This window comes from Periophthalmus magnuspinnatus, chromosome 4, assembly GCF_009829125.3.
Source record: "Periophthalmus magnuspinnatus isolate fPerMag1 chromosome 4, fPerMag1.2.pri, whole genome shotgun sequence".
In the NCBI taxonomy this organism is placed as follows: domain Eukaryota; kingdom Metazoa; phylum Chordata; class Actinopteri; order Gobiiformes; family Gobiidae; genus Periophthalmus; species Periophthalmus magnuspinnatus.
In genome coordinates, this window is record NC_047129.1 from 20,587,614 (window position 1) to 20,649,758 (window position 62,145).

Consider the following 62,145-nt stretch of genomic DNA (forward strand, 5'->3'; position numbering starts at 1 on the left):
CTCTGTACACGACTCCTCCCTCTGCACATCTCCTCCTCCCTCTGTACGTGTCTCCACCTCCCTCTGTACGTGTCTCCACCTCTCTCTGTACGTGTCTCCTCCCTCTTCCCTCTTTGATAGCTGTGGGTTATTGATAAATACAGAGCTGTGATGGGACTTTCGGCTCTTTCACGGGACCCGAATCTTTTAGATCGGTTCATTTCAAAGAGCCGTTCAAAAAACTGGCTCTTTTTGTATGACATGAGCCAATGTGAGGACTCCTTTAATCTATAAACTGAAGGCAGAGACATGAAGAGGCTCAGTGTGTCTAAACTGAGACTGAGTTTACTCATTGGATCGATGCAGAATCAAAATAAAACATGACATGACAAGAATCATTTAAACATGGGTGTTATTTTGATATTGTTTTTCGTGCACATCTCTCTCTCGTTCTCCTGTTCTGCTTCTGTTCTGACTCTTGTGTCGGCTCAGTGTTAAAAGTATAAATCATGCAGAAAAATTTGAAAAAGATTTGGTTCTTTTAAAACTGAGATCCGGTTCCAACCGTTCACGTTAAGGAACCGTTTAAAAGAGCCGACTCGTTCACTAACGTCACATCACGGACAGAGTCAGTTCATTATGTTGGATTTAGATTTAACTCTACACGGTGTGTGCTGTTAGGGCGCCCCCTGCAGGACACTGTCACTGTGTCATGTGCTTCATTTCAATGTGGAAATGGGCCAGAATAAAATAATTATTAAAACAGCGCATTTTCCTGATGTATTAGGCGAATAATAATAATAATAATAATAATAATAATAATAATAATAATAATAATAATAATAATAATAATAATCTCGCTGCAGTAGTAACTGTAACAGTTAAACCATCTATAAATATAAATAATTGTGTTTTTAAAGCGTTTCTACGTCAGCCCTCGCGGGTTTGGCTCGTGAGGCGGAGGAGCGCGCACACGCACGCAGCTCCTCGGACTCACGGTTGGACCCTTCGCTTCTGATGCTTCGGCTCCTCGTTCACTCCAGCTCATCCCCGTGTCACCATCACGGAAACGCGTCTGGATGTGGCCGCGGTGCCCTTAGCGCAGGAGTAAAGGAGAGAGCAGGAGGTCCTCTAAAGGAGAGAGCAGGAGGTCCTCTAAAGGAGAGAGCAGGAGGTCCTCGAGGCGCAGGGGGTCCTCGAGGCAGCGCGCGCGTCTTTGGACGTTCTGTTACGTCGGGACCTTTGACTGGCAGCGAATGACAAATCAAAGGTGTCCATCTGTGCGCGGAGCCGGGGTTTAACGCGCATCTTCTCCACGGCACCAGGGACAATGTTCCAGGACTCTGTGACAGGTAAAACATCACACTTTATATCTGTTTATTTATGAAGCGAGAGCGCGTGTACAGCAGGTAACAGCGCGGTTACATAACACCACCTCACTGTCATAACACCACCTCACTGTCCATGCCAGACCAAGCCACGGACATCCCGGTCATCCTCAGACCGCCTATAGTCTCACACGATCCAGACAGGTTCAGTTTGGATCATTACGCACAGGTTCAGAACTGATTAAACGGCCTTGCGCGCGGACATTAAAATGACATCATATTCAGTGTTTTATTTTCATCCAGAGCCGCCGTGCTGTTCACTCACACGCTCCCGCCCGGGCTGCAGTGTGTCTGTGTTTGATAGTCGTAGAGACTAAATGTCTGATATGTTTTGATGGAGGACTCGTGAGTAAAGGCTCCAGCTCGTGCGCATCCGCCTTGTCTCCCAGGGCAACATGTTTTAACCATCCCGTTTGTGTTAAACATTTGTAAATATCCGTCATGTGTCTTTAACATCAAAGCTATCACAATAATCTTCATCACTGAGGAAGACTGAATAGCTCCAGGTTTCATCCAATGGCGCAGCGCTACGTCACCGGCGGCGTCACGCGTAAGAGTCACGTGAACAGCTTACCCAGCCATCTGGTTCTTTCTGGAGTGTGATCCATGAGTCTGATCCATGAGTCTGATCCATGAGTCTGATCCATGAGTGTGATCATCAGACACTGGAGGATGCGCTTGTGCAGTTCTGTTTGTGTCTTTAGAGTTTTGTCTGAGCCGCGAAGACTCAAGTTTTAGTGAAATATAAATATGTTATTGCCCATAGTCACTGTTAATGTGAACAGTATCGATTCGGTATTGGTCAGGTCCACCCTCTGCACCTGCGCATGGAGGTGCGCGTGGAGGTACACCTGACCACGGGTCACGTGCGCGTCTCTGAACCTGGAGCTGATGTGGCGGATTCCAGCGTCTGCTGCAGATTTATATGGATAATAATTAATCTGAGGCTGTTTTAAGAGGCTGAGGAAGTTTGAAGTAGTTTGTCCACGTTGCACTTACATGTTAGCTTAAATATTAGTTTAAATCTTATTTTAAATCTTATCTTAAATATTAGCTTAAATATTAGATTAAATATTAGTTTAAATGTTATCTTAAATATTAGATTAAATATTAGTTTAAATGTTATCTTAAATATTAGATTAAATATTTGTTTAAATGTTATCTTAAATATTAGATTAAATAGTTTAAATGTTATCTTAAATATTAGATTAAATATTAGTTTAAATGTTATGTTAAATATTAGATAAAATATTAGTTTAAATGTTATCTTAAATATTAGATTAAATATTAGTTTAAATGTTATCTTAAATATTAGATTAAATATTAGTTTAAATGTTATCTTAAATATTAGTTTAAATGTTATCTTAAATATTATTTTAAATGTTATCTTAAATATTGCTGTGAACATTACATCCCAACAGAATATCAGACCAGACACATTAAAACTGTATAAAATGAGATGATCAGAATAAACCTGCTGCCTGGGGCTAAACACTGGTTAAGATCATTACAAACACAGCTCTCCCTTTGGCCCTCGTCCCTTTGGCCCTCGTCCTCTCCCTTTGGCCCTCGTCCCTTTGGCCCTCGTCCAATCTCTCCTTGGACCTCGTCCTCTCCCTTGGACTTTGTCCTCTCCCTTGGACCTCATGTTCTCCCTTGGACCTCATGTTCTGCCTTTGGACCTCATCCTCTGCCTTTGGCCCTCGTCCTCTGCCTTTGGCCCTCGTTCTCTGCCTTTGGCCCTCGTCCCTTTGGCCCTCGTCCAATCTCTCCTTGGACCTCGTCCTCTCCCTTGGACTTTGTCCTCTCCCTTGGACCTCATGTTCTCCCTTGGACATCATGTTCTGCCTTTAGACCTTGTCCTCTCCCTTTGGACCTCATGCTCTCCCTTTGGCCCTTGCCCACTCTCTTTTTGGACCTTATCCTCTCCCTTTGACCCTTTTATTCTCCCTTTGGACCTCGCCCGCTCTCCCTTTGGACCTCGTCTGATTTCCATTTGGGCCTCACCCTCTCACTTTGGACCTTGTCCTCTTGCTTTGGACCTCATGCTCTCCCTTTGGACCTGGTGCTCTCTCCTTTTGGGCCTCATCCTCTACCTTTGGCCCTTTTACTCTCCCTTTGGATTTCGTCCTCTCTCCCTTTGGACCTCGCCCTTTCCCTTTGGCCCTTGTCTTCTCCTTTTGGACCTCATCCTCTCCCTTCGGCCCTCGTCTGCTCTTCCGTTGGCCCTCGTCTTCTCCCTTTGGCCCTCATGTTCCTGAGTTTTTGCTTCCCAAAGCGTTTCCCAGGCTCGTGTCGCTGTTTCTGGACCAGGCCAGCATCAGTTGCCAGGGGACGAGGCCGGAGAAACAAAAATGTCATGAGTCGGTCACGTTTGGTCTGATTCTAGAGACACCAAAAAACCTTTAGTAATGAAACACATCAGGTTCACACAAGAGGCTTTCAGTCCAGAAGCGGGCTCTGTCACAGGTCCAAAGGGGAAGAGCCGGTTTTCAGGACTCGTTACATCTATTTGTAGAAGAAATATCCAAATGGAAAATGTACAAATGTTGAACCTGATTCTTTTTATAGAGACTAGAGTCAAACATCAGTTTTAACAACATTTATGTGATATATATATATATATATATATATACACACACACACACATACACACATACGCATATATAGAGAGAGAAAGGGAGAGAGAGAGAGAGAGAGGGAGAGACAGGATGTAGGATGAGAGGTTTAGTGTCAGACCCTAGTGGCCGTGAGCAGAATGACAGTTTCACATGTCTTTTACTTATGATACTTGCAGCAGATTAGTAAACAAATACATGTCTTGCTAACATAACTTTATGCATTAGATTTAACTTGAAGCGATGGGTGATTTTAAAGATTTTAGCCTCAAACATGATGAAAATGCCACACATTTAGTCCACACAGTTAAAGTTCCGATCAATTATATATTTTTAATTTCAACAAAGATAAATTGGTTTTTATGTGTTTATGGCGTTGTATTTTATATTTTATTGTATTATAGTCGACCAAGCCGTGCTTTGGGTGAAACTTCCCCTTTAACAGAGTCTGGCTCCAGCAGCAGCATCCTGTAGGAAAAGAGGAGAAAGAGGAGAGAGCGCAGAGCAGAAGAGCGCGAGGCAGCGGGAGGCCACAGGACGGGACCAGACATGCCTTAACACACCATACAACAGGCGCACACACACATGCACACGCACACACGCACGCACACACCGGACATGTGCTCGCGCGCGCTGTAGTCCTTCCTCGTCTCCGCGTCGTGCTGAGCTCGTGCGTTATGAGCCTGCTCGGGGCCTATAAGAAGAAGAGCAGTTATGACGGTTACGAATGTTTGCAGCTGGTCGATAGCGGAGGACAGAGCTTCGGCAGAGGCGGAGGTGCAGGCGGAGGCGCAGGCGGAGGCAGTGTGCTCGGGGGCAGTGTGCTCGGGCTCGGAGGCTCCATCGCGGCCACCCTCGGACCAAAGGCGACCCCGCTGAGAGAGGAGGACTGCAGCACCATGGAGAGCGCAGGTAAGAGCGGGCTAACTGCGGAATATGCGCCTCTGACGCCTTTTACGCACCGCAGAGGGTTTACACAGAGCTAACGCTGTGATGCAAACGCTAACGCTGTGATGTAAACGCCAACACTGTGATGGAAACGCTCACGCTGCTGCTACAGTGAAAAGAGAAGAGGCTGGAGGCGAGTCCAACACTGCAGAGTCCCCCGGAGAGTCCCCCAAGATCCCGTTACGCACCTCCCGGTCCGCCCGGTCCGCTGGATGTGGTTCTGACTTTACAAGAGAAACAATGTGACTACAAACACATATACATATATATACAGGCCATTTATATATAAACACATGTATATAATCTACAGCTGTTCATTCTGTTACTATGAACTGAGCGGTAATGATACAAGTGAGTCTCAAACTGTGGAACACGGGCTGTGCCGTTTCTGCTGTTAGAAGTAGACTAGTTTAATCTTAAAGTTAGTCCTGGTTCAGTCCCGGTTCAGTCCCGGTTCAGTCCCGGTTTAGTCCTGGTTTAGTCCTGTTCTAGTCCTGGTTTAGTCCTGGTTCAGTCCTGGTTTAGTCCTGGTTTAGTCCTGGTTTAGTCCTGTTCTAGTCCTGGTTTAGTCCTGGTTCAGTCCTGGTTCAGTCCTGGTTCAGTCCTGGTTCAGTCCTGGTTTAGTTCTGGTTTAGTCCTGGTTTAGTCCTGGTTTAGTCCTGGTTCGACCCTGGTTCAGTTATGGTTGAGACCTGCTTCAGACCTGGTTCAGACCTGGTTCAGCTCTGTCTCCACGTGCTGGTTGCTCTCGTCTTTGGGGCTGTAGAGGTTGTGTTCTCTGTAGGACACGGCGGCCATATTGCAGTGACTGGGGAGATAACAATTTTTACGCTGTTTAAAATTTTTTTTTTAAAATTTCATTCTAGTTGTCTGTAAAGAATGATTCACCTTATACACCTCAGGGTGCGATGTTACAGGGAGCTTTACACATTGTCATGAAAACTTTGGTGTCCGATGGGAGCTGATGTTGCCATAAACGTCATCACAACAAAGCCCCTTTGGATGGCTGCTGTCTGCTCCCTATAAATCACACTAGTGAGTCCACAGTGGGCGTGTCACAATGTGTACGTCACAGTGGGCGTGTACGTCACAGTGGGCGTGTACGTCACAGTGTGTACGTCACAGTGTGTATGTCACAGTGTGTATGTCACAGTGGGCATTTACGTCACAGTGGGCGTGTACGTCACAGTGGGCGTGTACGTCACAGTGGGCGTGTACGTCACAGTGGGCCCGTACCGGTGGAGATGAAAATGGGGGTAGATCGATAAAATGGCATCTTGAAAAGAGATTATTTAAAGGTGTACTACAGAACTTTGTACTCCCTTGCTGTCATTGGATTGTTTATAATCTTCCATGGAGATGAGCAGGTGATACTTGTAATGGCATAAATAATAAATACTTTTAAAGCCATACTGTGGAACATTACAGGCAAAGCAATACTGTACTTTTTTTTTTTTTTTCATTTGAGGTATTTGCTTATTTCTATTTTTAAGACTCAAATATAAAATAGTTCCTTACAGGTAACATATGTCATATTTAAAGTGGATTACATCAGTACAGACCAGAAGTGTCCAAACTTTTTGCAGAGGGCCAGATTTGTTGAGGTGAAAATGTGGGGGCCGACCATTCGGCTTGATCATTCTTTGAACCATTCATATGAAACACAAATGAATTATATAATTATTTTTTTTACTTTTTATTGCAAATGGCTTTCACCTTTCAAAAACAAAATGAATGATACACAGATTATAAATATGAAAAAGTGAACATTTACACTGTGGTTTTGATAATTATAATAAAATAAATTCACTGAGATTTTAGAATTTATTCACCTCAGAAGGTGAACAAATGTGCACTAATATGAAGAGTGAAACTGAGATCTGGACTGTAGTAAATAAACCAGGTCTGGCTCAAAGACAGAGGTTTTAATGCGTAAAACGTCACGCCCTACATCACCTACACCGCCCTACACCACCTACATGGCCGTACACCACCTACACGGCCGTACACCAACCCCACGCGGCCCTACACAGACCCCACACAGCCCTACACCACCCACACGACTTTACACCACCCCACACAGCCCTACACCAACCCACACTGCTCTACACAGCCCCATACAGCCTGACAACAGCCTGCACCACCTCCCTTGGCCCTACACGGCCCCACACGGCCCACACCACCCCACATGGCCCTACACCACTCCACATGGCCCTACACCACCCCCATGACTTTACACCACTTCACACGGCCCACAGAGCCCACACCATCCAACACAGTCCTACACCACCCCACACGGCCCCACACAGTCCCACAACACCCCACAAGGCCCCACAGAGCCCCACAGAGCCCCACAATGCCCAACACAACCCCACACAGCACAACACTGCCCCACAACACCGCCCCACACAGCCCCACAGGGCTCCACACAGCCCCACAACAACAACCCATCCCAGTCTGATTCTAACATGTGCTGATGTCGTATGCTGTCAGGAGAGCATTTCACCTGATGTAGTCAGAGCCTCCATAGAGCCTGCGTTAGCCGTGCTCGTCACTGTAGCTAGCAGTAGGCTTCTAGAACACTCCCACATCCATCTGCGCTCAGAGAGACAGCACAAGCTGACACAGAGGAAAACACTCAGGGACAAGAACTCGCTCAGAACCACACAGACAGATGCTGTAAATAAGTAGAGACCTTAGGCCTCAAAGTATGTCTCCGAGTGTTAGGATCCAGCCCCGAGTCTGAGGATGCAGCCCTGGAAAAACACCATCTGTTTTCTATTTAAAATCTATTAATTTACAATATTTATATTTTTAAGCTTTGGAGTCAAGTACAAGACCCTGAGAAACTTAATAATAATAATGGCTTACACTTGTAATGCACTTTTTCAAAGCACTACACTATAGTCATTATTCATTCATTTCCACACTTGGTGATGGTGAGCTACTATTGTAGCCACAGCTGCACTGGAGCAGACTGACAGAAGCAAGGCTGCCAATCTGCACCATCAGCCCCTCCAACCACCACCTATCATTCACACACACACCACTTTCATACTAGGCAATGTGGATGAAGTGTCTTGCCTAAGGACACAACTTGGTCTGAGCGGGACTCGATCCTCTGACCTTCGGGTTGGGGGACCAACACTCTAACCATTGAGCCACTGTCGCCCCGACTTGAGGCCACTGAACTCCTCCACTTGAGGCAGAGACTCTCCACCCAACTGGAGAGGGCAAGTCAACTTTTTCCGGTCGAGAACCATGGCGTCGGATTTAGAGAAGTTGATTCTCATCCCAGCCACTTCACACTCGGCTGCAAGCAGCCCCAGTGCCTGCTGCAGGTCCTGGCTCTCGATTTACCGGTCAATCTACGTTCCTACCCTCACCTATGGTCATGAGCTCTGGGTAATGACCGAAAGGACGAGGTCGCAGATACAAGCCTGGTGCCCGGCCATGCAGTGCACCCTTAGGGATAGGGTGAGGAGCTCAGTCACACAGGAGGAGCTCGGAGTAGAGCCGCTGCTCCTACACGTTGAGAGGAGTCAGTTGAGGGCATCTGCTCAGGATGCCTCCTGGACACCTACCTAGGGAGGTGTTCCGGACATGTCCCACCGGGAGGAGGCCCCAGGGAAGACCCAGGACATGCTGGAGGGACTATGTCTCTCGGCTGGCCTGGGAATGCCTCGGGGTCCCGCCGGAGGAGCTGGAGGACGTGTCCGGGGTGGGGGAAGTCTGGGAGTCCCTGCTCAGACTGCTGCCCCCACGACTCAAATTATTATTTCTCTGTCTGTATACCACCAGATATAAGCCAAGCCTAAATCAGGTCTAAACCAGGTCTAAACCAGGACTAAACAAGAACTAAATCAGGTCTAAACCAGGTCTAAACCAGGACTAAACCACGTCTAAAGCACTTGTTGTCCCCTCAAACTAAGCCCCCTGTCTGGATCTAGTACTCAGAGTCCTGAAACAGCAGCTCTGAAACAGCAGCCCTGAAACAGCCACTCTCACGGCCAAGGACAGGACTGAACTCAGCTCAGTGTAAAAAGACTCACACAAACACAGTGACTCCTGCTGGAGAAATGTGATGAATGTGAACGTGCTGAAGAGTGTGATGTGATGAAGAGTGTGATGTGATGAAGAGTGTGATGTGATGAAGAGTGTGTTGTGATGAAGCGTGTGATGTGATGAAGAGTGTGATGTGATGAAGACGTCACAGCAGCAGAAGTGGGTCAGGGACATCAGCACTGAATGTTGATAGACAGAATGTGCTGCATCACTCTTCACAAAGTTATATTTAAATGTGGAGGCTGGGCTTTGGTGAGTCTGTCAGATTATAGAGGAAGAGGAGGAAGAAGAGAAGGAGGAGAGAGACCACAGTTCTGGGTTTTTTATTTCACTATTGTGTCTGTAAATCAAGATATGAACAATAATAACAGACAAATCAGGCACCTTCTTTCCCCGAGGTAGCTCCTGCTAGTGTTAGCAACAGTGGTCACTCCTTTCCCTCCCTCGGTCTTGTGGGCGAGACGGGGCATTGCCTTCAACAGCCTCGCTCCAGATTGGCTCCTTGGTTGCTATGGCTTCCAAACATGGAACTCATTTCCAAATTGGCCGCTATAATTGTTAGCCTTGATGAGCTTCATTTAGAGCCAAACGCTGTGGGTGATGTCAAACTCACTCAGTCCACTTCTTTATACTCACTATGCGCTATCCTCAGCTAATATATGGCTAACGCTATCTCTGCCCTGAGCTAACATGTAGCTAACGCTATCTCTGTCCTGAGCTAACATGTAGCTAATGCTATCTCTGTCCTAAGCTAACATATGGCTAATGCTATCTCTGTTCTGAGCTAATGTGTGACTAATGCTATCTCTGTCCTAAGCAAACATGTGGCTAATGCTGTCTCTGTCCTGAGCTAATATGTGGCTTACGCTATCTCTGTCATGAGCTAACTTGTGGCTAATGCTATCTAATGCTATCTCTGCCCTGAGCTAACATGTGGCTAATGCTATCTAATGCTATCTCTGCCCTGAGCTAACATGTGGCTAATGCTATCTAATGCTATCTCTGCCCTGAGCTAACATGTGGCTAATGCTGTCTCCTCAGATATGGATGCTAACTATGGAGGGGGACTGTTGGACATGGTCAAAGGAGGAGCAGGGAAGTTCTTCAGTAACTTCAAGGACAACCTGAAGGACACTCTGAAGGACACGTCTACAAAGGTCATGCACCAGGTCGCCACGTGAGTCATGTTTACACATGTTTTATTATTGTTCACATGTTTAAATGTCCGTTAATATGTGCGGTCCCTTTACAAATATGTCTGTGTAACTCCTTGTCCAGGTTTGATCCATAGGACAAATAAACACAGATAAATAAATCAAACTAAAACCTCTTGATCACATATATTTTTACATTTATAAAAATGTTCTTTTTGTAAAGTCTTTTCATAGATTCATTATTATTACGGACATTTTGTAATGCTGAATCTCCTCAAAACAATCAGATACAGGAACATCTACACTTACAGCACAAATGAAACAGAGTAAACCCGAAACTAAACCTGGACTAGAACAGGATTAAACCAGGAATAAACCAGGACTAAAACAGGACTAAACCAGGACTAGAACAGGATTAAACCAAGAATAAACCAGGAATAAAACAGGACTAAACCAGGACTAGAACAGGATTAAACTAGGACTAAAACAGGACTAAACCAGGACTAGAACAGGATTAAACTAGGACTAAAACAGGACTAAACCAGGACTAGAACAGGATTAAACCAGGACTAAAACCGGACTAAACCAGGACTAGAACAGGATTAAACCGGGAATAAACCAGGACTAAAACAGGACTAAACCAGGACTAGAACAGGATTAAACCGGGAATAAACCAGGACTAAAACAGGATTAAACCAGGACTAGAACAGGATTAAACCAGGACTAAAACAGGACTAAACCTGGACTAGAACAGGATTAAACCAGGACTAAACCAGGACTAAAACAGGACTAAACCAGGACTAGAACAGGATTAAACCAGGACTAAACCAGGACTAAAACAGGACTAAACCAGGACTAGAAAAGGGCTGAACCTGAACTAGAACAGACCTGAACCAGGACTAAACCTGGACTAAACCAGGACTAGAACAGGACTGAACCAGGACTAAACCTGGACTACAACAGGACTAATCCAGGACTGTGTATGCTCCAGCTGAGGTGTGTATCGTGAACTGGTGTATTACAGAGATGACATTTTGTTCAGACATAAACAAAAGTTTATTTTAAACTAAACAAAGTCTCCCACAGCAGTGTTAGGGTTCAGTGTGAGTGTGTGTGTATGTGTGTGTATTTGTGTAGGGGTGTGTATGAGTGTGTATGAGTGTATGTGTGTGTATGAGTGTATGTGTGTGTATACGTGCACGTGTGTGTGTGTGTGTGTTTGAGCTGTGCCAGGGGGAGTCTCAGACTGGCACAGCTTGGCCCTGTCGTGGTGCACACTTCTCTGCACTGGTCTGTACAATACCCAACTGTTTCTCCTATCAGACACACACACAACCACAGACATACACATATACACACTCTCACATTATCAATTTTTTTTTTTTGTAAAATCTTAAAGCTAATGATCTTAAGTGTTTTAGTAAAACAGTATTGTGACCTGTCAGAGGGTCAGTGCTCACGTGTGCTGAGCCCTGATGACTCAGCTCTGTGTCACATGACTGAACACATATAATTATTTATTTAAAAAGGAAACTAACTGTATTGAACTGTATTTCTCACACAGATCAGCCCTGAGATCAGGCCGGAGATCAGAGCTGAGATCAGAGCTGAGATCAGAGCTGAGATCAGGACAGAGATCAGGACAGAGATCAGGACAGAAATCAGGACAGAAATCAGGACAGAGATCAGGACAGAAATCAGGAAAGAGATCAGCGTCTGTACCAAGTCTGTCTGATATGACAGTTTGCATTTTTGTGAGCTAATTGTTGATGTCCATTTCTTAGCTCGATGTGTTGAGGTATAACTAAGTAAAACTGCAAAACTTTACTGCAATATTAAATCATCATAATCACCTCTGTAAAAAAAAAAATCTGAAATGTCAGACAAAATGAACAAAGATTTTTACACCTTTAAATCCAAACTAACTCCGCCATATTTGTGTCAGAACAAGCCCTGCCCCCAAACGCTCAGTCCCACCACCTTTACATTAGCCTGTACCATCCTCCTCCCCTCTATGTATCGCTCTCCGTATCTCTCTCTCCCTCATTTGTCTCATCTCTCTCTCTCTTTCCTCCTCATTCCTTCTCTCCGCTCGCCTCTTTCTCTCTCTCCTCCCTCCTCCTCTCTCCTTTTCTCTTCTCTCTTCTCTCCTCATCTCTCTTTCTCTCCTCTCTCTTCTTTCTTTTTTGCTGCATTATTCATGAGAGTTCATTGATCCAGACGGAGCTGGTCTGACACAGAGGGTTCATTTCACTCTGTTTCTCAGACTCTGTGTTTCCTTATCGTGGTCCTTCTCTTTCCCCTCTCCTTTATCTCCTCTCTCTTCTTTTCTTTCTCTCCTCTCTCTTCTCTCTACTCTCTTTCTCTCTGCATTATTCATTAAACTTCACTGAGGCAGACGGTGCTGGTCTGACACAGAGGGTTAATTTCACTCTAGGCCAGTGCTTCTCAATTATTTTCTATTATGCCCCCCCCCTATAAAGAAGAAAAAATTTCGCGCCCCCCCTGAAAAAATAAAATAAATGAAATGATATAATGAAATTTAATTAAATATCAAATAAAAAATAAAATAAAATAAACATCAAATGAGTAAATTAAAATTAAATAAATATCAAAATAATACATTAAAATTAAATAAATATCAAATTAAAACAAGTAATTTAGCACTTTGGTACGACACCTTACATGATGCTCAGTGCTTGCTGCTTTAAGTGACATTCACAAAGTGGATGATTGTTGTTAATATTTGACACGTTTACGCTGAAAAACTCCAGCGTCGTATCAGCGTGACTGAGGTGTAATGAGGCGTCTTATTTGGCTTCACACTGTCCACTGTCACAGCAGACACCGGTCTGTCCTCGTGTCCCACCGGAGTCACGGTGAAGCCAAGTGCTAAATACTCTTCATCAGACTGCCTCGTCTTATTTTTTCGGGTGGCTTTACCTCCGTCTATATCCGCCTTTCTTTTCATCCCTGTTAAAATGTTTTCCATAGTGTCTCTTTAGCAAAAGTGTTTCTTGTTCACTGCCCTGTGTCACGATCTGTTCGCTCTCTCCTACTCTTTGCTGTGCGCGCACTGCGTACGCGCTGCGTACAGTACTACAGTGTCATACGAGGAGTCATACGCGCCCCCCCGGCATCTCCCACTATTGGAGAACCACTGCTCTAGGCTAACATTTAAAGGCTTGGTATAAATTAAGCTTGATTCATTGTCATTTATGTCCACAAAACACCACGAGATTATATTTTCAGTGAGAATGTGAAGTTGATCTGATAATGACTTTAATAATCTGTAATTATGCTGTTCTGAGTGGGCAGAGCTAACAACAGAAAAGACATAACAAACAAATGACTGTGTGACCTTTGACCCTCATCCATAACTTCAAACGTGGAGATGACATGGAACGTTCTACAGTGACAATAACAAACTTAAAATTTACATAAGTCAGTTTATAAACTCAAATAAACTCAACATGATGACACATGTTCACATCGTTCACATCGCTCGTTTATGATCATCGGCCTGAGGCCGATTCAGGACTCTGAGCGTGAAGAGGTGAAAGGTTTAATCTGGATCAAACTAGAACTAAACCAGGACTAAACCAAGACTAAACCAGGACTAAACCAGGACTAAACCAGGACTGAACCAGGACTGAACTAAAGCGTTGTATTGTCTGAGATTCAGGAAGTGCGGTATTAGCATGCTAGTCATTGTTAGCATTTCCGACTCTGCTTTGGCCTCAGGAATTTGTGATAGTGGTTTTATAATTAGGATGTTTAGAATACATTCATGAAGAATGAGTTTGAGGGGTCCACAGGGGCAGGTGGGTATCAGGCTGAGGGGTCCACAGGGGCAGGTGGGTATCAGGTTGGCTAGCAGGTAGACAGGTGAAAAAGTGAACTTGCTTTGTGGAGCCACACACAAACTGAAGAAGTATCAATGATGGACTGGCGAGGAAAAAGCAGGCTTCTGTACTGCAGGTAAAGAGAAAAAGTGTGCCAGCTGCCAGATCAGGTAAGCCGACGCCAGGTCGGAGGAGAGACGACAGAGAAGGAGGCGGAGACAACAGAGACACAGCAGAAGGGAGGGTCCTGACGCTCAAAGCAATTCAGAGTTTACTTCAAGTTTTGTAAAAGGCAAATGGCCCAGAAGCTGCATTATAGTTTATAATCTTAAGAGTTTAGTCCCATCGGGGTCTTGTTCATGAGTGAGGGAAGGATGGAGCGGGAGATTGACAGGTGGATTGGTGCAGCGTCTGCAGTGATGCGGTCGCTGTATCAGTCTGTTGTGTTGAAGAAGGAGCTGAGTCGAAAGGCAAAGCTCTCAATTTACCGGGCAATTTACGTTCCTACCCTCACCTATGGTCATGAGCTTTGGGTAATGACAAGATCGCAGATACAAGCGGCTAAAATGGGTTTCCTCCGCAGGGTGGCTGGGTGCTCCCTTAGAGATAGGGTGAGGAGCTTGGTTACACCGGAGGAGCTTGGAGAAGAGCCGCTGCTCCTCCATGTCGAGAGGAGTCAGCTGAGGTGGCTCGGGCATCTGTTCAGGATGCCTCCTGGACTCCTCCCTAGAGAGGTGTTCCCGGCATGTCCCACCGGGAGGAGGCCCCGGGGAAGACCCAGGACATGCTGGAGGGACTATGTGTCTCGGCTGCCCTGGGAACGCCTTGGGGTCCCACCGGAGGAGCTGGAGGACGTGTCTGGGGTGAGGGAAGTCTGGGAGCCCCTGCTTAGGCTGCTGCCCCCGCAACCCGGCCCCAGATAAGAGGAAGAAAATGGGTGTATGGAGTTTAGTCCCAGTTCTGAAGTGTTGAGTGCAACGTAGGATCCTTGTACAGATACAGGTGTAGGTACAGATACAGGTCGTACAGGTTACATCAGAGAACTATTGGAGTCTACGCAGTTTTTGTATCTACTGCTGTCAACAGTTTATGGGCTTTTTCTGAATTGCAGCATTCTGTTTACACTATATGCAGCATTTGAGGACTTTTTCCCGCTGAAATGATCTAATATTTTTTTACTAAATATTAGATCATTTAAATAGGTAATCGTTATGACAACAGTGGTAGTTTTCTCTCTGTGCAGCTTGCCTGGGTCTGACAGCAGCTCCATGTCACTGTGTATTTTTCGCCTGTATTCAAGGCTCCAGCTCCTGAATAATTCAACTTCTCTGACCTGTTTGTTTGTTTACCTGGACGACGAGGACTTTTGTCCAGACACCAACCCAGAGACAACACCACGTGGGACAGAGGGAGGGGGGGTTCTGAATGACAGACAGGGGGGTAAAGAGGACTGTTTATCCAGGGCCCAGTGCAGGGAGGGGCCCCTCCCTGACTCTGTAATGTGCATTTTTCATAAGACGATATGTGTAGTGTGGGCCCCTAAGATGATTTTTACCTAGGGCCCAAAGTTTGGTGCTACTCCCCTGGTGGCTGTAGTTCATCAGTTTACTCATGACTTAGTCCAGGTGTAATTCAGCGTCTTGGTCTAGTCCTGGTTGTACAAAATGTTGTGTACTTTTCCTTCCTAAATATAAACAAATCTCTGTCACATTATCACTGAAGCCTGTGTTAAACCCTGTGTTTGTGTTAAACCCTGTGTTTGTGTTAAACCCTGTGTTTGTGTTAAACCCTGTGTGTGTGTTAAACCCTGTGTTTGTGTTAAACCCTGTGTTTGTGTTAATCCCTGTGTGTGTGTTAAACCCTGTGTTTGTGTTAAACCCTGTGTGTGTGTTAAACCCTGTGTTTGTGTGAAACCTTGTGTGTGTGTGTGAAACCCTGTGTTTGTGTTAAACCCTGTGTTAAACCCTGCGCTTGTTTCCTGCAGATACACCAAAGGAGAGCTGGACATCGCTTACATCACATCCAGGATCATAGGTAATATTATAGGTATATTCTTTGACTCATGTTTGAACTCATAGAGCCGGCTTCGCCCCATCTGACAGCGGCAGGATCAGGGGTCCCTTTGCCTTGGGATGCACCCATACCAGCGTTGATCCAGGGAGTTTTGCTGGGTTGAGTATCAGCCCCATGATATTGGTTCAATCGATATCCAGATTGGGTCTTTAATTTGATGTTGAGTCTTTACAGTCTTTACAGTATTTACAGACTGATGTGGCCAAGGACGTCTCATAATGTTTGAACTTTTATTCAAACAAAGCTGTTCAGTCGTTACTTGCAGGATAATAACAATTATACACGACAATAGGATCTATTTTGTAATGAGTAAAAAACTGACCTCTGACCTCCGCCCATTGATGATGTACCATGACCTCTGACCTCTGTTCCTGCCCAGTGATGACCTACCCAGCTGAGTCGGTGCAGATTGGCTACCAGAACCATGTGGAGGACATGCGCTCGTTCCTGGACAGTCGCCATGCTGACCACTACACCGTCTTCAACCTGTCACAGCGGAACTACCGTGGCGCCAAGTTCTCCAACAGGGTGAGCGCCAACTGTGCCTGGCCAGGAAACACTGACACTACGCGACACACATCTGTCCATTGACACGAGTGACAAGAGCATTAGCCAATCAGAGAAAAGCATGAGGTGTTCAACGGGCAGATTTATATTTATGTTTTAATTACCTAACGATTATGACGTTCTCTTGGTGTGTGTTTGTTTTGTTTCATAGTTAGATTTTAGTTTTGTTCAGCCCTGCAAAAATATTTTGAATTGAATTTAAGGAGACTTCATGTACATAATTTCATATATCAAACAGTGGTCTTACAAAATGTATTTAAGAACTTCAAGTGAACAGTGCAGAGGACACTGGAGACTGGAGATGACCTGACCAAGATGGCGTCCTGTCTGTGGTTGATTTTGTAGACGACTCAGCCAGCACTAGAGATGGATGAACACTTTGAAAATGTGTTTAGTTACAGAATACTGAATACCCAAATTAAAATGTGTTCTAGTACATGGGCCAATCAGAGTACTGTGTTTTAAAAATGTGACTTTATCTCAGTCTGCACACAGGTTACTTCACCGTCAAAGGACTATTTTAAATTTTCAAACCAGTTTTACTGTTTTTTTGCTAATATTTTCCAAAAGTATTGAAATCCCAGACATTCTCTCTGTGCAAATGTCGCGTTCTGATCTGCTTCTCCTGTGTTCTGCAGGTCTCCGAGTGTAACTGGCCCTCCCGACAGGCCCCTAGTCTGCACAACCTCTTTGCCGTCTGTAAAAACATGCACAACTGGCTCAAACAGAACCCCAAGAATGTGTGCGTCATCACCTGCTCGGTAAGCTACGCACACTAATGCTAGCATGAGTGAAACCACCCGTGTTTGTACAAATCTGCATCTGGTCCTGAGTGTTGAATATGTGGGTCACGTCTGCTGGTCCAGTTTTAGCGGCGCTGGTTTGTATTCAGTGAAGCGGCATTTCCCCTTGGCTAGCTGCTCCATGTTACACAATACCTCCTTTGTAACCTCATGTGACCCCACAGTGAATGTAACTCACACCATTCTACCAAAACAGTGTATTCTACCTGTGCTAGATCTGTGTTCTACCTGTGCTGTATCTTACTTAACAACAGAAACAAATCATTTACATGTTAAAGCTGCACTATAAAACTTTTTGTGGAAGGTCTTCTTCCTGCTTGTTGTTGTTTTCCACTGATTTGAAGGTTGGTGGTTTGAATCCTGCTCTCATCATAAACATCATTGGTTGAGTGGTCAGATCCACTGACCCACAGGCTGGTGGTGCGATTCCAGCTCTTGCAAATGAATGCTGTTATTGAATGAATGCCCCTCGCCCCCAGTGTCTGTGTACAGTGGTGTATGAATGTGTGTGTCAATGGGTGAGTGGTTCTTGATGCAAAGTGCATAAAAGTGCTATATAAAAACACAGTACATCTTTAACAGATTTTAAATGTTCTTACACAAACATAACACTGACTGAATGAAGCAGCGACAATACGACTGAACCTGAACCCTTAAAAGATTAAACAGTGCTCGGGTTATATTTGACTGTTACTATGACTATGACTGGGATTATTATGATGAGGGCCACTTCACGTATGAACTGTGTTTTAATCGAGCTGTTATGTTCTACTTATTACCACAGAACATTTTGTGTAAATCAAAGTTCAAACATTCTAAGACTTTCAGGACTTCAAATTTGACCGGTAAATAATCTCATTACATCAGTTCATATGTTCATCCAGGATGTCGAATGAACCGATATTTGGAGCCGATATTGATCCAGCACATTTTTCTGTATCACTGCCGATATCTGACACCAGTGTTATAGCAGAGCATCCCTGATTTTAACTGACACTTGATTTTGCAGTGATTTCTTCAGTTTAACTCCAGATGCTTCACAGAGCGGCTCTTTAGCAGTGACTGGCACTAACCTCCTGTCTCCTGTGCTTCAGGACGGACACTAACCTCCTGTCTCCTGTGCTTTTCTCCTGTGTTTCAGGATGGGCGCGCTCCTTCGGGCGTTCTGGTTTGTGCCATGTTCTGCTTCTGTCGTCTCTTGACAAACCCGGTCCCCGCCATGCAGCTGCTCAGTGCCAAGAGGCCAGGCTCCGGTCTGTGGCCATCCCACCGCAGGTCAGACGCACAGCACCTTTACAGACACACAACCTTTACAGTCACACACCTTTACAGATGCACACACACATATACCCTCTACCATCTGTCCTCTTCTGATGTTCGAGTGCTTGTTGCTCGTTCTCAGTTGGACTGTCTCTGTTGTTCGTTCGACTGTCTCTGTTGCTCATTGGACTGTCCCCGTACATATTGATGTATCTGTCCCTTGTCCTCCAGGTACATTGGCTATGTGTGCAGCATGGTGTCAGAGAAGCCCAGTCTGCCCCACTCTAAGCCCCTCCTCATTAAAGCGGTCACCATGAGTCCTGTCCCCTACTTCAACAAGCAGCGCACCGGCTGTCGGCCATTTTGTGACGTCCTCATCGGGGAGACCAAGATTTTCACAACGGCACAAGAGTATGAGAGGATGAGGTATGTCCCGCTCCAGACTCTGCACGTTACAGAGAGTTATATCGCACAAGTTTTATAATTATGACCTGAACCTGTGCTAAATATTTGTCGTAGAGGAGGGATTCTGTTTAAGAACTAACCACATCTGTTATTATGACTGAAAACGCCAAAATACAGAGACAGTTTGCACCATAGACTGTTTATATAAATGGACATAGCTAACCTGCTAGCCACCGCGTTACAAACAGGAAGTGATCAAAAGTGTAAAAACTGTGTCCCCTCTCTCTGTAACTGCTGCTGTCAGACTCGTCATTTTGGTCTTAAATGTTCGTATTAACCCGCTCTACATGATCCTGGGGATTTTATTTAACTATTGTGTCTGTAAATCAAGATATGAACATTAATAACAGACAAATCAGGTGCCTTCTTTCCCCGAGGTCGCTACCGGTAGCATTAGCAACAGGTTTGATTGACAGTGTTGCTAAGTGCCCACTCCCTGCTAAAACAGTGGTGTGGGCAGGAAGGGGCGTTACCTTCAACAGTCTCTCCAGATTGGCTCTTTGGTTACTATGATACTTACAGTCGGAATTCCAAATATGAAACTCAGCTCCAATTGGCCCATATAACTGCTCTAGCCTCGATGAGCTTCATTTGGAGCCGAATGCTGTGGCGACGTCACACTCACTCAGTCCACATCTTTATACAGTCTGTTGTTTACACACACTGAAGGCTTTTAACAGTTTAAATCTTCATTTAACAAAATAAACGTGTTTATTTTTACGAGACTTATTGATTTATAACAAGTTTTTGCCTCGTTCACATTCTAGTACATTGTGGCACATTATGGTATTACCTCTACAAACATCTTAATGCTGCTCATGTCCAACCAGGAAGTTCACTTATAAACATCAACAAAGTAAATCTTTTATTAAAATTTTAAATATAATGATGTTTAACCCTTCAGATGCTGTTTAATTGAATCTAAAGCTTGTGTTTTGTTCCAGGGAGCATCGGGTTCAGGAGGGTAAAGTGCTCTGTGACCTCGGGGTGAGTGTCCAGGGAGACGTGGTCATCGCTGTTTATCACATGAGGTCGACTATAGGAGGACGTCTGCAGGCCAAGGTCATTACTGTTGCGTCATTACAGAATTTAGACGACAATGATCCAAGAACACAAGCACGTCTCAGAAACATTCAGTTCAAGTTTATTTCTACAGCACATTTAAAAGAACTTCAGCTGAACAAAGTGCTTCACACAAAAAACAACTCAAACACACCCTCCGAGACGTAAACATGGATTCTTTCACGCAGTATTTTTGTAAACTTTGAAAAGTAAAGGTGAGCCTCTTCTTTTCATTCATAAATCAGTGAATCCAAAACTAAACACAACAATCAAAAACTTAACTGGAAACAAGACACTGACCATGGACCAGCAGAGGGCAGCAGAGAACACAGGGTTTATTTATTCAGACACACACCCACACACACCCCCACACACAGAGGAATACAACGGGTTTACACACACACACACACACATAGAGGAACACACAGGGTTTATACACACACATACACGCAGAAGAACACAAGGTTACAGAAACTCCAAAATAAAAGCTGGTTTAATGTAATGACTCAAGGATAATGGCCACCACGAGAAAAAAGGTTTGAATTGAAACATTTTTGTTGTTTCAGTTATAATGGGCCTAAATGATCATAAGTATCGATTAATGATTATGACGTCACTCGTGGGTTAAAGAAAGTTTGAAAAGATAATCGTTTGTCCAGCAGAGGACCAGTTTCTACCTTTGCAAAGACCTTTTATTGATTCAAATGTTTCTCTTTTGCTCTTCAGACGTCCAACACTCAGATATTCCAGATTCAGTTCCACACCGGCTTCATCACTCCTGGCACCACTGTACTAAAGTTTAACAAGTAAGTCCCTCCCCGCGTTTCAGAACAGGTAAAGGTGCACAACACAGTGGAGCACTTCCTGTATCACCACATGACATCACAAGGTGGAACAGGAGTGGAGTGTTTTCAATTTAAGAGAAGAACTCAGCCTAAATATGCAAGGTTTGTGTGTCTTTAATACAGCTTGTTTTTGTCTAGAAAAGTTTAAAAGCCAATATGACTCTTACCTCTGACCTTTAAGGTTTCCTCATCACAAACAGACCTGGAGCTGTGTTTAACTCTGTTCCACCTTGTGATGTCATCATGTGGTAATACAGGAAGTGCTCCACTGTGTTTTTAAACTCCATACACCTTCACTAGAATCATTTGGATAATTTCTGCACTGAAATTGCCGATCTCTACTGAACTAAAGGTAAAAGGTGCTGTTAACTTGAAAACTACCACTTCATGACATCACAAGGTGGAACAGAGCAGTTTGAGCTTTGGAGATGTAGACAGACTAATAGTAAAGTGTTACTCAAACATGTGAATGAAACAAAACACAACTCCAGGTCTGTTTTGAGGAGGTAACAGCATTAAAATATGGATTAAAGCTCACAGTTTTGTATGATATAGGACCTTTAAATCTTGTCCCTGTTGACCAGGCCGGAGCTGGATGCCTGTGATGCTCCAGAGAAGTATCCTCAGCTATTCCACGTGGTTCTGGACGTGGAGGTGGAGGCGGTGGACAGACAGAAGGACCTGACTCCTCCCTGGGAGCAGTTTCCCTGTAAAGACCTGAGCCCAAACGTCCTGTTCTCCTGCCACCAAGAACACCAGGACGCCCTGGCCATAGCCGGTAAACTCCTACATTAGTCAGAGGGTTTCCACGATGAAACAGATCAATGAAAATACTGTAGAGGCACTGATCCAGCTCATGTTTCACAAGTCATAAGGAAAATACCACAATACAAAACAAATAATAAAAATACACTTGATAATTGTTCAGTTCGCTGTTTACAGTTTATACAGATTCACAAACTTGTACTGAAATGTGCTGCTCTTGGTTTTCATCTTCCGTGAAGATGAAATGGAGGGACTGGATTTGGAGGGTAAGACTTTAAACAGAGGCTGTGGTCTGTAGAAAGAACCTCTGTAGTGATGTGTATAGAGCTTTAGAATGTAGAATAAATCCTTCTAGTTCTATTAGATTTGAATTGCATAGAGATATTAGCATAGAGGAATTAGCATAGAGCTATTAGCATAGCACTTACGTGGTGTTTTCTGGTCCATGTTAATATGGATCCTTCTATAGAAGCTCTTTTTGTTAAAGTCGTTTATGTGGATGAATTAGGCAGATGCTTTTAATGCATCCAATTCATCAACTGTTTATATAAATGGACGTAGCTAACCTGCTAGCATAGACTGTTTATATAAATGGACATAACAAACCTGCTAGCCACCGCTCTACATGATTTTGGGGTTAAAATATGAACATTAATAACAGACAAATTGGCCGCCTTCTGTCCCAGAGGTCGCTCTCGCTAGCATGAGCAACAGGTTTGATTGACAGATTGCTAAGCACCCGCACCCTGCTAAACCAGCAGTGTGGCCGGGAAGGGGCGTTACCTTCAATGGTCCCTCTCCAGATTGGCTCTTTGGTTGCTATGATACTCGTGGTCGGAATTCCAGATATGGCACTCTGCTCCAAATTGGCTGCTATAACTGCTCTAGCCTCGATGAGGTTCATTTGGAGCTGAACGTGATGGGTGACGTCACACTCACTCAGTCACTTCTTTACACAGTCTATGGTCCAATTCTGCAGCTTTCTATTAAGTCTAATTCAGATTTTCACCAATTTTGTGATTATTTTCTTCAGAGCCAAGCCGACCCAAAGGCAAAGGGGAGGAGAGCGAGCCGTCAGACGATGAAATGCTGTCCCTGTCCAGTCAGAGGAGCAGCACCAGCACCGCCCCCTGCTCCAAACCAGAAGCCCCGGCCCCGGCCGAGCCTGCCCCCCCGGAGGACGTGGACCTCCTAGGGCTGGGAGGAGAGGACATGGGTGCTCCCCCCACCTCGTCCTCCTCCTCTTCTGCTGCAGTCGGGACCACAGATCTACTCGGAGACCTGTTTGGTGCCTCCCCAGGGGCAACCAGTGCCACGTCATCTGCCCAGTCCACTCCACAAAGAGTACCGCCCAGCACGGCTTCGCCCTGCCCCTCACCCGCACCAGGTACGAGTCTAAACAGAAGTAGAAGTAAAGGGGTAAAAATGTGTCTTAAGGGTTTGGATCTAGAAGCTTATCCTGTCAGGACTCCCTAAATCTTTGGCATTTCATTCCTTTCCTATGTTGTTTTTTAGCAAATGTTTTGTACCTGTATATTTCATGTGAGAGGGTTAGGATCAGGTCTAGGAACTGCTCGTTTGGTTAAGTTTAGAGCTTTAGGACATAGAATGTTAGTCCCACCCAGTAACAAAATCCCAAACATTTAGGGACTCCTGTGATCGACAGGTGGATTAATCAATCAGAGAAAAGCATAGCTCGTTTGTCTCTTTTGACAGGTTGTCCCAGTGGCATTGGAAGGATGGGTCAAATGCAGAGGACAGATTGCACTATGGGGAAAATAAGTAAATATGTAGCTTTAACCTAACTTAATAGGAGTGATGTATTTAGTTCTGAGTAAAACAAGAACATTCTAGAGAGACATGACATGATGACAGTTTTGCATTCAAACCATAGACTGTTTATATAAATGGACATAGCTAACCTACTAGCCACCTTATTCCAAACAGGAAGGCATCATAGACGCACTTCCAGCTCCATCGACTCTGGCTCCAATTCACTTTCTATGTAAAACTGTGTCCCCTCTCTCTGTAACTGCTGCTCTCAGACTTGTCATTTTGGTCTTAAATGTATGTATTGACCCACTCTACATGATCCTGGGGTTTTTATTTCACTATTGTGTTTGTAAAGATATGAACATTAATAACAGACAAATCAGGCACCTTCTTTCCCCGAGGTCGTGCCTGTTAGCATTAGCAACAGGTTTTATTGACAGTGGTGGGGGCGGGAAGGGGCGTTACCTTCAACAATCTCGCTCTGGATTGGCTCTTTGGTTGCTATGATACTCGCGGTTGGAATTCCAAATTCCATTCCATGGAACATCCTCGATGAGCTTCAATTGGAACCGGACACTGTTGTGACGTCACATTCACTCTGTTCACTTCTTTATACAGACTATGGTTCATTCAGAAGGTGGTAGAGACCGGTTGATCAGACAAAGACCAAACAACATTAAACAAACACAGATGATCCAGCAGTTTTACTTTATATAAATGAAAGTTTACTTATTGAAAAATCTCAGGAGTGTCTTCTTTCCTGCAGCTTTTGACCCGTTTGGCGCTGGACCCATGCCAAAGCCCCAGGACATGATGGGCTCTCTTTTAGGACCAGGTAACGTTCTGCCTGACTCATTTCTGTCACCAGCTCTGCGCCCGCTCTGCACCCGCTCTGCGCCCGCTCTGCGCCCGCTCTGCGCCCGCTCTGCGCCCGCTCTGCGCCCCAGTAGTGCTCAACTCTGGGTGAGGTGCACTCCGCTCCTCTGCTTCTAGAGTTTACACAACCGGTCAAACATTTGGACGTACCCTCTCATTTAATATTATTTATTTCCTTTACTTTTATGACTTTCTGCATTTTATAAACACACAGAAGACATCAACTATATGAAGTAAGAAAAATGGAATTGTGGAGCAAAGAGAAAAACATTTCTACAGTGGCTGCTGTGAGGATTTGATTATAATTTTTGTATTTAACTTTTTTCTTTACCACATAACTCCATATATCTTACGTCATATATCTGATGTCTTCTGTTTGTTTATAAAATATAGAAAGTTATAAAAATAAAGGAAAAAAAACATTGACTGAGGGTGTGTGTCCAAACACTGGTCATGCCTGTGTCCAGCATTTACTCTATGGGAATTCACTTTATAAATATATGAACAGAATCCACTCTGCTAACCACCACGTTCCAAACAGGAAGTGATGACGGGTGCTTCTGACTCCAATTCATTTTCTATTGAAAAACTGTGCCCCCTCTCTCTGTAACTGCTGCTGTCAGACTCATCATTTGGTTTTAAAATGTTTGTATTAATAGATTGACAACATTGCTAAGCGCCCACTCCTTGTAAAACCAGCGGTGCAGACATTACCTTCAACAGCCTCACTCCTGATTTGCTCTTTGGTTGCTATGATACTCACGGTCGTCCAAATATGCTCCACATTGACCCCTATAACTGTAAGCCTCGATGAGCTTCATTTGGAGCTGAACGCTGTGGGTGACGTCACACTCACTTCTTTACACAGTCTGTGGAACAGACACAATTATTACAGAGATATTGACCATAACCAGGTCAGCAAGTCTGCAATCAAATAGCAAACTCTACCCTATACTTCTGACCTGCCTCTGTGTTTGAAACTCTAGATCAGCTGGAGTGTGATGATGTGAATGAAGCCTGTTATTTAAAACATTTAAGCAAATCCACTGTATATGAAGCTACAGGTCGTGTTTGAGTGTGCGCTTTGTGTGAGGCACGGCTCTGATAATGTGATCTATATGTGCAGCTACTGCCTGTGGAGATAATATATTTATATATATATATATATATATATATATATATATATATATATATATATATATATATATATATATGGCATAGAATGTTTCATAGTGCGGCATTAAGGTTATCTACATCCATGGAGACAAGCAGGGGGCTGCCACCATATCAAATTACAGGTCACATCTGTGGAGTAATAGTTAGAATGCAAGTATATTCAGATAACTCCAACACCTGTTGAAGAATGAATGCAAGATAGATATGTTTAATGCCATACAGTGGAACATTCCAGGTGAAACAGTGGCGTTTTCATGGAGACAAACAGGTGATGGTCCCTCCATCTCCTCTCAGAGCTGTCATATGATTGGACTAAGTGGGTTTGGTCAGAACGTGCTTCATCAGTAACCTCCATTTTGATTTTTTCCCAGGGCGCAGTTCTCCGGTTCCCCCGACCACGCCCACCGTCAATATACAGCAGCAGAACGCCATGGGTGGCTGGGACTGGAACAAGCCGGCCACCACAAGCACAGGTATCCACTTAAACATGTCCAGATGGTGTAGTCACCATAATAACATTTATTGGTATTGAAATTCCCATGAAAGGGACTTTTGCTGTGACACTGGTTCCATATCACATGATCAAACATGATGTACTTACTGTTCTTAAACATTCACATGTTTTACTGTTCTTAAACATTCACATGTTTTACTGTTCTTAAACATTCACATGTTTTAATGTTCTTAAACATTCACATGTTTTACTGTTCTTAAATGTTCACATGTTCAGGGGGCTTTGGCATGGGCAGCCGCTCGGCCACCACCAGCCCCACCGGCTCCGTCCACAGCACCCCCACCCACCACAACAACACGCTAGACCCTTTCGCTGACATCGGCAACCTGGGTATGTTCATGTTCAAATACTTTTGATATGAATAACAATACACAGAACATAAGTGCTCTGAGCGTATTAAAGATATTGTATACAGAAAGACACTCCCTCATTCAGTGTGCTTTTTCTTTATTTGTACTACTTTCTACATTTTATACACAAACACATCAGATATATGAGTGTATAGAATTATGTAAAGAAAAAGTTAAATCAATCTACTAAAAATGTTGTATATTTAATAGACAAGGCAAGTTTATTTGTACAGCACAGTTCATACACAGAGTAATTCAAAGTGTTTTACAGAATAAAAAATACATTAAAATCACAATATAACAATTAAAAGCATAAATAATCATCATAAAATGAACATTAAAAGAGAAGAGGCAGAATAAAACCCTTTCAGTCGTATGCACAGCTAAACAGAAACGTTTGAGCCTGGATTTAAACATTGTCAAAGTAGAGGCCTGTCTCACATCTTCAGTAGTAGTAGTAGTAGTAGTAGAAGTACTAGAGTAGAAAGGGGGGCCAGGTTAAGTGCTGTATTGATGATGATGTGGAAATCCTTTAGCAAAGGTCCAGGGTTTAACTTCAACGTTTAACTCCAGGGTTTAACTCCAGGGTTTAACTCCAACATTTAACTCCAGGGGTTAACTCCAGGGTTTAACTCCAGTTTGCCATGGGACTTTCTCCCATTGTGGGCAGAAAGAAGCAGCACTAAACCCGAATCTGAGGTGTCTGAGGCTGAAGTTTTATATTTTGTTCTGAAAGATCATGAATATTCCAGAGGACAGTGGGTTTGTGGGACTGGACCTCATTCCAGAACCTTCTGTGTCAAACAGAACAAACAGAGGACTAGGCTCAGGCAAATTTAAGGGCCTGGGGCAAGAAGCCTCACATGGGCCCCTCATATGGGCCCCTCATATGGGCCCCTCATATGGGCCCCTCTAATGTAAATGAATAGGAAGAGGGTCCAATACTCCCCCCTGCAGGTCGTCCAGAGAATATAGATGAAAAGGCAAGAGACAGAATGGTCAGGGGGACCACATGAACGGGTTTAAGTGACCTCTGTAGTGACCACTGTAGTGACCTCTGTAGTGACCACTGTAATTGACCTGGGTCTGGGTTTGCCCGCCACTTCATGTGCCTCAAATAATGGCACTTAATGTTCATATTTTATGTTTGAAACTCGAATGTCTCTCAGTCCATTTGGTTTGCCCCCTGGTGGTGAGTCCGAGCTCCACACAAGAGACATCGCCGCTGTGGTGATACAGTGTTTCAGCTTGACTGTTCAGTATGACCACAGTTTGACCCAGTAATATTTGTGATTATGTTATTCTGTTCTATTTCACCACAGGGACAATAAAGTAACCCTTAACCTTAAACTTCATACTTCGCACATACATCGCACAATTCAAAACACCAAAAAAGTAATGAAAGTAGTTGCAGTAAAAGTCAAATGCACCATGTTCAAATGTTCAGAAGCTTCTTTTGCAAACGAGGGGCAGAATGTGTTTGTTTATCTCTGTGTTTCTGCTTCAGGAGGCTCAGGGTTTTCCAGTAAACCCACTACTCCCACTGGCTCCACCCCCTCCTTCCCCCCGATGGGTTCGCCGTCGCGACCTCCTCCCTCGCCGCAGCACGCCGGAGCCTGGCACCCCCACACGGGAGCGGGGTTCCCATCTTGGCAGCCCGGAGGGGGAGGGGCAGGAGGAGGGGCCGGATGGCAAGCACAAGGCTCCGCACCTCAGCCCAAACCCAGCCCGAGCCACGCCTCTGTGCCCCACACCTCGCCACAAAACAGACCCAACTACAACGTGTTCATGGGAGGAGGGTCGCCCAGCGCAGCGGGCAAAGCACAGGCCGGCATGGGTCAGTCTCACACGTGGGAAGGAAAGGAAAACAGATGTTTAAGCTAATATTAATGTTCTGGGTTCAACTACACACCCCCGCTATATGCTAACATACGGTAACATACGGTAACATACAGTAACATACAGTAACATACGGTAACATACGGTAACATACGATAACATACAGTAACATACAGTAACATACAGTAACATACGATAACATACAGTAACATACGGTAACATACGGTAACATACGATAACATACGGTAACATACAGTAACATACAGTAACATACGATAACATACGGTAAAGGAAAACTGATTTTAAGCTAATATAAATGTTGTAAGAGTGAAGATGTTTTGTCTTTACTCCTACAACATTTTGTCCAGTGACAGATTTAACTTCGGCTTTTGCTGTGGATCATTGACACCTTCTGTATCTTAAAACTTTATTTATCAAACCCCTTGCATTTTAAAAGAGTTTAGTCTACGTGTCTCAGTATCACCTCAGTATCGTCTCAGTCTTGTCTCAGTATCGCTTCACTATCGGCTCAATATTGCCTCAGTATTGTTGTCTCAGTATCGGCTCATTATCTTCTCAGTATCGGCTGAGTATTGTCTCAGTATCGCCTCAGTATTAGCTCAGTATTGTTGTTTCAGTACTGTCTCAGTATAGGCTCAGTATCGCTTCAGTATCGGCTGAGTATAGTCAGGTCTGTGGGACTTGAACGCATCCAGACTTTCTCTATGTCATTTGTCCAGGAGCGAAGCCCAAAGTATCTGAAGCGAACTTTGATGACCTGTTGAGTGGGCAGGGCTTCGCTGGGACCAAAGAGAAGAAAGGGCCCAGGACGATCGCAGAGATGAGGAAGGAGGAGCTGGCTAAAGAGATGGACCCAGAGAAACTAAAGGTACACAGTGTGGCTTTAATATGAAGACAAGGCTAGTGTGTGTGTATGTGTGTACGTGTAAAGGTACAGAGTGTGGCTTTAAGATCAAGACAAGTCTAGTGTGTGTGTGCGTGTGTAAAATAAATAACAAAAAGAGATAGTTCAGATATTTGTTAAAATCATTAGAATTATATTGGACTTCAAAATCTAATTTATAAATATGTCAGTTTCTATGAGTCCCTCTGGTTTGATCAGTTCTCATGAGTCTCTCAGGTTTGATCAATTCTCACGAGTCTCTCGGGTTTGGTCAGTTTTTGAGTCTCTCTGGTTTGATCAATTCTCATGAGTCTCTCTGGTTTGATCAGATATTGGACTGGATCGAGGGTAAAGAGCGTAACATTCGGGCGCTCCTGTCCACCATGCACACCGTGCTGTGGGAGGGGGAAACTCGCTGGAAGCCCGTGGGCATGGCCGACCTCGTGACCCCAGAGCAGGTGAAGAAGGTGTACAGGAAGGCCGTCCTTGTCGTGCATCCGGATAAGGTGAGACTCACGTGATGTGTGGAAAAAAACAGGAAATGATTTACTTATATAAACCAGAAACAAGTGTTTTAAACTTAAGTTTAATAACTGCATGGAACAGTCCAGTTTAACTTCTGCATAACATAAATTTACATAACACTCTCTCATCTCGCATCTGGAGACAATGGTGCTGGATCAGGGATCGGCTCCATGATATCGGTTCAGGCAATATTGTTTCAGGTGATATCTTGGTTGGGCCTTTAATAAAATGACTATTTACATGCACTGATGCACCGATTCAGCTTTTTTCAGTTCTGATACTGATTTTGATACTGTAGCTTTAATATCTGCTGATATGGATCGATACCAGAGCAGAGACTGAAAACAGCTTTTATTTAAATAAAATAAAATAAGACCAAATCGATCCACATGTTTATGGAGCTGTTATTATTTCTCAAGTAACGACCAAACAACTTTGTGTAAATAAAAGTTCAAACATTCTGAGACTTTCTGGTCCAAATACGACTAGTAAATCTCTCATTACATCAGTTTAAATGTCCAACAGGATATCAAAAGAACCAATATTTGGAGCCGATATCTGACACCAGAGTCAGACCAGTGCATCTTTGCTGTTTATGTCATAATGTTTAAACTTCTTCATCCAAAGCTTCAGTCTGAAGCAGAAATAACAGTTACAGAACACTGCTGTATCTATGGAATCAGTTCACTGTGTTTAAGGAATTAGAGCCATTCTCCGACTCTGCGCTGGTATCAATTCACATCGGGTCCTTAAAAATCTACATCAAAACATCTCATCAGGTTCATTTGCCTTTGTCATAGAACAACATTTCATAAAAGAAGGAATGTGCAAATATATAGCACAAACAAAAATAGCACGTACTTTATGTATAATAAGTGTGTGTGTGTGTGTGGAAACATGTGAGAAAACAGCTCATGCCTTTTCAAGTATTATTGAAAAGAGAAAAGAAAGCTACAAAACCTCCTATGAATCATGTTTAATGTGACAGTTCTAATGGTCAAATGTGTCGTTCTGTTATATAATATCTACATAATGTTGAACTCCATGCACTTGTGCTGCACAGTCTAACCACAGACTGTGTAAAGAAGTGAGTGTGACGTCACCCACAGTGTTCAGCTCCAAATGAAGCTCATCGAGGCTGGAGCAGTTATAGGGGCCAATTTGGAGCAGAGTTCAAGAGCTCACCGTGAGTATCATAGCAACCAAAGAGCCAATCTGAAACAAGGCTGATGAAGATAATGCCCCTTCCCGCCCGCACCACTGGTCACACCTGTTGCTAACGCTAGCAGGAGTGACCTCGGGCAAACAAGACGCCTGATTTGTCTGTTATTAATGTTCATATGTTGATTTACAGACACAATAGTGAAATAAAAACCCCAGGATCATGTAGAGCGGATTAATACAAACATTTAAGACCAAAATGACAAGTCTGACAGCAGCAGTTACAGAGAGAGGGGACACAGTTTTTACACAGAAAGTGAATGGAGCCGGAAGTGCACCCATAATCACTTCCTGTTTGCAACATGGCGGCTAACGGGTTAGCTATGTCCTTTAATATATACAGACTATGATGTCACCTCATGCTGAGGGAGAACCTGCAAAACTCAAATGTAATCTGAAGAAAATACTCTTTGGAGTTGTTTTTTTTTCTTTTTTTTTTTTAAATCATTAAGAGTAAAGTAAATTTCTTCAAAACTATTTGAGAGCAGAGCAGTTTATTGACCAATGAATTATGGACAATTAAAAATAAAACATGACAAACATCATAGCGATTAATCCATTACCAAATATGTAGTTTGTGAACAAGTTTACAAATCCTTTTAGTATTTATGTTTAGCAAAAATATCAGCCCAAAACTTTCACCGCTAATCGTTATATATATTGTTTATAAATCACTTTAAGAAATATTACAAAGGAATTTTTTAGCACATGAAACAAACAGGGACAAAAGCACAATGATGACTACCAGAATAATGACACTCTCCACAAAGTGATGAGTCAAAGATCCAAACGTGGGTGTGAGCCAATCGAAGAGAGAAGAAGAGTCGGTCTGCGCCAGCGACTCTCCTGTTTTATATAAATGATGCACTATGTCTGTGATGGTGGCGTTGTAGTCGGGCACAAACGTACAGCATTCTTGCCCGATGATGGCGCAAGTCCCTCCTTGTGCTGCTAACAGAAAATCCAAAGCAGCTCTGTTTTGCAAAGCTAGCAACCGAACCGATGCTAGCTCACTGGACATGAGCTGTAAGGCCCTCCCTGTTTCATTGGCGATCGTCTCTATGGCGTGAGACAAGTCTGAAATCTGATCCAACGCCGACATCACCCCGTAGAAAGGAAGCAGTGGCCCCAGCACGTTTTTCAGAGGAGACTGGTGATGCGTGCCAAAGATATCAGAAGCACCGCGTTTCCTTCTCTTTCCTTGGAGTTTTTCTGGAAGTTTATGTGCGATACGCATAGCCGGGACCACATACGCCAGCCCGCATCTACCTTTATAATTGATGGGAAGGTACGGGTACGCGAGGCTACCACAAACCCAATACATGCCAATGGGCGAGGAGATGGAGCACATTGCTGTCCTGTGTGCTAGGTCGCTAAGATGCTCTGCTCCTGCTGCTTCTAAACACTGATCTGGAGGTGCCTTCACAGCCGGGAAGTCCTTCGTGATGTGTTCAGGGTCCCATTTAAAAGTACGTAAGCAATTGGATTCACCTACGATAGTCTTGCCATCGTTTTCGAGGCACCAAGGGAACGGCTTTGGCATGAGCTGAACAGGAACAGGTTTGGGCGGCTGGACGCACTTGTTGCAGTTACTCAACGGCACAGAGCAGTTTATTGGGCGCATTTTGGGCACTTGAGGACAGTTTGGGTGCGAGTAGGATTTCGCCGTGTGGACGTGGAGGAGATGACAAGTATCGCAGTCTGAAGCTGGTAGACCCATGAGAGGGAGTCCTTCTCCAGCCGTGTAAGGCATCAAACCGCACACATAACAGCTGGAGTTAGGTCCAATATGGTTTGCAACTTCCCAAGCCATAGTCAAGAAAATATTCATGCCATTCATGCCATCGTCCTGAGGTTTCGTTTGGCTCTGTGCGGCTGCGCCACACACCAGAATGTGAAGAAGCAAACAGAGGATTTCATTTGGAGACATGGGGCTGTAAAAAGTGGTCCAGGTCCAAACTTAAGAGCAGTTTACCTTTAAGAAGTGGATTCATAAAAATAAATTAGAAAGAATCACCCAAAATTATTTTCTTTACATTATGTGGTATCGATATAAAAATGTTTTTGTTCTTACCTGTTGTCGTCTGCTGTCGTCTAAGTTGACTTCTGGTAAATACTGGAACTTTCACGTTTGGGCCCTGAGGCATCATGTCCTCATAGATATTGAGACTCCAGCCAATCAGAGAGCAGTTTTGTCTCTATCACCTCCCATTCACCCATTGAGTCTGAAGTAAATCATTACAAAACTGAGTGGATTAGATCAGATCAATAGGTGCCAATCAGTCTCACAGCACGACCTTTGAACCCTCTTGAATCGAGGAATTAACACGATTTACATACAGCCTCATTTTGGGTTTTTTGTTTAGCTATGTTCATACCTGGATTTGCTCTGGTTTGATTTCCATGTTTGTAATATTTTAAAAAAGCATAATCTTTTTAGTTTTGATAATTTTAAACATTTTAAATATGCATGTTTTATCTACAAAGTGCTACATGGATTAGCCCCGCCTCCCATGTCAGAGCTTTTCAAAACAAAAAACACCCGAAGCATGAGGACCAGGGCCTCGTCCAGAGGAGACTGTGAGGTGCCCTATAGAAAAACTGCCTTTGGACAAAATGCTCTTTCTGTGAAGGCGAGTAAGATCTGGAACGGCATTCCACTTCAAATAAGAGAGTGCTCCACATTATCCACTTTTAAAACTCAACTCAAACTCTGGCTGAAATCAAATCAGTCATGTGATCACTAATCAATACATGGACCTCCCTTCTTACTTTTCTTACCTTTTTTTTTTTTTTTTTTACTCTACTTCTCACTTTTTAACTCTTGTATATTGTACTAATGTGATGTATTTGTTGTACTTTTTACCTGCCTGGGGACTGCAGATGTAAATTAGCTCTGTAGCTATAATCCGGCATATTTACATTTGTTTACAACAGATGTTCATTAATGTGCATTGTCCCTATCAAATAAATAAATAAATTAAAAAAATAAATTTGAGGACGTCTATGTTATTGTGGACATTTGAGGTCGTCCGTGTTATTTGGGACATTTGAGGACGTCTCTGTTCTGAAAAATGAAGAATTGAGGGAGATTTGAATATAACTGTCACAATAATCTCTACATCGACTCATCCTTCAGTTTATGAACTATATTTATTTGGGTCTATATTTATTATGAGACTTTTTCTTTGCAAATTTGTGTAGATTTGGCTGTTTTTGTTGTGATTTGATCAGATTTGATCAGGATTGATCATATTTGATCAGGTTTGAGCTGTGGAGGGAACGTCTCTTTTCTGGCTAATTATTGGTACATTCTGTTATTTATTTGTTGCAGCTCATTTAATGAAACTGTCCATTTGAAATGTTCAGTTTAATGGGATTATCTTGTATTATTTAAATCTTAATTAGTGACTATAGACTGTTTATATAAATGGACATAGCTAACCTACTAGCCACCGCATTCCAAACAGGAGGTGATCATGGGCGCACTTCTAGCTCCATTGACTCCAATTCACTTTCTGTGTAAAAACTGTGTCCCCTCTCTCTGTAACTGCTGCTGTCAGACTCGTCATTTTGGTCTTAAATGTTTGTATTAACCCGATCTACACTTTTTTTTTCCACTGTTGTGTCTGTAAATCAAGATATGAACATTAATAACAGACAAATCAGGCGTCTTCTTTCCCCGAGATTGCTCCTCCGTGTTAGCAACAGGTTTGAGTTATAGCATTGGATTGGATTGACTCTTTGGTTGCTATGATACTCGTGGTTGGATTTCCAAATATGGACCTGGGCTTCAAATCATCCTCTATAACTGCTCTAGCCTCGATGAGCTTCATTTGGAACCAAACACTGTGGTGACGCCACACTCTCTCAGTCTCTTCTTTATTCAGTCTGTGTTAAATTTACATAGAGTAGTTTCAATATTATCGTTTATCGTTACATTTCTCTGTAGTGATATATTGAGATTCAAAATGTGTGATTGTGACAGGTCTACATATAACTCACGAGTTATTTCATTTTGATAATACTATTTATGTGTATATTTCTTTTTCCTGCACAGGCGACCGGTCAGCCCTATGAACAATACGCCAAGATGATTTTCATGGAACTGAACGACGCATGGTCGGAATTTGAAAGTCAAGGACAGAAACCTCTTTACTGATGAGATTCTACAGCCACAACATCTGCTACATCTGCAACGTCTGCGACATCTGAGACATCTGCAACATCTGAGACATCTGCCTTTATATGTTCCCTGCTCCGAAGCCCCTGGCTCTTTCCAGCGAGGACTACAACAGAGACACTCGCTTCTGAAGTGGATCAAACTGATATTAAAGACTAAATATAACTCTAAGTACTGTAGGTATGTGTGCAACTACTGTCCTCCTTCATTGTCCCCAAACCTGAACCCACCAATCAGTGCAGAGAAGAGGCCTGGTCATGTGATGCATAAATAAGGAAGTCAGTTGTTCATTAGTTTTTAACAATGATTGAAACAGTCATAGCCATTTCAACTATTTTTAGTTAGGTCCTAAAGGCGGGGACGGCACTGAGGAGGAGGAGCTAAGAGGACGCTAAGGAGGAGGAGCTAAGGGGGGTGCTAAGGAGGAGGAGCCAAGGGGGCACTAAGAAGGAGGAAATAAGGAGGAGGAGCTAAGGGAGCGCTAATGTGGGTGCTCACTTAACTTGTTAGTATAGAGCCTTTTAACAATGGAGCCCCAGCCCTGCCGCATTTGAGTTGCTGTTTTTAACTAGCTTAAATGTCTTTAGCACCTGTAGTGGTTTATAAAAGCTAATAGGGTTTTTTTTTTTGGAGTCTCAATTTAATCAAGACGGGATGTGCTATGAAAGTGGGGCAACAGACTTTGGGGAGCTGTGGGGGTGCATTGACCAGTCTAGGGGAGGCGAGTCCCCCTCAAGCCCCCCCCCTTGAGGTCCCCCCCCCACCACCACCACCTCAAGCTTCCCTCTGGCGCCGCCCCTGCCCAAAGATACAGTTTGGTCATGTTCACCATTTTGTAGGTCAGTTCTGGGGTTAGTGTCTTCAGGATGAAGTGTAGCTTTAGGTGTCTTTGAAAAGGCCACGATTAGAAACATTAAAACTCATATTTGGTGAGATTGAGATAGTCACAGAGTTTGAGTCGCTTCATTATTGACATGGTTCAGTTTGATTTAAAATACATTTACTTGTTTTTCACCTGATACAATTTGAAGTGACGTTTCAGGTCTTAAATTAGAGATAAACTGTTTGTGATCTGAGCCTGTTTTGTGTGTTTCATTATTTGGAGTAAATAAATGGGTTAGCAGCATATTTAGCATTAGCATTCATGCACAAACCGCTCTGTCCTCTCCTCTATAATGGCTCTGTCCTCTCCTCTATAATGGCTCTGTCCTCTCCTCTATAATGGCTCTGTCCGCTCCTCTATATCAGTTCTTTGAAGCTCACTGCAGCTTTGACAGACACTAATTTATTTGAAGTTATTTTTGTGTGAATCAGAACGACTGTTTTCAGAATCTGAGTGAAGTGGGTCTGATCTGATCATAACAACGCTTCCAGCTCTAAAACACGGGTTTATGTTTATCATAAATGAAATGAGCGTTTTAAGAAGTCAGTATAAAGATTTATATTTACAGTCTATGGTTTTAAGAGATCTTTATGTTGAATTTGACTTGAAATGTTTTTGTTTTGTTTCTGTTTTTTACACTGTTCTGACGACTGCACTGACACTGTTTTATTTATTCATTTAAATCTTTTTTGGACCAGTTACATAAATAACATCAATAGAATTTTTATATATATCTCCTGTGTTATAAGGCAAACAATGACTTGAATTCATCTATAACTGAAGGAACCTGATGTAACTGATGATGTGTTGATGTAATGTGAAGCCCTGCTGTGTTCAGGGGGTGCAGAACAACGACAGATAAGGACTGTTGTCATAGTGATTAACAATTTAAGACTAAATATTACATTGTTTGACTGGGGAAAGCGGTTTTTATATTTATCAAAATGTTGCATTTAACAGAAAGCTGAATCCAAACAAATGAAGCATGAACAATAAGTAATGATCGACAAGAGCATCGTGTATTTAAAGTGTACTGAATCTGCTGACGGGTTTAAGAATGTGATGATGTCATAGTCCCAGAGGGGTCAAGGGTCAGATTTCCCTGTTGATTAAACTACATGAAATATCCAGAAGGTAAAAGCACAAATGTTGAACCTGATCATTTTTATTAGTGATTAAAGGAAGAGCTGAGTCACAGAGTCTGGACGAGGGTCAGTTTAAACATCACTGGCCAATAAAACGCACCGATGTCGCCTGAACACGCCGATGTCGCCTGAACGTGCCGATGTCGTCTCAGGCTCAGTTCTGGTTTGAAATGTGTCTCTTTGTTTTCCGTTTTTAGAGCATTTCAAAATATCATGTTTTTAAAGGTGTTTTTTGTTTAAACAATGAACAAATGAAGCGGGAAACTCCCTGCTCCCAAACCCTGCACCTCCTCTCTACCTCCTCCACCTCCTCCTCTCTACCTCCTACATCTCCTCCACCTCCTCCTCTCTCTGCTCTTACAGCTTAAGTCTTAGTATAGGTGAGTGGGTGGGGGTCCTGGGGTGAGTGAGGTGAGTGAGAGGGCGGAGGTCCTCAGGTGAGTGAGGTGAGTGAGGTGAGTGGGCGGAGATCCCGGGGTGAGTGGTGGTGAGTGGGCGGAGGTCTCGTTCAGGCGGGTCCTGTCTTGTGTCTCGTGTTTGCCTGTCTGCTGTATATCTGACATACTGTCCACGTGTATGTTTACAGGATGTGACACGTGCGGCTCATGAATAAAAGACAGAAACAGTCGGGCTTGTTTGTAGTGACATTGTTTGACCACCAGGGGCAGTGTTTGGTTGCACATACTCGACATGTTCAGTGAACTGGGTTTAGGAGCCGTAAATACAGTTAGAACTTCACTTTATATAAGAGATAATCTGAAGAACATTTATGAAACAGGCTCTTTTCATATTTACTGCCTTTTTATAATTGACCGTAAATTAAAATGAAAACACGGCATTTCTTCATCACATCATCGTTTTGGTTCAAACTGAGAGAAAAGTGTAAAACACCGCTCCTGAGGCTCATGTGATTTTTCAGCTCCAGTTTGATATAAACTACTGAAGAACAAGCAACAAAAATAAATACAAATAAATATAAGACATTTGTAAAACCCTGAGCTGTGTTTTCACTACAGTAAAAACATGCAAATATCTGATAAATACAGGTTTGTGATTGGGCAGTGAGTCCTGGGAGAGGGGCCGAGGCTGGTCTGGGTCTGGGTCGGTCCTCGTCTGGTCCAGGTTTAGGTCCAGGTTTAGGTCCAGGTTTAGGTCCAGGTTTAGGTCCAGGTTTAGGTCCAGGTTTAGCCTGTGTCAAAAAAATAAATCCCCAGAAACTCATTGATCATTTGAACAACACAGACACTAAGATGATTGGATCTAATAAACTATGATTTAGTTCAAATGAAAGTCCATCCATTTTCTTCCTCTTCTCTGGGGCTGGGTCGCGGGGGCAACAGTCTAAGCAGAGACATCCCCGGACCTCCCTCACCCCAGACACGTCCTCCAGCTCCTCCGGTGAGACCCTAAAGCCCAGGTCAGCCGAGAGTCATAGTCCCTCCAGAGTGTCCTGGGTCTTCCCCGGGGCCTCCTCCTGGTGGGACATGAACACCTCCCCAGGGAGGACTCCAGGTGGCATCAGGAACAGATGCCCAGGCCTCAGCTGCTCCCCTCTCTCCTCTCTTCTCTCTCCTCTTTCCTCTCCTCCCTTCTTCTCTCCTCCCCTCTCTGACACAGCTGTAGTTCTCCCCTCTCGTCGCTCTCATTCCCTCCTGTTCCCTGGTGACACACTGAAATAAACCCGGCTCCTCTCCCTCCTCCTTCTTCTCCTCTACTCTTTCTCCTCCCTCCTCTCCTCTTTCTCCTCTCTCCTCCCTCCTCCCTCTTTCTCCTCCCTCCTCTCTGACACACTGTAATAAACCCGGCTCCTCTCTCCTCTTCTCTCTCTCCTCCTCCTGGCTGTACAGCTGTAGTAAACCCTGCTCTTCTCTCCTCTCTCCTCCTCTCTGTACAGCTGTAGTAAACCCTGCTCCTCTCTCCTCTCTCTCTCCTCCTCCTCCTCTCTGTACAGCTGTAGTAAACCCTGCTCTTCTCTCCTCTCTGCTCTCTCTCTCCTCCTCCTCCTCCTCTCTGTACAGCTGTAGTAAACCCTGCTCCTCTCTGCTCTCTTCTCTCTCTCCTCCTCCTCCTCCTCCTCTCTGTACAGCTGTAGTAAACCCTGCTCCTCTCTGCTCTCTTCTCTCTCTCTCTCCTCCTCCTCCTCCTCTCTGTACAGCTGTAGTAAACCCTGCTCCTCTCTCCTCTCTGCTCTCTTCTCTCTCCTCCTCCTCCTCCTCCTCTCTGTACAGCTGTAGTAAACCCTGCTCCTCTCTCCTCTCTGCTCTCTTCTCTCTCTCTCCTCCTCTCTGTACAGCTGTAGTAAACCCTGCTCCTCTCTCCTCTCTGCTCTCTCCTCCTCCTCTCTGTACAGCTGTAGTAAACCCTGCTCCTCTCTCCTCTCTCTCTCCTCCTCCTCCTCTCTGTACAGCTGTAGTAAACCCTGCTCTTCTCTCCTCTCTGCTCTCTCTCTCCTCCTCCTCTCTGTACAGCTGTAGTAAACCCTGCTCCTCTCTCCTCTCTCTCCTCCTCCTCCTCCTCTCTGTACAGCTGTAGTAAACCCTGCTCCTCTCTCCTCTCTCTCTCCTCCTCCTCCTCCTCTCTGTACAGCTGTAGTAAACCCTGCTCCTCTCTCCTCTCTGCTCTCTTCTCTCTCTCTCCTCCTCCTCCTCCTCTCTGTACAGCTGTAGTAAACCCTGCTCCTCTCTCCTCTCTCTCTCCTCCTCCTCCTCCTCTCTGTACAGCTGTAGTAAACCCTGCTCCTCTCTCCTCTCTCTCTCCTCCTCCTCCTCTCTGTACAGCTGTAGTAAACCCTGCTCCTCTCTCCTCTCTCTCTCCTCCTCCTCCTCCTCTCTGTACAGCTGTAGTAAACCCTGCTCCTCTCTCCTCTCTGCTCTCTTCTCTCTCTCTCCTCCTCCTCCTCCTCCTCCTCTCTGTACAGCTGTAGTAAACCCTGCTCCTCTCTCCTCTCTCTCTCCTCCTCCTCCTCCTCTCTGTACAGCTGTAGTAAACCCTGCTCCTCTCTCCTCTCTCTCTCCTCCTCCTCCTCCTCTCTGTACAGCTGTAGTAAACCCTGCTCCTCTCTCCTCTCTGCTCTCTTCTCTCTCTCTCCTCCTCCTCCTCCTCTCTGTACAGCTGTAGTAAACCCTGCTCCTCTCTCCTCTCTCCTCTCTTCTCTCTCTCTCCTCCTCCTCCTCTCTGTACAGCTGTAGTAAACCCTGCTCCTCTCTCCTCTCTGCTCTCTTCTCTCTCACCTCCTCCTCCTCCTCCTCCTCCTCTCTGTACAGCTGTAGTAAACCCTGCTGCTGTGTCGGGGGTGGCTCCAGAAGGAAATACGTTGTCAATGAAAACAAATGTTTTGGAGGGTGACTCATTTTGCTGGTGACGCACAGACGAGTCGTACTGGGATGTTACAGAGTCTCATTTCGTGCATTATGGGCCAGAGATGTGAACAAACACAGCACTGTGTCCTCAGGAAACTTAAAAACATCACATGTAGACTTTTTAATAATTATGTTTTTATTTCGAAAAACACTCCATTCCACCAATGTGACCTGGAGCTTGGCCTGGTGGCATTATCTGCTGCATTAGTAGCATCCCCTCCATTAGAAAATAGTAAAATAAAAATTAAATTCTATCACTGGACAAAAGTTTCAGAGTGCAGACGTTTGGCTGCTCGTTCTTATACACAGACGAGGCCACCATGGGGCCCCCAAGAGCCCTGCATTTATATTGAAAATAATGATTGGAAGGTTTTTTGGAAACTAAACAGGTTTTTATATTAGTTTAAACACCCCTCTAAAAGGATTAGATGTGTTTTATTTACAGTAGTTAAATATGTGCTGCTTACTTTTGTTTTTGAGTCGAGCAGTGGTGTGGACGACTCCGTGTTTACGCCAGCATGAAGGACCCCTCCAGGTGCACTCTGGGAGACTGAGGCTGCAGAGGGACATTTGAATGAGTGTTTTACAGAATAAAAGACTTGTGTCAAAAGCGACGTTAAGTTTATCTAAAGTCTGGGACACACCTCAGACTGACAGAGACGCACCTCAGAGCGACAGAGGACGCACCTCAGAGCAACAGAGGACGCACCTCAGAGCGACAGAGGACGCACCTCAGAGCGACAGAGGACGCACCTCAGAGCGACAGAGGACACACCTCAAACTGACAGAGGACACTCCGCGCATGTTCCAGACAGAGCACATGTTCCTGACAGATTCGCTCAGACGCTGCTGTTTTTGTTGGTCTTTTTCCAATTGAGAGACTGGGAAATATTCTTAAGGAAATCTCATTTGTCTGGAGTCATCATTTTGACGCTGATCACTAAATGATTTAAAGTGATGCCTGTGTTTTCGGACTCAAAATGGCTGCTCTGCTTGTGTTTTTATTTTAAATGTGTCACATATTTACTTCACTCTTTACCAAAATAAAATGCTTTGATGTTCTTAAAGGTACAGTTTGTAACTTTCCATGGAAATGGAAGGTTAGAAACACAAAGCACTAACATTTCCCATAGAGACAGATCAGCGTTAATGCCATACCATGGAATTGTATTAACAAAGGAATCACAGTTCCGTGGAATCAGGAAGTGGCCCCCGTTCAAATATAAGTCCAAACGGACTAAAAGACAAGTGTCTATTTTTTGGCTAACACACTGTGGCTTTAAATTAAGAGCAGGCAGTAACATGTTCAGCTGCTATTAGTGATATGCTAATGATGCTAATGTGAACAATATACAAATATATTACAGTGCTTACAAAATGTTCTGTTTCCCACAAGACAGTGTCATTTCTTACTCTCAGACATAACGTTACATTTTGGCCAAGGTCACATTTCGCACTTCTTCACAATAGCTTTTTTCATACAGGGCATAACACCCACTCTGGGATGATTTAAAACACTGGTGTAATCTCAAATTGTTGGACTCTGCATATGATTCTACATGGACTTTGCATTTGATTCTGCTTTGAATTTTGCTGTACGCTGCCTTTAACCCAACTGTAAAATAAAAATCTACAGAACGATTCCCGAGCCTCTGTGGCTGTTCTTCTACAACAGAACAGAAACCGACACTAATCAAAAGAAATAAAAAACATGAGTTCAGCTGCAGACAGGGGTGTTTAAGGTAGTCCAGGGTTTAAGATAGGTTAGGTTTCAAGATAGGCAAGACTTTAAATTAGGCTAGGCTTTAAGATAGGCTAGGCTTTAAGCTAGGATTGGCTTTAAGGTTTTGCTTTAAGCTAGGCTGGGGTTTAAGATAGGTTAGTCTTTAAGATAGGCTAGGCTTTAAGTTAGGCTAGGCTTTAAGTCAGGCTAGACTTTAAGCTAGGCTAGGCTTTAAGTCAGACTAGGCTTTAAGTCAGGCTAGGCTTTAAGCTAGGCTAGGCTTTAAGTCAGGCTAGGCTTTAAGATAGGCTAGGCTTTAAGCTAGGCTAGGCTTTAAGTCAGGCTAGGCTTTAAGATAGGCTAGACTTTAAGCTAGGCTCTGTTTTAGCAGCTTTAGGAACACATAGCAGAATGTAGAACTGAAGGTGTGACCGGGAACAGGGAAGCAACAGTGTAAGAATAAAATATTGGAACTGGAAATAGATTTGTCAAAATCCACCTTACGCCCAACCCTCCCCACTCTGGAACGTCACACCGACCCTCCACACTCTGTTTGGAACATCCAGGAGAGTCCAGATGCGTGACTATTTCAAACCTGTTATACAACACAAGAACTGCTGCCAAACTGGTGCTGGGGTCAGACAGGGCACGTTCTTACCCACAGTTCCAGGCTTCAGTGACTATGGTACAAAACCAAGGTTCAAACATATACTGACCCTACGTACAAACACACTGACCCTACGTACAAACACACTGACCCTACGTACAAACACACTGACCCTACGTACAAACACACTGATCCTACGTACAAACACACTGACCCTACGTACAAACACACTGAGCCTACGTACAAACACACTGACCCTATGTACAAACACACTGACCCTATGGACAGACAGTACTTTGTAGGTCGTTGTCATGGTTTTGAGAAGACGTATCTCATATGAGTGATGGGTTTGCTTTACATGTTCCATAGTATGGCATTAAACTGTCCAAGGAGACAAGCAGCTGATGGCACCAGGCTCCATCACTGAGGTCACTCACGCACTGAGGTCACTCACACACTGAGGTCACTCACATACTTAGGTCACTCACATACTTAGGTCACTCACACACTGAGGTCACTCACACACTGAGGTCACTCACACACTTAGGTCACTCACATACTTAGGTCACTCATATTGAGGTCACTTACACACTGAGGTCACTCACATACTGAGGTCACTCACTCACTGAGGTCACTCACTCACTGAGGTCACTCACACACTGAGGTCACTCACTCACTGAGGTCACTCACACACTGAGGTCACTCACACACTGAGGTCACTCACACACTGAGGTCACTCACACACTGAGGTCACTCACACACTGAGGTCACTCACACACTGAGGTCACTCACACTGGTGGGGCTGATGGAGCTGGTGGATGTGATGTTCACATCCTCCAGTGTCCCACTGAGAGGAACCGTTTTCACTCCAACTGTTATAAATCCTCAGGCAGATGTTCTCAGGCCCCAAGGTTCCAGTTTAAGACAATAATTTAGTGCAAAACAATATTCTTATTCTATGTCGACATTTTAAACAGGTTTTGGTCTCACTTTATAATAACTGCACCGTATTAATGATTCAGGCTCAGTAACTCCCTCATAAAGGGGCCATGTTTGTTATGTTTGAGGGTTTTTTAACTTTGGATGTTTAAACCTCTAAATCAGTGGTTCTTAACCTGGGTTCGATCAAACCCTAGGGGTTCGGTGAGTCAGTCTCAGGGGTTCGGCGGAGGTCAAGACATGCACTCGACTCATATGATTTGCGGACTGCGATCGTCTCCAGACGCTGGTCGTGTCCCAATTCGACAAATGCACCCTTTGATGTGCCTGTCGAAGTACCTGCCTAACTTAAATGAGCCGTTTGAAGGGCATAAAAACATAAAACGACATAAAAACGAAGAAAAGGAACAGACTTTGCTGTGAAAATGACATGTGAGGCACTTACCAAGGTGAAGCCTGAACTGGTCTCTCAAAGGCAACAGCAGAAGTCACACTGATTTGCAGTAAATATTCATTATTATTCTAGCCTGACAGAAAGTAGGTGATGGGTGTGTGTTAAAATGTTAAAGAGAATAAATAGCAACAATACAAAGTTCATTATTGGTTTTATATATATATATATATATATATATATATATATATATATATATATATATATATATATATATATATATATATATATATATATATATATATATATATATATATATATATATATATACTTTTCAATAAAGAAGGGTTTGGTGAATGTGCAAATGAAACTGGTGGGGTTCAGTACCTCCAACAAGGTTAAGAACCACTGCTCTAAATTAAGTGATTACAGGTAACAGGTAAGGAGCCTAAATCTCAATAAACCATTTGTTCATTATGAGTTCAGCCTTTTTAAGTTCCTGTGGAACTGAGCTGGAGTCATGTTTTCACAGTAAATTTAAATCTTATCTGGACTAAACCTGCTCTGGATGTTCCTCTTGGTTGGCCTAAACCTACTCTGGATGTTCCTCTTGTTTGGACTTTCTGCTCTGGATGTTCCTCTTGGTTGGACTAAACCTGCTCTGGATGTTCCTCTTGGTTGGACTAAACCTGCTCTGGATGTTCCTCTTGTTTGGGCTAAACCTGCTCTGGATGTTCTGGATGAGCCGTACCAGTTTCCAGGCGTAGCTGACGTTGTAGGCCTCTTTACTGTTGTCCCTCAGCCTGTTCATGTGCCAGGACAGAGACGAGTTCACCGGGACAGAGATGATCTGACTGTAAGAAGAATCCATCTATGCAGAGTCTAAGCAGGGACTCCCAGACTTCCCTCACCCCAAAACCTCCTCCTGCTCCTCCAGTGGGACCCCATAGACATGGCCAGCTGATGGACATGGTCCCTCCAGCATGTCCTGGGTTTCCCTGGCACCTCCTTCCGGTGGGACATGCCCAGAAAACTTCCTTAGGATGGTGTCCAAGAGACATCCTGAACAGATACCCGAGCCACCTCAACTGCTCCTCTTGACGTGGAGGAGAAGCAGCTCTACTCAAAGCTCCTCACCCTATCTCTAAGGGAGCGCCCAGCCATCCTGTGGAAGAAACCTGTTTCAGTCACTTGTACCCACGACCTTGTCCTTTCGGTTATTACCCAAAGCTCATGACCATAGGTGAGGGTAGGAATGTAGACTGACCAGTAAATCGAGAGCTTTGCCTTTTGACTCAGCTCCTTCTTCACAGACCAATACAGAGACCGCATCACTGCAGACGCTGCACCGATCCAACTGTCAATCTCACTCTCCATCCTTCCCTCCCTTGTGAACAAGACCCTGAGATATTTGAACTCCTCCACTTGAGGCAAGGACTCTCCACCACCTAGAGAGGGCACCACCTTTTTCTGGTTGAGAAAAATAAGTTATTAAAGCCACACTGTGTAACTTTCTGAAGGTAGCACTTTTGATTGAATAGAAAGTTAAAGCCATACTTACAACTTTCTCCATAAGGAAAGCTTTATGCCTTACTGTGGAACATTATTCAAAAGAATGTTTTCATGGAGCAGGCTCTACCCTCACCGATGTTTGTTTAGCCTCAGTATTGAGTTGCTCTGACAGAGTTATGACTTGTGACTCATAACTTTCTTGTTTAAAACGGTGGTGCCAAAGTGAACGATGTGATGTTGTTGTTCAGCACACAGATCCAGCTGGAGCAGACCCAGCTGGATCGGACCCAGCTGGACCAGACCAGCCCCGGCTGGACCAGACACAGCAGGACCAGACCAGACTGAGCTGGACCAGACCAGCCCGAGCTGCAGCTGGACCAGACTCCCAGACTTCGGAAGGAACCAGCCACTAGATGGTTTGATGTTCATATCATCATTAAGGAATTTAAGCAACTTTTAAAAAATTGGAGGTGAAAATCAAAACTTTCGAGCGGAAAAACAAGCTCTGAAGGTCCAGTATGAGAAGTCTGCAGAGGAGGCAAAGGTTCTGGCTCAAAACAAAATGGAGGAGCTGAGAAAGGAGATCATCGCTTTTCAAAATGAGCTAAAAGATGAGAAAAGGTGAATCAGGAGCTGCAGACAGAAGTTGGTAAACTGCAAGAGGAGAAACAAGGTCTGCAGGCCAACTATGAGAGATCAGAAGAGACAAGGGTGACAGCTGAGAAGAACATGGAGGAGCTTAAGAAACACATTCAAGTTCTTCAAAAGTGAGGAGAAACTGAGGAGCAAACACCTGGAGAAGTCCATTTCAAAGGTTCAGGAGGAGAAGCATATATGAAAGACTGTCAGAGGAGGAAAAATGTTAAAGTTGAAAAGAACATGGTGGAGCTGAGAGGATGCAGAGAACATTGTGACTCTGTGGGGTTTTACTTTATTGCCATTCCTTTTTTGCCATTTTCTGAACAGACTTTTAATGGCTCTTCCATCTCAGCGCTGTGAGGACTGATGGTCACATGACATTGGCAGACGGTCACATGACATTGATATACTTGAGGTGATGACCTTAGCTCCAACGACACAAGTTTTACATGTGTTTAACTCTGTAGACAGTTTGTCAATATCTACATTAAATAATAATTCAATGGATTACATTTTTTTGTAATCTGTTATGTAATTCTGAGACTCCTGAAACCCCATTGAGACCAAAACGTTTTATGTCTGTTATGTTTTAATGAGTTATGTATTGTGTACTTTGTAAATACTCTGGCTCGACTCGTGTTGGAGCTCCGTCTGTGAGTGTAGGTCAGAAATAGCCTGTCCTGCCCAGAAACACACTGCCCCACATTACAGGAAGAGCTTCAGTCAACGGGACAGAGAAATCAGGTTGTCCAGACTGTGTCAACAACAGCACTCGACACCTGCCACCTCAGCACCTGTCACAGCAACTGTCACCTCCGTAGTAGTAGTAGTAGTAGTAGTGGTAATAGTGGTGGTGGTAATAGTAGTAGTTGTAGTAGTGGCAGCAGAAGTAGTAGTTATGAGGCCTTTGCTATGTAGTGACAGTAGTAGTACTTGTACTTCTTCAGTTCAGTGAGTTTTTCATTATAACTTAAATCTTTCATAATTACACTGTGACGGCTCAAGGCTCCTGTTTCCACTCCACAGATAAAAAAAGAGCTTTTGTGTGAAATTGTGATTCATGAGGAGGCCACAAGGAGGAGCATAGAGCATGAATATGTTTGTGCTGACGAGGATGTACAGAACAAGACGGCAATGACGACTCCAAACTGGAACTGGACCGTGTCGTTTTAGCAAATGTAACGATGAGGTTCACTCTGTCCTTGCATTTGACCCATTTTTTTCAATATCACTGACCCAACCTGCTAGGAGCCACGGGATCCACCTCCAGAGAGAGAACATGCAAACTCCACACAGACACAGGGAGAACATGCAAAGTCCACACAGGCAAAGGCAGAACATGCAAACTCCACACAGACACAGAGAGAACATGCAAACTCCACACAGACACAGAGAGAACATGCAAACTCCACACAGACACAGAGAAAACACGCAAACTCCGCCCATCCACAGGGAGAACATGCAAACTCCACACAGACTCAGAGAGAACATGCAGACTGCACACAGACACAGGAGAACATGCAAACTCCACACAGACACAGAGAGAACATGCAAACTCCACACAGACACAGAGAGAACATGCAAAGTCCACACAGACACAGAGAAAATGCAAACTGCACACAGACACAGGGAGAACACGCAAACTCCACACAGGCAAAGGCAGAACATGCAAACTCCACACAGACACAGAGAGAACATGCAAACTCCACACAGACACAGAGAAAACACGCAAACTCCGCCCATCCACAGGGAGAACATGCAAACTCCACACAGACTCAGAGAGAACATGCAGACTGCACACAGACACAGGAGAACATGCAAACTCCACACAGACACAGACAGAACATGCAGACTGCACACAGACACAGCGAGAACACGCAAACTCCACACAGACACAGACAGAACGTGCAAACTCCACACAGACACAGGCAGAACTTGAAAACTCTGCACAGACACAGGCAGAACATGCAAATTCCACACAGAAACAGAGAGAATGCAAACTGCACACAGAAACGGGAAGGACGTGTAAACCCCACACAGACACAAGCAGAACATGCAAACTCCACACAGGCAGAATGTGCAAACTCCACATAGATACAGAGAAAATGCAAACTGCACACAGACATGGGGAGAACATGTAAACCCCACACAGACACAGAGAAAACAAGCAAACTCCACCCATTCACAGGGAGAACATGCAAACTCCACACAGAAACAGGCAGAACATGCAAAGTCCACACAGGCACAATGTGCAAACTCCACATAGATACAGAGAAAATGCCAATTGCACACAGACATAGGGAGAACATGCAAACTCCACACAGACACAGAGAAAACACGCAAACTCCACCCATTCACAGGGAGAACATGCAAACTCCTCACAGACACAGGCAGAACATGCAAACTCTACACAGACACAGAGAGAACATGCAAACTCCACACAGACACAGAGAAAACATGCAAACTCTACACAGACACAGAGAGAACATGCAAAGTCCACACAGACACAGAGAAAATGCAAACTGCACACAGACACAGGAAGAACATGCCAACTCCACACAGAAACAGGCAGAACATGCAAACTCCACCCATTCACAGTGAGAACATGCAAACTCCTCACAGACACAGAGAAAATGCAAACTCCACACAGACACAGACAGAACATGCAAATTCCAAAAAGACATAGAGAGGACATGCAAACTTTAATTTATAGTGACTTAAACTAACAGTAATTCAAACCGTTGCACGTTCTGCACATCGTTTTCTGATGACGGCTGCTGCTTCACCTTTTACACAGAGATAGAGAGAGGTTTATCCTGAACCTGGCACCAGCACATTTCTGTGAAGCCCGAGGTGAAGTTATGGAGAGGCTGAGGCGGCTGATGGTTCTGCTGCTGCGGTGGATATTGGATAGTGTTGTACAAACAGTTGAAGTGGCAGAAACAGAGAGGGGAGAGAGTCAGGTTCATCTGGACAGAATGTGACACGTAAAGACGAGCAGCAAAACTCGATTCACACAAGCAACAAAACAACTCAAAACGGCTCAAGTCAGCTATGTATGCATCTGTGTGTGCAGTCTATAATCAGATCTCTCTCACCTCCTGCCTCCTTTCTTCACCTCCTGCCTCCTCTTCCTCACCTCCTGTCTCCTCTTCGTCACCTGAAATCAGATGTAAGCTGCGTTTGACCTGAGGTAGTCATTGACCTCTCCTTTCAGTGTTTGAGCCAACAGACGTTTGTGCATTTAACCGTTTGGACTGGGCCTATTTGAACAATTACTAAAGTCCAAATGGATCTCCATGGTAATGAGGACACTTGGATGTTTGCTATGGGCTGAAACGAGGCACAGTTTGAACTGCGTCCACCTGAAGGAAGAAAAGCTTTAAGTGAGATATTACGAGGGTCATTCAATAAATAAGGTGAATTTTTCGGTATAAGGACTTTTAATACAGTTAGAAGCTTACTTTTTTTGTTTTGTTTGTTTTACTTGTTTTTCTGTGTATGGTTCGATCACCTCAGGAGACCTCACTTCTGAAGGCCTCCCAGGCCTGCCTTCATCCTCAACACTGCTCCATCCTTTAAACACTTTATCCCACTTGTAGACATTTTTTTGGCTGAAACATGTGGCATCATACACAGTTGACATTCTCCTATGAATTTCAATGGGTTTGCACCTTCAGCAACCAAAAACTTGATAACTGACCGCTGTTCAATCCTGGAGCATGCTTCTTGGTTGGCCATCTTTGTTAATCGCCAAAACTCTCAAAGTTTTTTTTTAATCTGCAAAAGAAATTAAATCCATGTGAAAAACAAGTAAAAAAAAAAAAAAAAAAAAAAAAAAAAAGTAAGCTTCTAACTGTATTAAAAGTCCTTATACCAAAAAATTCACCTTATTTATTGAATGACCCTCGTATTATTATTAGTAGTAGTAGTAGCAGCAGCAGCAGTAGTATATGTACACACATCCCACACTTGAAATAATAAATACTGAAATAAAAATAAAATAAAAATAAAATTGAATAATTGTCTTTTCTTCTGCGTTTTCCTGTGTTTTCCTCTGTGTTTTCTTCTGTCCATTACAGTGTTTCAGGTGACTATTCACTGGGTCACATTAAAAGCCCATAAACAAAATGAAAACAAAGTGCTTCATGTGGATGTGCAGCACATTTAGCTCCAGGGTGATACAGGGCCTGGAGTCCATCTCATGTCATTAAAGAGGGGCTTTTTACCTCTGGGGTATTAAAAAGGGGCTATTTACCTCTGGGGTATTAAAAAGGGGGCATTTACCTCTACGGGGTATTAAAGAGGAGCTTTTTACCTCTGGGGTATTAAAGAGGGGAGATTTACTTCTAGGTTTGTGAAGCTGTTTTGTATCATGTTTTTATATATTTATGAAGAATTGTCATGTGGGAGCATGGGTGATGTAGGCTTGTGGGCGGAGCCTCGTACAGGCTCGTACTGCTAACCGAGAGGAGGATGTATGACACGTAAAACCTCTTGAGGCCTGTGTCTGGTGAGGAGCAGCGTTAGAAAATGGGAGAATGATAAAAGACATCCTTTTTGTGTCATAGCTCCTCTTTAATTTAGTTTTGCCCCAGTTCAGACAGTGTAAAATCTGCTTGGTGTTGCTGCTACTTCTAATTATAAAGCATTTTACTCTACACGAAACAGGAAGTGCGCCAATAGCATTCTAATGGTTGTTAGCTTTACCCTGAGGCAAACTCCGCTCTGGCCACTAAAGTTGTGAAACTCATTGCAGTGAATTAGGAATCTGGATCAGTGAGGACGAACTCTGGACCACTGCAAACTGTTTAAAATGAACTAGTTCTGTTTTTCACATTTTTAAGACAATAAAAATCAGGTATAGAGACTTTAAAGTGTGTTGCATTCTCTACCACAAACTAAAAATCTATGAAATCTAAAAAAAAAACCAAAAAAAAATGGAATGGACCGTCTCAAAGGTTCAGTTTTGTGTGACAAAAATTGAAAGCCTCATTCAGTCTGTGTTATGACGGCTATGAATTATTAAACAATCGAATCAGGATGATTTCCAGAAACTGGGTCCAAAGCACAGATCACATTTGCGTGTAATAAGAAAATGAAAATGAATAAAAACACAGATGTAGAATGAACTGGTTTGTTTGATGAGCTCAGGCAAAGCAAGACAAGTTTATTTGTAGAGCACACAGGTTCACAAAGTCATTCAAAGAGCTTCACAGAACTGGTGCTTTTCAAATTCTATAATGTGATGATGTCATACTCACAGATGGGGTCAAGGGTCAGATTTTACCATTGATTATATTGTACTTTGTCATGAAATATCCAAAAGGTAAATTCATAAATGTTGAACCTGATCCTATTAGAGACTAGAGCCAAGACTGAACTGAACAACAACACTAACACTAACAACACAGCCTCGCTCCAGATTGGCTCTGTGGATGTTATGACTCTTGCAACTTGGCTCCAAATTCACTGAACTAAGACTGAACCAGGATTACATCAGGACTACAGCAGGTCCCTGAGGTCTTCAGAGTGAGAGATGGTCTTTAGTGCTGGGCCGTGAAGAAACTTGGACACAACCACTGCAACCAGTTTAGTGCTGTACCAGAGATGCCCTCCCAGTCCTCTAGTCTCTGTATGAGGATCCATGATCGACAGTGTCAAAGATCTAACAGGGTCAAGACTGAGACTGCGCCTGCAGCAGTGTTCAGGCAGATGTCATTTATCACCTTGATAAGAGCAGTCTCAGTGCTGTGGTGGGGTCCAAACCAAAGGAGTTGTTAATTTGGAGAAAGTTAATAAGCTGTTGCTAAACTACTCTTTTGAGGACTTTGCCTAAAAATGGTAGATTTGAGACTGGTCAGTAATTGGTCAATATTGTGGGATCAAGACTGCTCGTCTTTAAGAGAGGCTTGATAACCGCAGTTTTCAAAGCGCTTGGGAATGTTCCAGATTAAAGTGACATATTAACTATGCGAGCAAGTGGTGACAGCAAACTATTGAGCACAGACTTTAGAAATTTAGTATGTAACTGTCATGATGTGTGTACTTCTGTTCCTGTTTTGCCTCCCTGGGTGCTCTTCCCCCTCCCTCACCTGTCTGTACCTGGAGCTGGGCGGAGCTCTCGGCTCCTCCCACGCTCACCTGCTGTCCATCTGGCTAATCACCACACCTGCCGTGGATAAGAGGAGCTGGGAGAAGACACTCGGGGCGAGATCGTCTGCGTTTGTCATCCCTTCATGCCTGGCGGTCCCTGTGTCCCTGTCGTGCTCCGGCCCTGGATGTCTCCTGCCCGCTCTGCCCTACGCCCGTCTGGTCTGCCTCCCGCTACCTACATCCCGTATGAACTTTCTGAACTGTCTTGTGCACTAAATGTACAATAAACACTGTAAATATTCCCCGAGTCTGCACTCTTTGGTCCGCTACACCCACCGTTACGACAGTAACACATTGAGGCAGCATGAACTCAGACTGGTGACGACCTCTGGGACAGTTTTGTCAGTTACAGGTGCAAAGTGAGTCAGCTCTAAGTGTCTAGGTGGGTGCAGAGGTGTTATTGTCTTGTGGCATTGATGATATTTTCAAGCACTCAGTGGCAACTGCTGTTGTGATTTTGGGCTTTACAAAAATAATTTTAATAGAGTTTTTAATGCTCTAACCCTTGTCATTAAAGTATACTTCAAACTCATTCCACAGATGAGTTCTAATGGCAGACTGTGCAGTTTCCATGTGGCTGTATCTTTGTAGTTTTATCTGTCAACCACAAACCATTTTTTCTTATGAAGATAAAAAGTGTTTTGCAGAAATACTGGTCTGGTTTATCTGTTTGAAGTGTACTTTGGTTGTGACTTCACTAAAGGAACTGGTGTAAGCTTCTGTTTTATGCAACATTTTGAGGACCTTTTCCCATTTAAAAGATATAATCGTTTTAAATTGTTTATTGCTATGGCAATGGCCCTAATTTTTTTTATCATTATGCAGCCCATGGATGGATTTTGAAATACTGACAGTTTGTATTTGCATTATTTTTATTTGGCAGCAGAAACATATTTGTTTTTATTTGTAAAATGATGTGGTTTGTTTTGAGGAGGAAAACGCAGAGACCAGGTTCTGTAGTGACGCAGTGTCAAGCTCCCAGTCTGTCCTTGTGTTTCTGTGCTATCTTTCCCCCTCCCTTCTGTGTCTGTACCAGGAGCTGAGCTTCCACCCACCCACTACACACCTGCAGCCCATGAACAATCAAACTTGCACCTGTGGAGCAAAAAGGGACCGAGGATCCAACACATGTCACCAGATCATCCATGCATCCCCTGTGGTACAGTTCCGCTTGGCTCAGTCTAGTTTTTTGTGCGTATGATCTCTGTACTCAGCTGGTTATTCTCGTTTTTAGCCAGATCCTGCTCCTTGGAACTACCCTGCACCTCTGCCTCTGACCCAGCTCTCCACAACTGGTACGAACACCTCAGCCTCCAAACCAGCTCACCTCGACCGGTATGAACACCCCAGGCTCTGACCCCACAACCTATGACCGTCTCTCTACTATCTGCTCCGCCATGTTTGTAAATAAACTCTGTTCAATTTTTTTACCCTGAGTCTGAATCTTTGATCGCCCCAGACATTACGACTCGCAGACTCTAGCTGCTCAGCCCATTCATCAAATGCTTCATTACAGATTCTGCCAGAGAAAATACATATGACATGGCTTTAAACAAAACATAATCTGAAAAGTATGTTCATCTACGCTGTTTTAGACTGTGTGGAATTAATGGCTCAAATTTCAAAATTACAAATTGTGCAGGGACAAGGAGGCTCTTTCCCAGTGTTCTTGTTCAAACACAGACAGCCTCCTCATCATCACATCATACCAGAGTTGAACACATTATACAGTTGAATTTATTATACAGAGTTTAACACATTACACCAGTTTAAATGTTAAGAATAAAATATGAATATAAACACTGCAGTATGTTTTATTACATGACGATGTTATGTTAATAGTATGTTATCAATTGTATGTTTTATTAGTAGTATGTTTGTTTGCGGTATGTCTGCGCTTTAATGTCACTAAATTGTTTAAGAAACACTGTTTTAAAGTCAATGTTTATTTTGTATTTCCACATAGCCTCTGGATCTAGAGACCAGAACCAGAATATGATCAAAACCAGAACATGAGACACACAGAACAGATTTCTCCTGTTTCCTCCTAATTTCTTTCCATCTTTTGATTCCCACAGGTCGTACTATTTTAAAGCTGTACAGTTTAACTTTTCTGGTAGAAGCTACGAAGCCTTCGGCCTTCTGGCTCTAACAGACCTGTAACTTCTTCAAGAGGCTCCATGTCCTCCACTTGTTACCCGTATTAATGTCATATATTTGAACTCATTATCAGTATAAAAGACACCTGTCAACAACCTCAAACAGTCAGACTCCAATCTTCATTATGGCCAAGACCAAAGAGCTGTCAAAGGACACCAGAAACAAAACTGTAGACCTGCACCAGGCTGGGAAGACTGAATCTGCAATAGGTAAGCAGCTGGGTGTGAAGAAATCAACTGTGGGAGCAATTATGAGAAAACGGAAGATATATAAGACCACTGATAGTCTCTCTCAATCTCGGGCTCCATGCAAGATCTCACCCTGTGGGCTCAAAATAATCACAAGAACGGTGAGCAAAAATCCCAGAACCACACAGGGGGACCTAGTGAATGACCTGCAGAGAGCTGGGACCATCAGTAACACACTACGCCACCAGGGACTCAAATCCTGCAGACGTGTCCCCCTGCTTAAGCCAGTACATGTCCAGGCCCTAGAATAGATCTGCATGGAGGAATGGGCCAGCAACCAGCAACAGTGTGTGAAAACATTGTGGAGATTTGCAGAAAACATTTGACCTTTGTCATTGCCAACAAAGGGTAAACAGTATTGAGGTAAATTTTTGTTATTGACCAAATACTTATTTTCCACCATAATTTGCAAATAAATTCTTTAAAAATCAGACAATGTGATTTTTTTTTTTTTTTCTCATTCTGTCTCTCATAGTTGAAGTGAACCTATGATGAAAATTACAGGCCTCATCTTTTTCAGTGGGAAAACTTGCACAATTGGTGGCTGACTACTTTTTTGCCCCACTGTATTATACTTTTATTTATTATACTTGTATATATGTATAATAAATTACATATAGTATACTTTTATACGTGTATTATACTTTCATATGTGAAGTGTGTTGCAGCAGTTTATTAATATTCATGAAACTCATAAAGGTCTTAAGCTGATGCAGGATTCGCATGAAAAAAAGAATCAGTTTATGACATAATAATACTAATAATAATAATCATCATGGTTAATGACATAATAATGAAGATGGTTTCAGTGGTGATGACATGAGTATTTTATTGGTCCATGAGGCTTATGTGTCTATAATGAGACGATGGCATCACCCTACACAGCACGGGCATGACATCAACAGTGTGGCATGTACCGTTTTATTTTTCCTTTTTTTCAGTTCATGAATAATTCATGAGAGGCCTGCCCCTTTAAAGCAGATCACATACTGGTGCGTGGTCACGATGATGTCATGATGTTGATAGTGAAGACACTGCTCTCGTCTCCTGAAGGTAAAATGAAATGTCTGCTCCTCCCACAAACACAACCGAGAGCACATGGATCAGAACAGAGTCATGTGACTGTAAACATAGTGCACTGTGGGATTTTTCTTTGATCAAAAAGAAAAAAAAAAGAACAATAAAAGAAAACACGGAGATTTGAAAAGACAATGTGGCAGATGTGTGTTACATTACAAAAATGAAATGAATAATAACAAATGAAGACAGTTCCCCCTGAAAATGATAGTAATGAAAGTAATGAAGAAAAATCGAACTGTAATTCCTCTATTTCTGTGTAGAAAAACCTGACATCACAGAGACTTCTGAGCGGCTGCAGCTGCCCCTCTTCCACGTCACATTAAACACAAACATGATGTTGTCCACTTTGTGATTTTCTCTATTTGACAGACTGTAGTAAAAATGAGCATTTTTAATCACATGACACAAATACAGCATTACATCATCACCTGATGACTTCATGCATCTCCAGAGGTGATGTCAGTGTGTGTGTGCAGGTGAGGGCTCTCCACGTGCTGCGTTCAGGGACTGTATAACATATACAGTACTACACTACTACAGTATTACAGTACTACAATACCACAATAGTACAATGCCACAGTGCTGCAGTACTACAATACTGTTACACTGCACTAAATGCAGTGGGGCAAAAAAGTATGTAGTCAGCCACCAATTGTGCATGTTCTCCCACTTAAAAAGATGAGAGAGGCCTGATTTCCATCATTCTAGAGACAGAATGGGGGGAAAGAATCCAGGAAATCACATTGTAGGATTTTTAATGAATGGTAAATTCCTCGATAAAGTAAGTATTTAGTCACCTACAAACAAGCAGGTTTTCTGGCTCTCACAGACCTGTAACTTCTTAAGAGGCTCCTCTGTCCTCCACTCGTTACGTCAAACACAGACTCCAAACACCACTATGGCCAAGACCAAAGAGCTGTCAAAGGACACCTGAAACACAACTGTAGACCTCCACCAGGCTGGGAAGATTAAATCTTGGTGTGAAGAAATCAAATGTGAGGGAAATTATTAGAAAATGGAAGAGATACAAGACCAATCTGCCTTGATGTGGGGCTCCACGCAAGATCTCATCCCGTGGAGTCAAAATGATCACAAGAACGGCAAGCATTTGCATGATCCAGAAGAGGATTGGGAGAATGTCATATGGTCAGATGAAACCAAAGTAGAGCTTGTCGTGTCGTGAGGAGAAAGAACACTGAGTTGCATCCAAAGAACACCATACCTACTGTGAATCATGGGGGTGGAAACATCATGCTTTGGGAATGTTTTTCTGCAAAGGGACCAGAACAACTGATCCGTGTAAAGGAAAGAATGAATGGGGCTATGTATCGTGAGATTATGAGTGAAAACCTCCTTCTATCAGCATTTAAGATAAAACGGGGCTGGGTCTTTCAGCATGACAATCCCAAACACACCGCCTGGGCAATGAAGGAGTGGCTTCATAAGAAGGATTTCAAGCTCTAGGAGTGGCCTAGCCAGTCTCCAGATCTCAACCCCATAGAAAATCTTTGGAAGGACTTAAAAGTCCGTGTTGCCCAGCGTCAGCCCCAAAACATCACTGCTCTAGAGGAGATCTGCTTGGAGGAATGGGCCAAACTACCAGCAACAGTGTGTGAAAACCTTGTACGTCACAGTGGGCGTGTCACAGTGGGCGTGTACATCACATCGGGCATGTACATCACAGTGTGTGGGTGACAGTGGGCGTGTACGTCACAGTGGGCGTGTTGCAGTGGGAGTGTCGCAGTGGGCGTGTCACAGTGGGCGTGTCACAGTGGGCGTCTCACAGTGGGCGTGCCACAGTGGGCGTGTCACAGTGGGCGTGTACATCACATCGGGCATGTACCGGTGGAGGTTAAACAGGGGTAGATCAAAAAAATGACGTCTTGAAAATAAGAGATTAAAGATTACTCAAATATGAATCATTTCAAATACAACTTCAAAGGCTCAGTGAAAAGAAATGACTAGAACATGGTTAAACATCTGAACAGAACAGTTTGAAGAACACATCTGATTTAATCATATTTATGAAGATCAGACTTAATGGAAAAAACACATAATTTTCAATGACCATATTAGTTTTCATCTCTGGGATTTCCATTTCTGTCGCCTCCTATGCTATCTGTCATCACAAAGTCATTAGTGTCATGAAAGCTCCAGGGGAACAGAGAGTCTCCATTATCAGAGACAGCGAAGAACACTGCACAGAACCAGAACCACAGCCTGAAGAGAGTCTCCACTATCAGAGAGAGCAAAGCCAAAGGTCCACAGAGTCTGATCCTGTTGTTTTTCTGTTTGCTCCTCTGGCTGTGTCAGTAAAAGGAGGTTGTGGTAAACGCTGATAAGAAAAGCACATGACGACCATGCTGGCTATTTCATCCATAGACTGTTTATATAAATGGACATAGCTAACCTGCTAGCTGCCAAACAAGAAGTGATCATGGGTACATGTCCAGCTCCATCGACTCTGGCTCCAATTCACTTTCTATGTGAAAACTGTGTCCCCTCTCTGTGTAACTGCTGCTGTCAGCCTCGTCATTTTGGTGTTAAATGTTCATATTAAACCGTTCTACATGATCCTGGGGTTTTTATTTCACTATTGTGTCTGTAAATCAACAGGTTTGATTGACAGTGTTAAACCAACAGTGTGGGCGGGAAGGAGCATAACCTTCAACAGCCTCGCTTTGGATCATCGCTTTGGTTGCTATGATACTCTCAGTCGGAATTCCAAATATGGAACATTGGCTGCTGTAACTGCTCTAGCCTTGATGAGCTTCATTTGAGCTCTGGTGACATCACACTCACTGAGTCACTTCTTTACATAGTCTTTGGTTACATCTAATATTTCTGTAACAAAAACACAAAAGCTATGAGCTGTAACTTTGCCAGCATGATGAAACTGTATTCATGGTTTGTGCAGTAGTTTTAAAGACAATTGTCTCCATGGACATGTTTTTGCTTTGACTGGAATCTTCCATAGTATGGCATTAAACATATGCATGTATTTAGTTGTTTTTTTATTGCTGAAAAACAAACACACTTGTAAGTGGAGCTGCCTCTCCACAGTTCTGAGCTGTAAGTTGGCCTGGTGGTGTCAATGTCTCGTCTCTATGGATGGAGATAGATGAAATGCGCAACTGTGGAACATATGCAAAACAACATCATTTCCATGGAGACAAGCAGGTCAACCTACTTACTGGGGCATTATGTTGTCATGGAAACTATGGAAACTAAAGCTGCAGAAAACTTTGGACCTGTCGTTTCATTGATTGTAAAGAATGTTCTGTCAAATTCCCAGAACTCAGAGTCATGGAGAGGAAAGGATACACACACTTTCCACTGGGAAAAAGAGTTTGGGTTTGGAAAACTGGGCTGGTTCTGTTCACATCTGCACTGACACGTTTTCCAGGAACCAGGCTAAAATTAGGGGCTAATTTTTAAAAAGGGGCCGCTGACTTTTGTGTTTGTTTTCATATCACATGTTGACGACATCACGAGTTAGCTCAATGGAGTAAAGCTCCGACACAAACGCTTTTTTGGACATGTTCCATGAGATTAGACTTCTGCAGAACTCACACTTCCTTCCTTAATGAAACTTGAGTCATCAGATAAGGACGTTAGAAAGTCTACAGTGGGTTTGAGGTTTTCTTTAACATTTGGGTTTGAGTTTAGTTTCCTGTTAGCACATGGACTGTTCAAAATAATGTAATGTCTATGTATTTCACTATATTTTAGGGTTAGGGTGGGGCTGGTCCAAATCCTTCTCCGCCATAGAAGGCCTCACATTACCTCTGTCGACAGATCTTCGTTGGAGCTGGTCTCCTATCAGAGCGTCGCACAGTCAGACTCCTTCCTACATCAGAGATCAGGGTAGGGTTCGAGTAGGGTAGATTATGTTATGTTAGAGTTAAAGTAGAGTTAGGGTAGGATTAGGGATTAGGATTTAGAGGTAAGGGTCAGGGTTTAGGGTCAGGGTTGTTGTTGGTCCACAGTGGGGGAGAAGGTTCATTTTTGTCCTTCTATGTTTAGCCAAACTAAAATGTAAAATTTTCCTTAAAAGCAGAAGATGTGTGTTTTCCCGACGTGTTTATGGGTCAGGGTTAGAATTATGTGTTCTCGTCATAATCACAGGTTAAAGGAGCAGTATCGACCAGAGACCAGAGACGGAGACCAGACCAGAGACAGAGACACAGACCAGAGACAGAGACACAGACCAGAGCAGACCAGAGACCAGAGACCAGAGACCAGACCAGAGACAGAGACAGAGACCAGACCAGAGACCAGAGACCAGAGACCAGAGACTAGACAAGACCAGAGACCAGAGACCAGAGACAGAGACCAGACCAGAGACAGAGACTAGACAAGACCAGAGACCAGAGACCAGACCAGAGACAGAGACCAGACCAGAGACAGAGACCAGAGACCAAACCAGAGACCAGAGACGGAGACCAGACCAGAGACAGAGACACAGACCAGAGCAGACCAGAGACCAGACCAGAGACCAAACCAGAAACCAGAGACCAGAGACTAGAGACAGAGACCAGACCAGAGACCAGAGACAGAGACCAGACCAGGGACCAGAGACAGAGACCAGACCAGAGACAGAGACCAGACCAGAGACCAGACCAGAGACCAAACCAGAGACCAGAGACAGAGACCAGAGACAGAGACCAGAGCAGACCCGAGACCAGAGACCAGAGACCAGAGACCAGACCAGAGACCAGAGACCAGAGACAGAGACACAGACCAGAGCAGACCAGAGACCAGACCAGATACCAAACCAGAGACCAGAGACCAGAGACTAGAGACAGAGACCAGACCAGAGACCAGAGACAGAGACCAGACCAGAGACAGAGACCAGACCAGAGACCAGACCAGAGACCAAACCAGAGACCAGAGACAGAGACCAGACCAGAGACAGAGACACAGACCAGAGCAGACCAGAGACCAGACCAGAGACAGAGACCAGAGACCAGACCAGAGACAGAGACAGAGACCAGAGCAGACCAGAGACCAGAGACAGAGACCAGACCAGAGACCAGACCAGAGACCAGACCAGAGACCAAACCAGAGACCAGACCAGAGACCAGAGACAGAGACACAGACCAGAGCAGACCAGAGACCAGACCAGAGACCAAACCAGAGACCAGAGACCAGAGACTAGAGACAGAGACCAGACCAGAGACCAGAGACAGAGACCAGACCAGAGACAGAGACCAGACCAGAGACCAGACCAGAGACCAGAGACAGAGACAGAGACCAGACCAGAGACAGAGGCCAGAGACCAGACCAGAGACAGAGACAGAGACAGAGGCAGAGGCAGAGACCAGACCAGAGACCAGGCCAGACCAGACCAGAGACCAGAGACAGAGACCAGACCAGAGACCAGAGACAGAGACCAGACCAGAGACAGAGACCAGACCAGAGACCAAACCAGAGACCAGAGACAGAGACAGAGACCAGAGACAGAGACAGAGGCAGAGACCAGACCAGAGACCAGACCAGACCAGAGACCAAAGACCAAACCAGAGACAGAGACCAGACCAGAGACAGAGACAGAGACAGAGACCAAACCAGAGACCAGACCAGAGACAGAAACAAAGACAGAGACAGAGACCAGACCAGAGACCAAACCAGAGACCAAAGACAGAGACCAGAGACCAGACCAGAGACCAATTCAGAGACCAGAGACAGAGACCAGACCAGAGACAGAGACCAGACCAGAGACCAGACCAGAGACCAAACCAGAGACCAGAGACAGAGACCAAAGACAGAGACAGAGACCAGATACCAGAGACCAAACCAGAGACCAGAGACAGAGACCAGAGACAGAGAGAGAGACAGAGACCAGAGACAGAGACCAGAGACCAAACCAGAGACAGAGCCCAGAGACAGAGAGAGAGAGAGACAGAGACCAGAGACAGAGAGAGAGACCACAGACACAGAGAGAGAGACAGAGACCAGAGACAGAGACCAGATACAGAGACCATAGACAGAGAAAGAGACCAGAGACTGAGACAGAGACCAGATCAGAGACCGAGACCAGAGACAGAGAAAGAGACCAGAGACCGAGACAGAGACCAGACCAGAGACCAGACCAGAGACCAG

At 43.9% G+C, this 62,145-nt stretch overlaps 1 protein-coding gene across 1 annotated transcript; it reads left to right on the forward strand.

Annotated features, from left to right (window-relative positions):
• The first annotated feature begins 4,767 nt into the window (after positions 1–4,767).
• Positions 4,768–35,400, forward strand: dnajc6 (DnaJ (Hsp40) homolog, subfamily C, member 6). The gene is made up of 18 exons (XM_033965760.2): positions 4,768–4,897; positions 10,040–10,175; positions 15,982–16,031; positions 16,450–16,598; positions 17,276–17,398; positions 18,582–18,715; positions 18,932–19,126; positions 20,110–20,227; positions 20,954–21,033; positions 21,657–21,850; positions 22,871–23,224; positions 24,377–24,445; positions 26,034–26,135; positions 26,393–26,506; positions 28,034–28,363; positions 29,106–29,254; positions 29,599–29,775; positions 35,076–35,400. Exons 1-18 carry the CDS (start codon positions 4,885–4,887, stop codon positions 35,175–35,177), a joined length of 2,589 nt encoding a protein of 862 aa, XP_033821651.2. The 5' UTR covers positions 4,768–4,884; the 3' UTR covers positions 35,178–35,400.
• Positions 35,401–62,145: the final 26,745 nt, after the last annotated feature.

What these genes read in the sequence shown, in the direction of transcription:
- dnajc6 (XM_033965760.2), top strand. An exon ending in GTCATGCACCAGGTCGCCAC is followed by an intron (nt 10,176 to 15,981) that starts GTGAGTCATGTT and finishes TGTTTCCTGCAG; the next exon opens with ATACACCAAAGGAGAGCTGG. An exon ending in ACTGTACTAAAGTTTAACAA is followed by an intron (nt 21,034 to 21,656) that starts GTAAGTCCCTCC and finishes CCTGTTGACCAG; the next exon opens with GCCGGAGCTGGATGCCTGTG.